Here is a 70,290-nt window from a genome sequence, read left to right as displayed (position 1 = left end):
CTCTAGTTTCCATATATTTCTCAGCTTGCTTCCTTCCTCCCTGTGTATACGGAGGAAGTGACACCATCCCAGCAGTGTCCCCGCTGACAAAAACGGTTCATTTCGGTACCGTCTGTGGAAAATAATAAGACATTAAACCCTAGGAGGGCTGGAGAGCCTTATGTTCCTTGCAGCCTGTCTTCGAAGAGCGGCTTTGCCTCCTTTTCACCAAAGGCGCTTATAGGTTTGGGGGCTCCTGCCTCCTGCCACATTTCTGAGGCAGCTGTGTGATTATGGATGGAGATTACTGAGTGTCGGTGGGCAGAAGACGACCTCAACTGATTATTAGGGAAACAAAGCACTGCCTGCTTTAGGGTGGCCTGCTGGATTTCTGCTTGAACACCATTATCCTACACTTTGAAAAACAGTCTCGTAAAAAAAAAACAAAAGAGTTCAATAAGGCATCCCGTGGTTTCTTTTCACAAATCAAAGACCCTTTCACCACAAGAAGGTTTAATATTAGACTTGTACAGAAAATAGGCCATTTTATGTTTAAGGGTTCTTGTCTACTTCTGAAGAGCACTTTGGCGAGGGATTTTGTGGAAACCCAATTTAAAGCAACCCAGGCTTTAACCATCTCTGTTTCTTTAATGTAACCATTTCCTCATATGAGTGTGAATCGAATTATGTTATAACTGGTCAGTTGGATAAATGTCAGTTAAGGCTAATGATATCATCTTACTTTAAGTGCCCCATATAAGCAGTATAACATTTAATTTAATATAGTTGTAATCAGATAGAAGAACATTTTAAGTGTTTATTAATGTAAAAAAACGCTCTTCAGAAACCATTGGGTGATGTCACGGTGGCCACGTCCATATTTTTTACCATCTGATTCAGATGTGTGATGCATTGTTTATGTTTTTATATCAGGTTAGGTAATAATGAGTAGGACAGAACATGATAAACGTCTACTTAGGCGCTGAGAACAAGTATAATGTCATAATTATCATTTTAATTGTGGTGAAAAAACATCTATATTGAAAACCGGGACACTTTTATGTTTTACAGATATTTGTTGGGACTTAGGACACCCAGCTTGTAACTGGGACAATCCTGGACAAACCGGGATGTCTGGTCACAATAATCAAAACTATTCAAACCGACAGCTGTACGAATTTGCGTCAGATACACAGAAACATAAATTTGTTTATGTTTTGTCACAAACCGGGCCGCACGGTCATGACAAAGAAGGGAGACGCACACAACAAAGCCAATTAATAACCAATTTATTTAAAAAAAAGAAAGTAACCTAAGAGAAAAACCAACCTAACAACGGCATGTGTAGTCAGTGAAGTAGTGTAGGTGAGTGCATGAGTGGAACAGTGTGTGTTTTTAGTATTGTATGGTGCAAAAGGGAGGAGAGCACACCAGCAACTGCACTACAAAGGGGGTTTTTGAAGAGGCACTGGCACCCAGAGCCCCGGGTGTTGCCGGTGTTCCTGATGATGCTGCCACACCCACCTCCAGTACCTGCAGAAACAACAGAGAGCAGCCACACAAACTGAAGCCACAGGCAGACTGGGGCAGAGAGAGAGTCGTAACAGTTTTTATATCAGGTTAGGTAATAATGAGTAGGACAGAAGATGATAAACATCTATGTAAGTGCATCATTTTAATTGTGGTGAAAACTGGGACATTTAGTGTTTTACAGATATTTGTCAGGACTTAGGATGCCCAGCTTGTAACTGGGACATTCCTGGACAAACCGGGATGTCTGGTCACCATAATCACAACTATTCAAACCGACAGCTGTACGAAATTGCGACAGATACACAGAAACATAAATTTGCGACAGCTCATCCTGCTGTCAGTCAGCCTGGTGAAGGCAGTTTGTTTGCTGCTGACAGAGCTGCTGAACACAGGTCAGGCTCAGTGTGGACTGAACGGATAACACTCTCCTCTTCTTTTGTCGAGCGAGGAGGAGGAGGAGGACAAAATAATCATCGCTGGATGATGTCAAAACCGTCTAGCGATGATGATGATGATGATCTCTGACCTGCGTTCAGCGTCTCTGCGCGCAGAAGCAGCCGTCTGTCAGCTGCAGCTCCCGGGGAGCCGAGAGGACGGAGGCCAGACAAACTGCCTTCACCAGGCTGACTGACAGCAGTAATTTACTGAACCAAAATAGTTGTGTATGTCTGCTCCATGGGAAGAAATCGACAGTGTTTGTACTTATAAATATATGATGATGACGCATATAATGGTACATGATACATGAATCAGTACACTGTAGCGAGCGAGCCCACCTGTCTGCCTGCAGTCAAACAGACGAGCTCACAGACGGACCGGCAGCCTTGATCAATCAATGTCGATACGGTTTATAAGTTCAAAACACATACAGTTGGATATCAACAGTCCATGTAGGCCTTCGCAATAAACGGCTGTCTGTGCAGGTTACGCTTCGTGATTGGTTGATGTCTTTATTTGCTGTGTGAAAGCTCAGAAAAAAAGAGCTTGTTCCAAAAAAACATTATGAAAAAAACAAATTATGTTGCTTTTTTTTACCACATGATGTCTGTGTTCTGTGTGAATGTACTCATGACAAAAACAACAGTTCGAAAAAATGCCTTAACTAGTCCGAGGTTGACAAAACTGTAATTTAAGTTCATAAATCTGTCTCAGTTTTAGATTAGATGTCTTTTCTTTGTAACAGTATCTCTGTCTTTGTTTGCTGCCCTTCTCCTACTAACACTAACACAGTTTTGCTGATCCTGTACTATGAAGTAGCCTATTTAACCATTTAACTCCAAACACCCAATTTCTCAAACATCGGAGCCCCATTAGCTTCCACAAAAGGGGGTCGCTATAGTATTCCTGGAGTCCACAAAACAAACAAGGCACATATTTCACAGTGATAAACAACAAAACAACAAAATACGCCTTATATCTTAATGTCTGTCTACAGGAGCCCATCAACAACACAACGGCAATCAGTTTTCACAGCAGGTCAGTTGTCAAAGAAGCTGTGAAAAAATAATTTTGGAGCCAGTGAATTGTCTTTTTTTTGCTTAAAAATGAATCAATTAAATTGCAATGTTGAGTACGGGCAATTTAATATTTCTTCATTTGCTTTTTGTCAGTTAAAGCGTGCTCGTGTCATCGCTGTTGTTTACACTACTACTACTACTAGTGTTCTTTAAGATTACTCTGTAAAACAAATAAAGTATTACAATATTATCATCATGAACATTATTGTTATTGTTCATGGATGTCAGATACAGATACCACTTGTTTAAGTTGTTGTGATAGTGAGACTATTCTTTTTAAAACATGCCAAAACATTATATATATCAGTATCTTCAAGACTGACGGCTAAAATATCCGAGGCGGTTAGCTGAATCCGTTATTATTTTCTGCTTTGCACGCTCTGAAATTGAAACAGAAAGTGTTCTCTGTTGCTGAGACAAGAGTCAAGTCTGTGTTTATCTGCACAGAAACAAATCTCACGCTAGTGCTCCACAGCAAAACATCGGATCATTCTGCCTGAATGATTTCATGCTCCGGGAGTCTGAGGTTAGAGAGAATACATCAGGTAGGAGGGCACACCTAAACACAGACAAACTGATTTACTGTGCCCACGTTTTAGCACAGGTATGTATATCCCTTTTTTTTTTTTTTTATTACACATGATATTCAGAGGACTGTTTGATCGTTAAATTGTTCTATTGCACTTTAGTACACGCTTGAACGGATCCATGAGCTATTTGATTCACCCACTTTCACCCTTACAGTTTGAACAGTCAGAATGACAGTTGGATGAATCTGACATTTCATAGCAGAGAGGCTTTCGCTGAAAACATCTCTCTGTATTTTTTTTTTTCAAGCTTACTTTTATGGCATTTACTGTTCATGACTTAATATTTCAAATAAACTGTGGATTTTTGTGAGATGCCTGCAATATGTGACAGTAATAACTCATGTTTTTTTGACACATACGCTCATTAAATGTTGAAGTTTTTCCCTTTTTGTCCTTTTTGATTTTAATTTCTTAATCTTGTGTGCACCCATGGGTTCAGTTGCCGTGGTGACTAGATCACATTTCCTCCTCTGTGGCAAGAAAACAAGCTCATTTGGTCTGTCATCTGTGATCTCTCTGTGTGTGTCTGCATCTTCTCAATACAGGCTAAACTGCCAACATATATACCAGACCATAAATAAGTAACCTGGGGCAGTAGATCCTTGGGGTTGGCTTTTGGGGCTCATGAAGAAGAGAAGTTTCCATATTGTAATAGTTTGTTGTTAGATTTTGGAAATAATCAGTATTCATTCAGTCATTTACACTACAATCTAAACTCACAGATCAGTCTCTAAACCCTTCACTCATACAGATTGAGGACAATCTCCCAGCTTTTATTAATAAAACCGGGTGGAAAAAACTACAGAGTTAAAAAAAAACCCCTGCATTGCAGAATCAATCCAAAGTCTTTGGGGCGGCCCATCATCTCATCCAACAGCTGACCAGACACTCACCTGCAAGCGGGAATGATTCACAGTGAGCATTCAGTCATTTCTCCCATACTGAGTAGCTCAGCTGTCTGTGGCTCGTCAGCACACTGCTGTAGCCAGAACAGCAGAGAGCAGCAGTAACAGTAACATCTCAAAAAAACCTCAGGCTAGAGGTGTCAAAATGAAAAAAAGCATGAGTGATGAGACGATTCATAGAATTGTTTTCCTTAAAATGTCAGGATTTTTGTTTGTAGGTCCAACAAACATAATAAGTTATTTTCTGCAAACCAGTGTATTGAAATAATGGAGCATGTCCATCATATTAGAACTGACAAAAAGTATGAGATTTCCATTCAAACTGGTCTCCAAACAACGGCACAGCATAATTCAAGTGTTTCATTGGCAAACAATTTATATTCTCTGCAGGGAGGAACCACAAAATGATGGAAAAAATTATAAGTGATATTAGACTGCACAAGGTGAACTCATGAGGATGTTAAATGTGATTTTTTTAGGGTGAAAAATAAGCACATTTTTTGTGCTTAATGTCTAAAATAAAAACTTTTCTTTATTATCTGAGGTTTTTTCTTGTTTTCATTTTGTAAGTAATGGCTTTCAGCAGTATTTCTCTTATTTTTTTCTTATATGTATAATATATGTGTACTAATATTGTGAAAAGTTTAATCTGAAGTTTGCTTAGTTTATGAATTACAGGTAAGAGAGCCTTTTGTTTTCAGTTTTTTATGATCTGGAAGGAGAGTTTGTCTCTTCTTCTTCCATCTTACCGTCAGCAGATGTGCTGTGTTACAAGGCAAACAAGGCAATTTTATTTTTTTAAGCACATTTCATACACAAAGGCAGTTCAACATGCTTTACATAATGCATTAAAGACATTAAAAAAGGGAAATACAGCAGGAAACATGAAAATGCTTCTTACACACCTTACTTTCCTTTAGTTTCCAACTTTCAAAGCAGACCCTTCCCTCTTCGTCTCCGTCGCTGTAAAACCCAGAGAATAGATCAAAGACGGCATTGATCCTCTCCGCCTTCATTCTGCTTTCAGATCTGAGGAGCAGCAGTCTGCTACTATAATCTACTGTACACATGGGAGGAGCTGCAGTATTTACTATATTCAACTTGTGAGTGTTTATTACAATTTTCTTTTAATGTTAAAAGACTACGCTGACTTTGGGAGTTTCACATAGTGGTGACTTTACCCAAAAGGCCACATAAAGGAAAAAGTGAGATATATTTGATGTTTGGTGAGTGGTGGTGAATTCAAAACACTTTGTTGTTGAATTTGTGAACAAAACACGGCACCATAGTTGCAGAATAAATCCAAATTTGACCCCAAATCTGAAATTAAATAGTTCCACGAACATCTGAACATCAGGAAGTTACACAACGATTATTATGTGAGCATTCAAAAAGAGCCCTATGGAAACATAGCAGTGAAGAATTGTGGGTACTTGTCATTTTAACTCGGTTTTGTCCTTAAAATTCACAATCTTATGTCGTTTTTCTTTTTTTCAGCTGTAATGCTGTAATCTCTGCTTTTTAAACCAACCGCAGCTCCTTGACTCATCCGTGGTCTCTGCACCCCTGTCGAGCCGTGACATTTAACCCACCACAGTGTAGGACTTAACGGGAACTGCTGCTCATCAAAGACTGCACAAAAAAAAACAGAGATCCTTGTCGAAACACTAAGTGAACATCACGACATACTGTGAAAAGGGTCCAAAGCTGTTTTTGAGTTAAAACAAATGTCACTTGGATTTTATATGACTTTTTTTTTTACTTCTTCTTACTTACTTAAGTTACTTCACAGAACCTGGGAGTTCCGGTTTCATTTCATCTCCCTGTAGCAGAATTTCAGCTCAATGATTGTATTTTTCTTGCCAAAATGCACCTTGGGAGTCATAGATAACTTCTCCCCTAAAGTTTTTATGTACACAAGCTTCAACATTTTTATCAAGGAACCGGACATCATGTGGATGTTAATCTTCTGTGCTGATGATTCAACCAGGAAAGTTTCATGCCGATTCAAACCATAAAAGTACTCCCACTGTGAGTCACTTATGTAACATCGTCTGTGGGGAAAAATGAAGCCAAAAACCAAACTTAACTTGTTTTTTTTTTTATTCTCTTGTTTGCAGATTCATAACGTTTGAAAGAATGGTTTGACTTTTGGGGAAATATGCTTGTTTGCTCTCTTGCTGAGAGATCGATGAAAAGATAAATGCAACTCTTATGTCTGTATGATGAGTATTAGCTTAGCATAAAGACTGGAAGCAAGGGAAGAAGGAGGAAATAGAAATGCTGACTACCAAGTCAGCATGTAACTGTCTGTAAACTTTTTTACAAGACACAGTGTGTTAATTAGTGAGCTTTAAAAGGTGCTCGTAGGTGTATTTTTTAAATATAGCGCTAAGCTAGCTGTTCCCACATGTTTCTACTCTTATGCTAAGCTAAGCCAATTGCCTCCTCTGCTTAATGTACACACATGAGAGTGGTATCAATCTTTTCATTTAACTCTCAGCAAGACAGCAAGTAAGTGTATTTCCCAAAAGCTTTAAAAGCAAAACCTCATTCCTTCATCAGAGGCGGAGTGCAATCAACCTCAGCTGTCTGCATACTTTGCTCAGTTATCGTGTGAACAAAAGAAGTTACTCTTGAAGTTACACAGAAGGATGGATCTTCTAACTCAAAGTGCTTTTTATCCTGTTTTACTACTCCTGGCAGGAACATCTTGGCCTGGCAGGTTTAGACAAGTCATTCGAATGATCTCATTACTGAACCTACAGTACGAGCTTTGTGTTCTCATTTCCTTCCTGTAAAACTATAACACCACAGCAAACACAGATGATTTGTTGTCAGTCTTCTCATTACACACTGAGTGGGTTGAACAGCCGTCTCAATTTCCATGAAATGTGGGTGCAGCCCTTTAATTCTGTTTTTTTTTTTTTTTTTTTTTGAGGGTTTTGCTTTGTGTTGACGTGTTAAAGCAATTATGAGAATACGGAACAGTAAAATAGCTGATAGCATTTACATGACGTGGGATTGATATGTATGACAGCGGGGGCTGAGAATCGACTCCTCGGGACTCTATCGCTCTTCTGGGCCGTGCTGACAGGAGCTCAATTAAACACCCCATCTCAATGACATCCTGGACGTGTTTGGATGAGATACCGCTCCGTGCACATTTCACCTGGACGCAGAATGATTATGCTGATCCCTCTCCGTACTGGGGGGTAATGCCGTTCTCGTTCATCACCGTGTTGTGTGCTCTGCCTTATTGAAAAACATTGTGATATGGTTCGATAAGTATTTTAAGCCCCATTTGAGGGCCTCATGTAAACACCACGTGTGTATTTCATTGTAAATCATACAAGCTCTTGTGTAATATGCATTGGCAGATCTATTTGTTCACAGATCAACTCTTTATCTGTTGTATTGTAGCTGCGGAGCATCGTTCATCAAATCCTGCTTACACAATTTAAGACTGTTGCTAATGAGCTTAACTATGAGTCAAAATAGAAATATTTCTCTCATTGCCCCACAGCTGATGTGGGGGATCTTTGATTAACACGTCGTGACAATGAAACACATAACACACACACACACACATCGATACGCAGCAACACACTCGCTATACACTGTACTGTACGATCCCTGCCACCGTGACCCCTCAGGAGGAGAAGTTTGGAAGTGCTGATGTTGATTAGCATAGCTTTGAGTGAGCCAACCCTTTGTCATGCATTTGCCACGATGAATCAAGTTCAACATCTGCAGCCACCGGGCTGTCACCACAGGAAGATTTGCCACAGATGAAGTTGATTTGCATATCAAAACCAAGGACCTCATGTGCTACAACCTCCTCATTTGCTGTGAAAAATATGTCCGCACCTGCTACAAAATTATCAATATGACCGTCACTACCCTCCTCATTTATTTATAGCTTATAGGCAGAATCTCTAATGACAGCGGAAAGAAATGATTTAAATGTGTTGGCTTATTAGTTAGTGTTACTATCTAAACGAGCTCTCTCAGCAGTTGCCTTTATTATCACATTAATTCTCCATTAGCATACAGAATGGTTAATTTTATTTTCTTTAAAGCACTTTTGTAGCTGCCTGAGCTCTAAATTATTTAGAGATGGAAACGCACTTATAGGAGAGACAATATTTTGTGTTCTTTCTAACTGTGCCTCGTGAATAATTAACCAGGAAGATAACATTTACTGCACAGTTCAATCTGAGCTGTTTAACCCTCAGAGAGCCACGGGGGCATCTGTGCCCTCAGCTGACTTTACTATCTTTCAGAGGTTGTAGCGGGCTTAGTTTTAAAGTTAGAGTGAAAATACTGGTATCATACGACCAACGGCATCCATTGGTACCAACCATGTCATGCTAACTTGTCGGGAAGGCGGCTAAATAACGCTCCAAAGTTAGGCTAAATTGTAGTGAAGGAAAAACTGACACTGACATTTTCAAAAGGGGTCCGTTGACCTCCCACCTCAAGATATCTGAATAAAAATGGGGTTTATGGGTACCCACAAGTCTCCCCTTCACAGACATGCCCACTTTATGCTAATCCCATGCAGTTTTGGTTTTTTGCATGCATGTATAAATGTGTTATTTTTACCTATTCTAAAAATAGTGTATTTGAATATTTCTGCATACTGGGGTCCCTAAACAGTCTCGGCATTGCATAAATTGGGTCTAACTGGAAAGATGAGACTCTTGTGGATTTAATGAGCCCCGATTGTATTCATATGTGATGATGTAGCCATTTCTTTATACTGAGACCATTTTTTGAAACTTGACCTCACTGTATAAAATGACCTATTGTGACCTCTGGGATAATCACAGCTTCTTTAAGAAAAGACTAAAGACCAAGCTCTTTCGCGAACCCCTCTGCACTTGATGAACTGTAGGGTGAAAAAAAACATAAAAACAAAAAAAACAACAAAAATAAACAACAAAAAAAAACATACTTCTATGCACTCTAATCCTATCGGGCCCAAACTTAAGCTTTATGGCACTTACTAGTGTTGTTGTCTCCTGACTAGATCCTCGCTTGTGTTGTATCAGTCTCATATGTACGTCGCTTTGGATAAAAGCGTCTGCTAAAGGAAATGTAATGTAAAAGCCTCATGAAACTTTACAACCACAAACTACAGGCTGAGGGCATTCAGAGGATGTATGGCTTTCCTAGATATATATTCCTAGATATATTGAAAATAAGGGGATTTCTGAGCAATTTCCAGAACAGAAGTGCTCGCCATGCAATCACCGAAAAATGCAATTCTTACAGAAATCTCCAAATGTCAAAAGTTTTTGATACAAAATCACAGCATCAGTTTTTCTATGGTGTCCTTCAAGGTCTCGGTGTCTTAATGTGGTATTTTGTAGGGATTTTTGACCATTTTTTATCAACTCTCGAGTGTTCAAAAATGGTTACATTTTGCAGCAAATCTGTGTAACAAATGGTATCAAGCCAAAAATTGCTGCAACAACTTATGAGACATAATTGAACATCATAACGTTGTAAGCCCTTATACACTCTAAACCAGGGGTTCTCAACTGGTCTCACTCTGGGACCCACATGTTCCCATGGTCATTAACGTGACCCACTTTTATAGCATTCAGCAGCACAGCGGTATGGTTTTCAGCTTGTCCGCCGCTGATTGTCCGCAGCACCTCTCTTACCATGTCCATGGCGGGAGGTAAAATAAGCTCTCCGGCTATTGTGTGGGGGTTCTTGGCCTTCGCAATACGGTGAGCTACATGGTAAGATGTCCGAAGAGCAAAACGCTGTCAGACACTACATGTCACACACTGGGGTTTCTGTTCCTTTTTATCCTCAATGTACGAAAATCCACATTTTAAATACTTCGAGTCATATTTACGCTCCGCCATCTTGTCTCCGAACATCAACACAAACTTAAAGTGAACGTCAATCAAATGATGGTTACCATGGCTACGGCGCGAGACTGCTGCACGTCTCTGATGCATGTCTGTCAAAATTTTTTTTTTTCAAAATAAAAGACAAGTCCGACATCAGATGCGCATTAAATATTATTTATTTATTGATGACCAGCTGTCGACGACCCACCTAGAACGGGTCTGCGACCCACTTTTGGGTCGCAACCCACCAGCTGAGAATCTGCTCTAAACTATGAAAAATTTGAATAGGCACCTAACCAAAGCACAATGTTTATTACAGATTTACGACTAGAAAAACTTGACACGCTGTGATGAGCTGCATCTCAAATTAATCTTCAGGTTCCCACCTTTCAGCTGATGTGTACCACTTCTATGTGGTATATACTGTTGACCTGCTGTCTCCCCCTTAAGATCCCCTGCCCCCCCCCCTAAAAAAAAAGACAAAAGTGGGTCTATGGTGGGTCTCTAAGGATTAATCAGTGTTTTATTCTGTTTAACATAAATAGTTTGGTCATTTCAACACATTAACTACCCGCTGTGCCTGGATGAAGAAAGTGTTGGTAATTTTTCTTCTTTAATTGGATTCTGCTGTGATTCTTTTTAGCTACTGTTGTCTCTGTTTTCATTTACTTCAATTATGCTTCTGTTGATATGATTCTGCTGACTTCCTCTGTGTGTTTTTATCTAGTTTAATTTACTACATCATTCGCCTTATACTCGCATTGAAAAGTTCACCTCAAACTGTAGCGTGTAGATAGGATTCTTACTAATGTGGAAAAGGAGGAAGGAAGGAGTTACACGTTTTTCTTGGTAATGGCAGGTTATTTCCCAGCTGTCTCCCACAGTGATGGAATATGAGTTAACAAGGAACCATTACATCCAGTAGCAGTATTTCTCTCATGAACCGGACATCCATGGACAATACCTTCTAAATAATGTCATGGGTGAGAGGAAGATCTCTTACATCCCAGGTCTATTTCCTTCTACCATTAGAGCTGCTACGTCGGCAGTATGAGCAACACTGGAGGGAATTATTGAGTCATTTCGGTTTGACGTCTAACAACGAGCTTACGAATGCAGGTAGCGGTGAACCTGCATGCATTAACAAGACCGCGGGGCAAACGAAGGGGGCGAGTCAGTATCAGCTGCAGCAGATGCAGAGAAGTAATTGACTCTTTTGAAAACAAGCAGCCAGAAACAATTTGTTATTTGCCTTTTAATCGGAATTACCCAAGAAGGGCAGATCCAATCTTCAATAACAGGAAGCACACTAGACCCCCAGATCCAACATTTGAGGAGGAGAAGGAAGGACTTAGATAAGCTCTCAATTATCCAAGCTATCTGGGAACAATGACCCACCAACACAGACAGGGTCGTCTTTACGCCCCGGTTTAACTCAATTAAGGAAGGGAGTCAACCAAGATCTGGTTAAACTCAATATCGCTTTGTAATTAGATGGGCATGAAATCATTTTTAATGCCTTATTCGTCAGAGGGTTTATTAAATTACTTTGATTTATGGTTAAGTTAGTAAGAACATAATTAAAGGATAAGGTCAAGAAGGTTCACATAAAGTTCAGTGTAATATTCTGGAAAAGTCAAGTCAATTAGTCTTTTTTTCCTTCATGCCCATCGCCACATGATTTGAAAATAAACATATTTTAATGCCCACTTATTTTAATTATCATACACAAGAAATGAATTTGAATTGAATCCTTAGAGGTTTATGGGAGGGAAAAAAAAATAGCGCAGGAATTATCTACTGGAGACGTATTAGCTTTTATTGAGCTTCATTAGCTGCAGCGTCCCAACAGATATATTAAAGCAATTTCACATCCCAGTTCACACTTATTTACATCTACACCCACAGTTTTGCAGAGTTCGAAATCTGTAAATATATAAATAAACATACGTTTAAATCAGCATTTCTAAGTGACCGTTTATGCACATTGTATGCAGCCACATGTAATGATCTCTCTCACTCTCCCTGTTCACCTGTTTCTCCTTCACACACAACACACACACACAGTTAAACCCTCATCATTACAAGTTGTAAACACTCAGGGATCACAATTGGAGCGATGGGGGATTGTCGGTGGGGAATGGCGAGACCTCGCAGTCACAGGTGGTTCAGCTCGGGGAAATTTATCACAGGAGACATTCTGACCTGAGGGAGCAGTCATGTCAGTCGACCTGAGAAAAACAAGCCCAGTGGTCGTTATGAGGGTATTTTAGTTTGTGAACACTCAGAGAAGGAGCGGTGGTGGCATCACGGTCAGATCAAGAGGGGGGAGCGGTGTAGAAACGGAGCGAAGAAGAAGCAGGGTGAGGAGGGGGGAGGGGGAGGAAGGGGGTCGTTACGCTCTGGCGCTCGTTGGTGTATCGGGTTTTGCCCACGATTGTTGTGTGTCATTGGACTTGCTTCTTTAGCATCGATGTGATGCAATAACTCTGTCCTTACATCACCTGGGGACAAAGTGACTCATTAAATACACGAATGTTGCACACGCACACACACACACACACACACACACATTTGGTATAGCATGGAATGCATACAGCATGTTTGTGCACTTCACAGTCTTGTCCCAGCTTACACACACATCCATGTTTGGGCTAGCTTTCACACAAACAAACTGAAGCACACACACACACACACACACATAAATACACATGCACACACATGCACACACGTGTTTGTGCGTGAACACACTTGAGAGACTCAGGAGGAAAGACGGAGAAGAATCAGCCGAAGACGGAGACAAGTTGCATTTATCTTCTGCATGCTATGCTGCTGCGTGTGTGTGTGGGTGTGTTAGTCCCCTTGGATGAGCACACGCGGCTGAGGATGCAGCTGGGAGCATGAGTTCTGACCGAGAGGAGTATGACATGGTCTGTCAGAAAGCTGTGACCCTCATTGTTGACCTTTGCCTGCACAACAGCACACTGTTGGATCAGGACACCTGTCAGGATTTCCTCTTCCTGTTGTCTGGCCAAAGCTCTAACCGCAAAGATCCGGGTAAGGACTATAATTAACTCCTGATCTATATTGAGTGTAAGGCAGTAGCTTCACTGATGTGCTTTGTGAGTCTCCATGCTCATGTTTGTTTTCAGGAGAGAGCTAATTTTAAAGGATTTTGTATAGCAATGCTTTATTTGTATGCCAAAGGTAGCTACAACCTGCCTTCTTGCCCTTAAGCATGTGGTTTTACTTCTTTTTTCTTTTGCTCATCACTTGTACGGTTACATATGGTTGCTCGGACAGGGCTTCGACTGAGGGTTGTAAGCCATTAATACAGTTTTTGTGACCCCAGGGCAACAGGGAGCAATAGGTGTGTAAAACAAACTCACAATGACTCCCCAGTTTGCTCCAGAGAACACAGCTTCTATACCGTTAATAGATCAGCCTTAAGGCTGACTAATGTCAGCTGATGCTGTCCTGACCACTCAAGCTTACAATGAAAAGAGATGAGAAAGAAACAGACCTTTTCAGAAATGTATGTATGCACAGCGCCAGGGCGAATAAACATATATGAACACGCTAGCGCAAGAGCGCTAGCGTTGTGTGTTTTATCTGCTCTGCAAAGTTTCAGCCTCCTGAATTGGATTTGTTACTTATTCATGAGGGACGATTTACACATCTGTTGCAGCCTTGTGCATCTGTTGCTTTGGCACCTGCAGTGGGTTTCACCCCCTTTTAAAGGAATAATCCTTCTTTTCAAGTTCATTATTAATGTATCAGTCCTACTATAGGCTCTGGCAGACTTTGTGTGTTTTAACTCTTTGCTTGGTGAATTCTAGTTTTGAGAATGTGCTGCTCAGTCTGACTAATACTGGTCAAATTGTCCATAAAAGCAGAAGAAAATCGTGAATTTTATGTTTCAATGCAGATTACGCTATACGATAAATGACCAAAGGGTGTTTAAAGCAATCTAGCATTGAGGATTTAGAGAGGCAGGCTTCAGTGAGCACTCACAGTGTGAAGATATTTAGACAGCACAGCTTAAAATTGTAAAGAACACATTAAAATGTGTTCTTTACAATTTGAAGAATGCTACTTTATTTTTGTGAATGAAAAAGGCTAAAAAAAAAAAAAACAAAACCCCAAAAACTTAACCCATGCAGACTGATCTAAAGCTGGATTTATAATATTTATGCATCAGTAAGTATATCATATGATTTCAGTATGATCATATGATCTGTTGCATATTTAATATCTATAATCAAACTCCATAATTGTTGCGCCAATCCATCTAATTCTGTATTTCCTTTTCCAACCAAAGGATTTGGCTTTGTTCTAAGTCCATGAGCACTGACTTCAGCTTCTATATTTGACAGAAAAATGGGTCTTTAGCTGTGTCAGCAGGTTCACAGGAAGAAGAAAATACCATTCCTGGTTGCTTTTTTAAAGGAAGGGTCCCTGTTGTTCACAGAGTGCATGTCACACCAATCCTGACCAAATCCACTGTCACCTCACATCATCCTCAGTGGAGGAATTGAACGTACATCACAGTGCCACTGGCATCTACTACTGAGCTGTGGGGACATTAAATGCCATTGCATGTTATGTGGTCATTGATGTAAATTATTTCTGCCACATGGAAGCTAAAGACAAGCTGCTTCTCATAATGTTGGAGGATGTGTAGGTTGGGGGTTGTATGAAATGTCTCCTTGTATATATTTTCTATGCTACAGTGCATAGATCCTGCAGAGAGTGGCTGTGCACGGTCGGTGGAGAAACTAGAATTCAAACAAAAGATTTTCTACAGACCGAGACAATGTAGGCTGAGGCAGCAGTTTATTATGCTTTTCTTTCTTTTAATATAAGTTTGAGGTCAAAAATCACAGTATCCGCAAGTCATAATTTATCATACAACTGCAATGCCAGAATGCTATTTGTGATCATACATACTTATTTGTTGGTTAAAGCAGCTATAATCTATATTTTTATAATAACAATGTCACTACTTTTGCTGTTGAGTAAGTAGTAAAGTAACTTTACTTTTTTAAAGGGGTAATCAGTACCGTAACACAAACCTGTGAGTCCCCCCCATAACTCTGCTTTTTGTGCAGATTGTGAGAAACTAGGAGAAATAAACAACAGAAACTTTTTGTTCATTACAGAACTTCTTGGCCGATATGACCCTGTATTTGAATTGTACACTGACTTTGCCACTTAAAGATTTTTTTTTTATATATTTTATTTTTATGCCAATACTGCCTCTGAAAATACAGTCAATATTGTGATTTTTTTCCAGTAATTTTTTAAAACTAAAAACAACAACAAAAAATCGTATAATAGTTGTTGACATGTTGACAGGTGGGGGTTCTTTGGACTTAAGAGACAGGAGCTAAGACTGCCTGTTAAGAGACAGAGGCTGAACTGAGGGGCTGCAGTATAAGATAAATAAGGCATTTTTGAACTGTGAGTCATGCAAAGCTACTCTAGTGGAGTCCAAAATAAAAATATAAGAGCTGGAAATGAGAATAATAAGTTCCCTTTAATCTGTAGCTCCTGTACCGTTAACAATGTAGCCCTTTGCATTATTTTAAAACATGCAGCCTTGTAGCGAGTTTCAGCTCATTGTTTAGCTGTCCGGCTGCAATTTTACAGTTATGTTTCACTCTCACCACTGTCATGGCGTTGTTTTCGCCCGTAGCAAGCAGGACTCTGCAGGAAATAAGCAACTGTCTCCTAACAAGATATGTCAACGTTATGCTCACAACTTGTTTCCACTGCATCTCTGAAGTTGACAGCACATCTCCTTACACCCCCGGCTCAACCGCTGCCATAGGAACTTCCCACCTATAGAAGCTTGATGCTCGGATGGCACTTGAACAAATTTTCCTCTCTTTTGAAAAATGGAAAAATATGCACAATATCTGCTGCGTCATTACAATTTTCATTATGCGACATTGCCGGGTTGACACAACGAACTTTGATGTATTTGAATGGGTAAAATATTATTTCTGGTGTGCAGTACGTGGTGCTGGATATGATTTATTAGAAAATGTGTACCACCTGCCTACGTAGCTTCCTGAAGCCAATCAGAACAGAGTGGGCTCATCAGGAGGGGGCCCTTAAAGAGACAGTACCTAAAACGGGCTGTTTCAGACAGAGGCTGAACTGAGGGGCTGCATAAAGAGCCAGAATAAGATAAGTAAGGGTTTTTTTTCAACTGTAAATCATGCAAAGACATACCAGTAGAGCCCCAGATTAAAAATATAGACCTGAAAATGTGAATATATCCCCTTTAAATGTCAGCAAATAGAGCGCTCTCTGCTGAAATGATCCATTAGTCTCTGTTGCCCCCAAAATATACCATATGTGCGTTCTTAAATTTATATATGTAATGTTCATTTTCCTTTCTTCTTCATCCCAGCTTTTAGGGATATTCAAGAATATAAAAATGGATCACTTTCATTCGCCCCATTTTCTCCTCTGTGACAGTGCGCATTAAGCCTATGAACATACAGCTGTTTGAATATATCTGCAGCTATCAGGCTCACAGCAGCAGAGTCATTTCACCAGAGCAAATTTCCCTCCGAACTCACCGCCGTTGGCTTATTATCCCCTCACTAGTTTCGAATCGATTATGATAAAATAAGAATGACCAATTAGAAAGCCTGGGACTTCCAATTCCCCTGTCCTGATGTGGCTGAGAGATAATAACCCATTGTCTTTAGTGACCAATTGGTTGAATCTAGAGCTGGTTGATTGTATTCCAATCAAGGATGAGAATGTCACAGCGCCGGACCCACCTGCTGTGCGTGTGAAAGGCAGCACAAGACTTTTCCGGTGAGATAAACGAGAGCCCGGATCAGCGGCTCACACTCTGCTGAGAGAACGTTTCCCACTGATCAACCTTACCTTAGAAATTGCTATTTGCTTTAAAGCATTGATACAGGTTACTAAACATATCCCTTAAGCCTGTGCAGGTCCCGAATGGCGGGCTGCACTTATAACCCATCTTCCACCCCCACTTCTGCTCATGCTCATTACAAATTCCACTTTCATTATCAGCTGCAGCTTCAGGTGTGTGGGCTTGAATTGACAAGGCTTATTTTTGATCACATTATTTCTCACACGCCCATCTCATCTTGAGGTTTATTAAGCAAGACCTTGGATGGCAAAGGACATTAGCATCAGTGGATCATTCATCTAGTTCCCATTGGTCTGCTCCTCTATCTGTGGTATTTACAGGCACGGATGGTGCATTGCAGGTTGATTCCAAAACAGAAAAACAAGAACATCAAATTAACTGCACTGTGGAGATTAGAACCCCAGCTGAACCACTGTGCCTTTCAATAATTCATGGCAACTGTCTACTGTCTTGGTATTTTATTGATACAACATTTCACTGTAGACCACAAAAGAACACTGGAGACACGGTCTGTTCCTGTTGGGGGAGATAACACGCCGAAAAATGTCTGTCTCAGCTGTCATGAAAAGACCAAACGCCAGTCCTCAAAGGCCTGTGCCATTATTGCTGTAATCAGAATATTAAAACACTCTTTTTTTGTAGTTTTTTTTTTTATAGCAGTCACTCAAAGTTGGGCAGAGAAATAGATCTGAGATACAGCATTAGGAAGGTTTATATAGTCCTATCTATTCGTCAGCCTTTAATCCTTTCTTTGCACCTTAACACAAGTGAGGAGGTATAAGATTATGTAATGTAAGCGTGGTTTGATTGCACTAGGGGTTAAAATCAAACAGACACACCAGAGTAGGGTCAGCGATCCGGTTCAGTGGGAGGAGGAAATAATGACCGGCCAAGTGGAACACATTTTTCATTAAAATTAATGCACTAAACACAAAAGTCAAACAGCGGCTTGAATACCAATCAGCTCTTCTGTAAGCAGTCTGTGAACAGCATTATAATCCATCTTTCTCTGAAGGCTTCTCTGGTGTTTCCTCCACACACATTTTAATTTTGAAGCTCAATGGCAACTGGGACGTCCCCGTAGGTGCTAATTTCTAGTGATGTTATCGGCTCCTCAGCTGAGCAGCTGGGGTTCTATCTTGAATGTGAATCCATTTCCATGAATAAGTAATAAAAATCCTTCTTCTTGGACTAAATAGGGCAGACGACACCACAGTACTTTGTACCTTTCGTAAGTGACTCACAGAACAGTGCTCCTTGCATGGTTGTCTCCTACAAAATGCATCTGTGTCATTAATGACAAAAGTGTTATTAAGGTTGATTAATGTAGAAACTTGCTGTGTGTTACCCAGGTCAGTGCACTGAAGGTCTCTGCTGGGCTATTGAGCAGTAACATTGGTTTATTGATTAAAGAATCAGGCCCCAAGCAAGCACAGCAGTGAGAGCCTCACAGGACGCGGAGAGGCACAACAGAGCATGAGATTTCTTTTCCAATTGCCAACTACCTCACTGGAGCATAACATTACAACATAGAACAATTGAGTGTTAATTGACCATTTGCTTTGCCTCTTCCACCCTTAGTTACTGTTGCTATGTCTGCCAAATTTTCCGTTAGTACCGCAGCACATAATGCAGTTTACAATGAAAACTGGCAGATTTACAACTCAAAATTCTCACAAGGTGTCTGTACAGAAAGCGTTTTAGCCACATTTCTCAGTCGTCCGTCTCACACACATCCAGTAAAACAGAAGCGCTCCTATTTTAATCAATACAGCTGTCAACACTGGCTGCGTATCAGCTCACGTGTCGTTTGCACTTAATACATGTAATCACGACCTGAAGTCTACACGCTTCCCCGTTTACGTGTTTAACTACAGTGATTGTGTATTTATTGAGCTTATTGAGCGCTGCCAAAACAGACTGAGCTGCTGTTGTTGCTCTGATGTGTAGACACAGTGTTAATAATATTGCACCAATGGTGAGAAAAAACAAACAAAAGCAAGCTTCTTATTTCTAGCTGGCGGCTGTCAATTTTGTCAGCTGAAATGACAACTGATGCAGATGCATCAGATGCAGCTAACTAGCTAGCTAATTAAGGTAACGCAACTTCTTCATGAACTGGCTGAAAATGCTGTGTCTGGCAAGAATCCTGTAAAATGGGGTCTTAAATATATACTTGATATATATACTCGATGATCTATTATTGTGGATAACGAGTTCGGCTGGGGTTGCTGGAGTGTAAACTTCCCCAAATCCAATAATGAGCAGGACAGAGCCGCTAAAGTTAGCCTAAACTCTAATAGCATCCAGGACCAACTGCCACACAGTGAATCTGCTATCATGAGCTGAGCTTTTAACCATAACCTGTATACTCACCCACTAAGAATAGTGAGTAATTAAGTGCTCTTTGATTTTGCAAGTATGGTTGGGTTTCTATTGAGCTAGCAGCTTGTTAGCTGGACATGCTAATGTTTGCAGTTCACGTTTGAGCACACAAACACACATTTGAATCCATTCTTTACACCTTTTCTCTTGTGTTTTTGATCTAGAGAGGCTAAAAAAAAAAAAAGAGAGACACCATTCTCCAAACTCTTTCTACGAGTATCGTTTTTACTATAGCCCCCACGCACACGTCTTCAACATGTGGGGAAATCCAAAGCTTGACAGGCCTGCCGTGCCTTGTTAACGTAGCTATGCTATGATTGGAAGATCATGGTGCGGGGGCAGGGGATTTGCGTGCAGCAATTGCAGATTGCTATATTGTATTTTAGGATGGGTTAATTGTGGGGGTAGAAGCTGAGAACGAGAAAAGAATGTGTTTTTTAAGTCTTGTTTTACCTCATTTGACTTCCTCGCCATCACTGTCAAGCCCTTTTCATACCTCTCATTTCTAACGAGGTCCCCTGTATCTCTTCTGTCTCAGGGTTTCACTGGCTGGTTCGGTTCATGTAACTGTTTTTATGGCTGTTGAGCTGTCTGTCACGGTAAAAAGCTTTAGGCCTCGTGGGACCGACACTTCTGTCACGCTTGCAGGGTTGATGGTGTAGAATCAGACATGGGGCCTGTACACTTCATCACACAAATTAATGTGCAGTCTTAGAGGGTAATGTAGAAATATTGTATTGTTCCTGCAAAGAACAAAACCAGGACACAGATCTGTGAAGACATAATTAACTCTGGCTTGGACCTGACATTGTTGAGAGACACTTTTTGTGTAATTTAGTATATTAATGTCTTGTTACATCAAGAGGATCTCAGTGATTCGAAGACAGAAAATTATACTGTTATCCGAGGCAGTTTTCTCACAATGTAATATTTTTTAACTATTGTGCAGTGTTCTGCTTGGAGCTCTTAAGAAGTTGGTATAACCTCAATATTACCACTTCAGTAGAAAGTTCTGCTTCTTAACTCAACTTAGTTTTCTCTTTGCAACTTTAAATATAATTTGTGCCAAAAACAGAAGGAAAAGACAAGTTTTATTGATGTTATTACAATTTCTACTGATCACCAATGTAATAACAGAATTCTCAGGATTTATAACTGGAGCCATTATAATCATAAGGGATAATGATAATAATTTCAGTAATTTAATCAAAAATTGTTTCTCCATGTTTGCTGTCTACTGTTTATTAACATGTTTGCCATGACATCTTAATGTGTCAGTGGTGTGTTCACAGCTTGTGTTGCTGCCAAGTGCAAAGAAATAAATTAATGCTCATTTAAATAACAAATAAACTGTATTTACAAGATAGTTAAACAATAAATATTCAACTAGTATTTTTACCCCATCATACAAAGATCTTTTTTTACATTATGGTGCTTAAAGTGTACACAGAAAAACAAAAACAAGGAAAATCTCTCCTGCACAATCTAATACAACCCAGCACACATACTGTCCTACAATGAATTAATCTTATTGTATTCAGTTTTTGTTCAGACTGGAGTTGGTCTTTTTACTCACTCGAGTAAAAAGTCACACTCGTCTTCTGATTACAGCCTACAACTCAGGCCCTGACTAGTACAAGTAAATAAATCTCATGAAAAATTTACTTTTGGATCCCATGGGTGGAAATCATTTATGGTTAGTCTGCGGTCTCTGGGGAAGCCTGAATTAATTCACAGTCATGTGCGTGTGTATGTACTCAATGCCATGCTGTGAGTCTATTAATCAGTAATTACAGACCGTTGAGTTTCGTGATTGATCAATCAGAATCGAGCAGTAGGAAACTACTAAGAGAGGACAAATTAAAATTCATAAACCAACATAATGTCCTTTTACTGGATGTAGTGGGCAGATTAAATTTCACATCATTTCCAATGCTAAAGTTTTCATTTTCATCAAACCATATGTTCTATTATAACTAAATATAGACATAGACACTTGAGTAAAATGACTCATTGAAATAGCGTTGTTATTCTCACAAGTGTCCTTTGACCAAAAGAGGTCCACTCAACAGTAGTGTGTGATGTGTTTCATCTGTTGCCTGTGGGTGAAGGAGGTGAGTGTTTTTCCCACTAATACTTGTAACCTAACCTGACACACCAGATGGTTTGTTACACAGAACCATCTGAGAGGTCGTCCTTGGAAACTGTTTGGAAAAGGGCAGGCACTTTCAGAAACTACTTGGCAGGTGATTGGATGAACCATTTGTTTATCACCATCTATCAATCACGGTCTGTCGTCACACCTGAACCACGCCCATAGCTGCCACTGGTTCCTCATAGGACGCTGATTGGTCCAAACCACTGTGGTCCAAGACACAAGTGCACAACTTGAAGCCAGACGAGACGGACTCTTGCGTGATCTCGTGATTCCAGCTGTCTCGCAAGGTAAATTGTAACCACCCACAGGCTATGACAAGATAATGAGGAGGAGGAGGTCCACTATATTAAAACTTTACTCACTAATTAGATAGAGATGTTGCATGCATGAAAGGCTAAATTAAATACAAATACCAATGCCTATGGGACAAACCAAGGGTGTAATATGTATGCAGCACTGCAGTTTCCCAACAGTGACTGAATACTGCTGCCATCTATTATGACACTGATTGAAGATGACTGCATGTTTTTTCCTCATTTATTTTAAGGTTCAGCCAAAGGGGAAGAGCACCGATGTATGTATTAGTTGATAAGATAGTTCATTATACAATGTGTAGTGTGTCTTTTTTAGGTTGCAGACAATACTTTTTTTGTGTATGCCTATTAACCCAGTGTTCCTGAGCTGCCAGAAAATGTGTTGGTCACAGTGCACCTAGAACATATGGTGCCTTAGGCCCCGCATCAGTTCAGACTGTATCATTCCCATTTCCTGGAATCTCTGCTGCTTCCTATATTTTGTGTTTTCACTTATACTGCCATTAACAATCCCCTGAGGAAACATGACCCACAAGAAGTACAATCAGGGAGATGGGGGGGAAGGACAAATTGAATAACAATCTCATGACAAAAGACTTGGAGGCATAGAAAGGTGTATGTTTGTGTGTGTGTTCGTGCACTCATGTAGACTTGTGTGCATGTGAATATGTGTGGTTTTTTTTGTGTGTGTTTGTAAGTAGGGTTATGTAGTTTGCAGAACAGAAGGCTTTTGAACAACGCAGTGATCATGTTTCATTAAAACTAAAGACAGAATTAGATTTTGTGATCCTTCTTTGCACAGAATGGGGAAAATAGAGGTGCAATTTGAGGTTTTGCTGTGACATTTCATCCTCTGATTATATTAGCGCCCCTCTGCAAAGCAGGCGCTGCTTGGTCTGAAATGATGTTACCTAAGCTGACAAGAATTGATGGAATGACCTTACAGCTTGTCCACCAGCAGGAAATTGCTCCCTAGTTTCACTGTGAAACACTGGAGATTTGAAAACAGTCATGTATTCCTGTTACATTTTTATCACTCATGTTACATCAGTGGAAAAATGCTAGACACACTCACACACAGGAGATGAGAGCAGTAAAGAGCTCTTGGAAAAAAAACCTCTAAAACTTACAGGAAAATGCAATATAGAGTGGAATATACTGTTGATTGAATTTTTGACACACAGCCAGACAACAAGTAGTTGTAATCACCGTGCACATACACACACACACACACACACTGGGGGCCATGTTCCATTATTCATCCCCACATGCATGCATTCATTTTGCATATTTCATTTATCTGTTACAGGCAGTAATAAATATCCAGATATAGATTGTGTTCTAAGACTAAATTACTTAAAATTCATTAATTCTCAGGCAGAGGTTTAAGTTTTTGCCCAGAAACAATTTTTGGGAAAAATGCAAATAGTAGAGGTGGAACTTTTCAGAAACATCTAAATAAATCTGAACAGATTTGCTTTGCTTTCATGCTCCACATCTACCGTGAAAGGTATTAAATATATTGTCAGATGAAAACTACAATAAATCCTTAAAAAGAAATCAACTTAGCAGCATTAATCAGCAGTTATCGCTTTATTTTACAGGTCTCTTAATTCCAAATAATGTCCTGGAAAATTTCCTGGAGAGTACTCTGACATATGGTAGTAATTATAGAGAAAAACAGAGACAGTGTTTAATAGGCACACATTAATTCCAATTAATTACAAGCATTAAAAACGAGCGTAACCCACTGTTTGCTATTCAGGGCACAGACGAACAGTTGAAGATGAAAAAAATTACACTATGCCTAGAGGCAAGCATACAATTCAACATATATGAAGAATAAAATGTCTAATCATTAATGAATAAAGTTAGTTGATGGAGAAGTTATTCCAGGGATATACCTAGAGAATCAACAACTGTTAAACTCAATTAAACTCACTGTCCCAGAACTTCCACTATTCTCCCTATAGTCAGTAGCAATTAATGCATTTATTTCCAGCAAACTTTTGGAAATGATCAAGACTTTATTAGGAAATAATGAACCTGTAAAATAGAGTGTGAAAATCAGCATTTTACTGTTGACTTTTAATTGTTTTGGCATCTAGAAAGTAGCTGTTTTGCATATGGATAGCTGGAGATTATGATAATAATTTGAATCATTTTCACTTACATGGCTATTAGGCGTAACTGTTAGCATATCAGTGTTATAATGTCGGCTGTGAATTGTTACCCGCGTGTCATTAACATTACAACAGGTGAAACATGTTGGGAGAGGGACAGAAATGAGTCACCCTAATTTACATGCGATCAGTAATGACTTGGGGGTCACTTATGGAAATCTCACTATGTAAATAAGTTTTACAGATGGTGATTCATCCCCTGGCTGGTAGATCATAGCCTCCTCTTTGACGAGCTAATCCCCAGTCAGGCGTGTAATTAAGAACAGAGAGTTGGGTATGCTGGGAATGCAGTGCACGCGTATGACACGACAGTATAGCAGCGGTCCGCGCCATCAGTGTGGTAACTAATCACCTGTCACCGTTACTGATCCAACGAAGTCTCTAATGCATTCGATCAGCCAGGTTTTGAGGAAGAGGAGAGGCATTGCTAAGTGATAAATAGAGATGTTGAATTTTAACTCTGACAGAAACATTCTTGTCGTATACACAGGATGTTTTATCTGCATGAGACTGCGGGAAATGTGCTTCAAAATGTTAGACTACTGCCGGAGGGACTCGCCAAGGTTTTGAGCCTCAGGCATAAGCTGCCTGTTACAATGTTGGATCCATATCATATTGCTGCATTAGCATACAAGAATCACTTCATTACAGCAGACATGGTGCACATACCTGAGGGTTTGTTGCTGAGTATCTGGTCAGAAGTGCTTACTGTGTGCTTTTTAATATGATGAGCTTCTCCTCTAACTTGTCTGTCAAGGTTGATGAAACCGCAGCCATGTTGAAGGATATAATGTTTAAATAAAACTTGTGAGCACAAGAATAACAAGTTTGTGGTGTGTTTTGGCTAATATATTACATATATTCTCTTTATATTTGAAGAGATCATTTGCAAAAACAGATAAAAGCCATTCGTAAAAATCAATAAACTTAATTTAATTAAATTAAATTTTTGTGTGTGAACTCCAGGGAGTATCAATCAAACAAGTGTTTGTTTATTCATTTTAAAAATGGCTTTTATCTGTTTTTTGCAAATGCATGTTCAAAATATGTTTGTGTAGTTTTCCATTTTTTGTGTATTTTGCGTTTATTATTGGTCAAAAGACGTCACAAGAGACTGTATAAGTATAAAGTTGAAAGTGACATTACATTTTCATAATACAAGAAAAACATTTTCATATATCTATATTTAATGTGTTACACTAATGTTTTATGGGAAATGTTTATTTATTAAATATTTAAGTAGATTTGCTTTTTGCCTCAGTGTATTTCAATATTAATGCATGCATATGGTCGACATAGTTGATATGAAACTATCAATGTGGGTAAGTTACATATAATTGGTACCTGTGACAAATATTTTTACTTTATATGTCCTTATATATGTTCTAATTGGTAAAAATATGTTCAACATGAGCAGTTTACTGACTTATTTAGCTACAGTTAGTTACACGTTTTAAAACCAGAATAGATTTTTGTTTTAGTGAACATGTTACACACATCCAGCAACCACAGAGTAACATCAACATTCACTTGCAGTCATGTTTCTGTCATCGTGATGAATGTATGTCAAATGTTCACTCTCCTTTTAGTTCTTTTTTTTTTTGCTTTCTACCAAGTCCTGAGGGAAATGTGCGGCTTTTAAGCTGCTAAGTGCTTGACTATGTTCTCTGGGTAGTAGTTATTGTGTCACTCAGTGCTGGGCAGATATCGTACAGTGAGGTTTTACCAGAGTTTTTTATGCTGAAAACAGCTGCCTGCTGCTGTTGCTGGAAATGGGGTTTGGTTAAAGAAGTGAGAGTCAATCAAAACATTAAAGTTGCAGACTTCTAAAAACAAAACTACAAGGAAAAAAGACACTAAAATACCTCAGTCTGGAACTGTCTGTAATTCTCTGTGGGTTTTAAGTGACCACTTTGATATTATATGTATTCATTTGACCCATTGTTGAACAATTTTGATTAATACAGCTTTAAAAACGTAACTTTTACTGCTTTGGAGCCACCAACATGTGTCACATTTACTGTCCACAGTGCAATTTTAAACTTTAAACTGTTTTTTTTAAATTCTTCATGTTTTTTTATTTCCAAACTTCATGATAAAGGTGACAATGACTGAGTCCCCCCTTCAAGGATACTCTTCACGTATATTCACTGTAGGCCCACTGCATTCTAAATATACCTGTCTTGGTGAATGGGCTCTGCATACCAACAGGTCCTACATGGAAATGAGTCTGTCTCCAACATCCTATACAGTATTGGGTAATACACTCGATAGGAAGGTAGGTGTTCCTATAGACACAGCTGCTATGACATTTGACCAAGACTGAAGAAAGAACGTGTCAGTGTTTGAGAGCCGCCTTGCATTTAGAGTAGAGCAGGTCAGTCTGAGAGAGGAAATGGAAACACTCTCCCTGGACTGCTCAAACCACTAGACAGAGAAGTCCTGTAATATCCGGCCTCTGGCAGACTTGATCAGGAGCTGATATATCCCTCTGTGGCTCAGCAAAGAGCTTCTGTGCTTTACTTTTATCAGGATTTAGCACTGAAAAAATACTAATCACCCTCTATCCATGGGTTTTAAACTTTGCTGACCTCTTGTTAAGCCCCCTCCACCTTAGTTACAGTTGCCTGGGAAGTTTTCTGTTCTCAATTTTTTTTGAAACAATGGGTCCTTTATTTCAGACAGAATCAGACACAAACAGCTTCTCATTTCTAACCGGTGATTGTCAATTGTGCTGGCTGAAATTGCTAGCTGATTTTATCAACTGCAGCTAGCTGGCTAATTAAGTGTTCTATTAAGTGTATCTAATGTTAGCTCTATCTGTTGGCTGTTGTAGCTGACTCATTTTTAAATGAGAACCCTGCAACAGAGTCTTAAATTTGCACATGATGGGTATATATATAATAAAATGGTATAAGACTGAGGCTAATGCTACATGTTCCAGGCAAAAGCAGCCATCTAACCACAATGCCTTTTCTTTAGAGGACATAAAGAAGAAGCATTGTTCTTTTATTGCAGTGTAGATATAGTTATTCACTTTAATATTATACTACATTAAATATGATATATAGAATATCAAGTATCATAGCAAAAAAGTAAAATCAGACTCCTTAATTCTAACATAAGCCTGACTGGTTGTTTCGCTTACATACTTGGACAAAAAAGACAGAGGTTGGATTTATGCTTTATTTTCTGTTTATTTATAGAGTAAGTTTTAGAGAAAATGGCTTTTTATGGAGGAGGAGTCCGTCATTGACGCAGCAGAAGACATCCTCAGTTTCCTGAGAAAACTCTTATGTCTTTCCCCCATGATCTCTACTCTGCCCTTCACCTCTTGAGTCCAGCCTTACTTAAGTTTCTCCTTTAACCTTCTTCCCATCTTTTCCAAGTCAACACGCAGTTCTAGGTCAGCCATGCTCATGCATAGAAGAATTTCTGGGGGCTATATTAAATCTCCTCTGGTGAATACCTGAGTGGATTTTGATTTAGATTTTTATTCTCGAAGCATAACTCCTTGGAGAGCGCTGTCCTCCATCCTGAGCTCAGTTTCCTTTGAACTCCACTTACATTTTCTCGCTGGGCCACTGGCCATAAGCAGATCCAATATGTTGTTTAGGCCTAAGAGGACAGGAGGCTCTTGATGTATGCTTCATTAGAAAGATGAATTGTGCTGAGTGTATCCCCGGTGAGGACTGACCCTGTTGGATGTGCTAGAGCATTTTTTTAAAAAAGGTATTCAGGCCATTGCTTTCTCCACATCCACCGGCAGCAAGGAACCATGTCAACTGTTGTTAAATAATTAAATGCACACTCAAGATATTTCATGTACAAATACAGTTGGGATTTAAATTTGAGAGAGTTAAAGAAATGTAAATACACTCGACCTAACAATAAAAACGTTGTGTTGTCAAAATCTGGCTAGTTTTGCAACGGATATCATATTTGTGTCAAATCTAGGTTTGTTTGAATGCTTTCTACTATTCAAATAAGGATCTGCCTACCAGGACTGTGTCTGGCTTGCAAACAAGGATTAAGGGCTGAGGCAGTTCTGGGAATTTTTAACTGGGTGGCCCAGGGGTGGCAAAGGGATGTCTAGAGGGGGCCACAATTTTTCATATGCATTAATATTCTACTAATAATATGCTAAAACATAAATTAATAGGCTACATGCATACACATAACTGTTGATGGTCAGTCTCCTATTTTGCAGAACCTTTATAGTCAAGCAGGATAACATTAACAATGACAAATAAATAGGACCTTTCTCTGAGCTCATTTACAAAAGTTAAGGCTATTAAGTAGTCAAATGCTCTCAGCAAACCACTAAACAAAAATGCATTATGCAAACTCTGGGTTGTATCTTTCTCTAAATTAACTCCAAATGACTAATCTGAATTATATATTATACCTTATATTATAGCATATACTGATATAATAAGACAATTAGCCTGGATGTTTTTGGATAAAGAATAAACAAACAGTTTCTGACCATATTTAAGGCCGTTAGAGTCATGGACTTTGTTCTGCAGAACAAACTGCAAGGTGTTTTGAGGCCCAGAAGTCAAACCAGAATCGAAAGGCACACCAATTCACGGTAATCAATTATGCAGATTGTCTCAAATGTCATGATCATTATACTGTCATTAGAGATATTTCCCCTATATGGCACACTGACAAATGATTTAATCTGACAGGCAGCAATGACATTACTCATCAAAAATATGTTGGCCTATTTATATGAATCAGTACAAGAGCTTGCAAGACAAGTGTGCTGCACATTATTGTTCAGAATAAGAGCTGCAAAAATGATTTTTATGATAATGCCAGTGCATGTTATGGTTTGGGGATGATATCAAGGCCTATGACGCAGTAAGAGAACAATGCCTTGTTGATGTGCAATAAGAGATATCAGAAACATAGATGAGAGAACAGTGCAATGTCAACAACAGCACAAGCAGCACTTCTATGTGGAAGTGATAGGCATCAGACGAACAAGTGCAGACATTGTACAGTATTTGTCTCTTATCTGGATTAAACAAGTGGCATGTTCCTATCACCAGCACCTGTAATCATCATAATCCAGAATTTACAGACTGTGAGACGAGACAGACGTCAAAATAAATGGGGAGGGACGGGGATAGAGAGAGAGAGAGTGTGTGTATACAGCCTCCCCGGTGAAAAACATTATAATTTACTCAATAAGTAAGCTGAAAGTGTACTGTGAAAGGAAGCCTTGTTTGTTTACATGGTATTACCAGGCTCTTACCATATAATTTGTAATAGAATATTCCATTGTCAGTGCAGTTAACAGGAACTTGAACCATATATGTTCCACAACACTATTAAGGCCGTATTCAGACCAAATCAGGCGTTGAGGTGCACTGCTGCAGGGTTGAGTGTAGGTGTGTGTGGGTGTGTGGGTGTATGTGTGCTCTAGTACGTAACTGCCGTGAAACAATCAGAAAACGTTTTATTGACGACCGCTCCCTCTCTTTATTCACTCTCTGTAGCTCGCTTGACCACAGCTGCTCTCAGCTCTCTCTCTCTTTTTCTGTCCTCGTTTTTTTTTTAAAAATGAATCGGGAAGCCGAGAGCAAAGTCTGACTTTACTTTTAACGTTATCAAACGAAGAGAAATGTCCTCCCCTCCTCCTAGTAACGTCTTTGTACTCCCTCATGGCAGGGTTGTACAGCTCTGATCAGTCTGATCGCTGGCTGTGATTGGCCACCGCCGGTGCGGCGCCACTGCAGCCAAAACCCCTGCAGCCTAAACACACTACCCCCATTCAAATGAATGGGAGGACTGGGGTTTTTGCCGCACCACCTGATTTGAATACGACCAAAGTAAAACATGATCATTTACTCAGTAAGTAAGCTGAATGTGTACTGTAAAAGGAAGCCTTGTTTGTTTCCATGGTATTACCAGGCTGTTACCATATAATTTGTAATAGATCATTCCCTTATCCATGCAATCAATACAGACTTGTACCATGTATGTTCCGCAATGTTACTATGTAAGACATTACAATTTATAGAGTAAGTAAACTGAAACCGTACTGTAAAAGAAACCAGTTTTTAATCCCATGGTATTACAGTCCTTACCACATCCTTTCATTGAAATGGAAGGTTTCCTTTCCCATGCAACATAGACAAACATGTACCATATAATCCATAGTGTTACTAACTAAAACATGACATTTTATTGAATAAGTACACTGAAACAGGAGAACTGTCGAAGAAAGAAACACTTAATGACATGGTATTTACATTGTGCTAAAAAGAGTGTTTGTGATGTAAGGGTCATGAAATAAACAACATAATATGTTCCAATGTAACCAGTACATTTACAACTACAGAGACTATATAACTGTAACAACTCAGGAGAATTTATTTAGGGTCTGTTAGCAGTTTACTCCCGATATCCAGTTATTTGTATGAATTGTTGGACTGGAACATAGCTATCCTTATTATACTTCGGATAATCACAGAGTACCTTTATCCTACTTCCTTACATAATTTATAGACATGAAATTAAAGAAAACTTACACTTCCATTAAAATTAAATGGATAAGTACATATGCAAAATAAATTGAACCTTGGTTTGGTAACAAATCAGTACCTTCAAATAATTGATTTAAAACATTAACAATTACAGGTTCAACATGGAATGAATTGTGCTGCCCTTAAACTTGAGGAGTCATTTCTGAATCCATGGACTAGTGGAATCCAAAAGGTCTTCAACTGAAGAAAAAAAGACACGTGTCTCTTTTAGTAGGAATCCAAAGGTGTCCTTTATTTGTCCCTAATTGGGAAACTAAATAATGAAAGTTGTCCGGGAGTTCCAGGAGGCAGCAGCCGTCAGTTCCTCCTCAGTAGCCACAGGGAACAATCAGTCCCTCTCCATCCGAAGTGCCCCTGAAGACTAACAGGAGAATATCACATAAGCAGGTGATTTGAGGTTACTGAGTGAGCAACTAGCTCTCACAGGCTGACTCTGCCACAGCTACAACCATCTGAGCCCCTTTTTCTTTAGCTCAATAATAAACAGTACTGTGCTCTAGGTTTAATAAACAACACAAACTATAACTCACTGTATATTAAAAGGACTAATGTGTAAGATTTACTGGCATCTAGTGGAACAAACTTAACAGAAATATAATATAATATTCATAAATAAGTTGTAATTAGTGTATAATCACCTGAAAATAAGAATCGTTGTGTTTTCGTTACCTTAGAATGAGCTCTTTATATCTACATTGGGAGCGGGTCCTCCTCCACGGAGGCTGCCATGTTGCACTGCCATGTTTCTACAGTAGCCCAGAACAGATTAACCAACCACTGGCTCTCGAGAGGACCTTTCAAGTTTTTTGCGAGTTGTGCCGCCACTGTAGGTTCTCCTTGATGCTTGGAAGGTGAGGCTGGGCGGCTTAAAACAGCATAAACCATGTGAGTTTACATTCTGGACACAGAGGTAACTTGTACAAACTTCTTGCCAAAGTATACCTAGCATGGTGGCTAATTAGCTATTAGCTTAACTTGCGATTAGCATGCTAATAAACATGAATTTGGTTGTTAAAAGTTTACTATAAGGCAGGCAACACATCACCATAAGACAGACAGTGTCACACATCTTAAGTATGAATGCTCACTAGGCTAGTGAGTTCTACAACCAGCTAGTGACAGCTACAACAATCTGAGCCCGCTTTTCCTCCTACCGGTTTGTTCATATACAAACCAATTGTATACAAACAAACTGTAAAGCGATTGTAAAGTAGTACTTTCGTAACACTTAAAGAGCGTTACGTATTGGATGAAAATGACAAAATAATGACATAATCTGACTAAAATTACAGCTGGGTTACACCAACACAAAGCTTAAATTGTAGTTACCATGTAAATATATAACTATTGTACACAGGAACAGGAACTGGGTTCAAAGAGACAACTGTGGAGGGCAGCAATATGCCTTTGCTGCGTCTAGTCTGCTGCAAATTTCATCAGAAGAAGAAATGTATTTCATTTATATGAGCAATGCCTTGCTTTACTGGTACCAGATAAAGTTAATTTTTGGTGGAATACTATAAAATTATAAGAAAAATCACCACTGATTCATTGGCCACTCAATCTTTTCATGTTTACTTCTCAGAGCCCAGGTAAACAAAGTAGCATCATAGCCTAAGTTGAATATACATGCAAGGGAGTAGGGAGATGTCTCTTTGAACCTAGTTTCTATTACGTGTATAATAGTTATAAATTTAAATTGTAAAAACATCTGCGAGACAGTACCCAGTATTTGAGATGTACCATGACACTACAGGAAAACTGTTCCTGCTGAGGTTGTTACCAGTTAAGTATATGGTAAATCTAATAAAACCTTTATAAATGGGTGTAGTCATGAACAATAACTATATACTAGTTATAGTTACCAACTATATTGGAAAGTACAATTTTAATTTCTAGATAGAACATAATTAAACTTAAGCTGTTGCCAACATAAACTTGAGATAATTACAATTGTAATGATGGGTATTAGAGGAGGTTTTTCTAAGTATTTCATTTGTAGTTTCTTTGTATTTACCTACTTATTACCAATGGTAATTACCCAATAATGTACTTTAATTTACCATGTATTTACCGGGTAAAAACTTAGTAATTAGGGGACTGTAAAAGAAAGGGTTACAGAGGGATTAGGAATACATTTTAAGTAGGTGAGGTAGGACCTATCAAATCATTTCTTTTTCCCTTCCCTTTGAAAGCAGAGCACACTGTGCTATGGCACTCTGACATTTTCATGATGAAGAGAACAACAATAAGCAGTGGATGAGCCAGAAGAGCTTCCCCCGAGAGAATATTTAGGCTACTGTATGTCCTTGTGCAAGAGGTAAGGAATTGCTATGAGTAAAAATCTGAAATTGAACCATCTTGAGAGCAGAAAACAGTTGTCTAATGGTTTCTCTATTCCAGGAAAAAGCATTGCACTTGTATTGCCTGCACCAGAAATTCAAATTTACTTGAAGGCTTAAAGTAAAAAATAAAATAACAATCAAAGATCCTTTGTGGGCAATCTGAAATTGTCCACATACACTAGAGGGTAGCAGGTAGACACACAATCCCCTGCTACTTTTTAAATGAAAATGTCAATAAATAGCGAGATTGCTGACCAATTTTTGAGGATGGTATCAGTAGAATAAAGGATTTGAAACCAGGTGGTTCTAAAATGTTTGGTGTTTAAGTTTGGTGTGATGGGTTTGTGGCTCCATTTGAAACTGAACTGAAAAATAAGACAGACTGTAGAAATATAAAAAAGTTTGTATCCTAGAACTTCAGTGAACGGGTGAAGCATGCAGGTTGTGGGTTTAGAGGCGAATACTGACCCAGAAAGAGTGACAAGGGAAAAACTGGAAACATCCTGAGAAATCAAAGATGGGTCAGTAAGCTGCAGTTTTGGTGTTTTTCCCCATTCTACTTTACCATTTAAATTTTTTTTAAATGTCATCCTCAACATTACTTAACATAGAAACACAGGACTCTCCCAGATAATGTAACAACCCTGAAGGTTTATGCTATGACCACGATTTCAACTTTGTTTCTGAGAAATTATGTTTTGTGCCTCATTTTGATACGGTGGATGGCTAATAAATCCTACAGTACCCATGAGCCTCGTTCATTGTTGCATTAGAGCTGCAGAGTGGGAGTTTCAAGAGTGCTTTTCCCCTTTGTGTATTCCCATTTAAGATGTTTCTTTAAACAATATCTTAAATATTACTTAACACTGAAACACAGAACTCTCTCAGATTATGTAATGATCATTTAGGTTTATATTATGACAATTAGTTTTAATTATTTCAACTTTGTTTCTGAGAAATCACATTTTGTCTGTGATTTTGGTATGGCAGACGATTAAGAATATTACAATACCCATGAGCCTCAGCTGCAGTTGCTATGGAGAATCAAAACACTAGTTGAATCAAAACACTTTGCCATAGTTGCTGTATTTACTCAAAAGTGACCCAGGAATTAAAACTGAACCGACTGACGCGGATTGTAAAATCAGTTTTCTCAACACCTTAATCTTGAGCTTCAGCCGGCCGTCATGGAATTTTAAGCTCACTGATTGGCTGTTTCTTGCCAAAATACACTTTGGGAGCCATAGTTAACTTCAAACCTGAAATCTTTATGTACACAGTCTTATACCTTCAACATTTTATCAAAGAACCAGATATTTTCTAATGCAGTTGTTCGTCTTTTGTACTGATGATTTAACCGGGAGAGTTTCATGCCAATCAAAGCTGTAGAAGTGCTCAAACTGTGAGTCACGTAACATTGTCTACAGAAAAATATGAATGGGATTTTTATTTCTGGGACCAGTGATTCCCAAAATAGCTCCTCCAACATCACAGCTCTATTAGAGCAATAGTGAAAAAAAACACCCAAGTCATTGATAGTCAAATGCTGCATTTTCTTCTTTCTTCCTGATCGCTTGAGGCAGTGTTCAATACTGGATAAGATCGAGCTACACATTCACAGGTCAATAGATTCAAGCTGCAAAGTCTTTGATTTTCCACTTAATGCCTCCACATATACTCTGTCATCAGGAAATCTCTTCATCTTTTCTTTTTTTTCATCTGTAATCTTCTTGCAGATAGTCCCTCATTATCTTTAACACTCTGGATTATTGTGGTATTGTGGTGACAGCACACCTCAGCAAAATGTTTCCTCTTTGCTGTATTTTAGACTATTATGGTGTACGTTATGCTGTGTGGCATTGCTATTTCTCTGTTTTGCCCCCTTGGGTAGATATCTATCCTGAGTGCCCCCTAATCAGTGTTAATCCACTTAAGCCAGTCAGGTACAGATGCTCAGGTTACTCTTGCAGAAGGGACAGCTTTGGTTATTTATCCATCCATCAGAGGTAAATTAGTTGTTAGGCGACTGCATGCTCTCCCAGTCCTACGTTAGCTTACATCTGATATCTGAGCGTTTTCGTTGGTTTCCCAGTTTCCCTAGGCTTGCAAACCACCTGGGTGGCCTGGTAGACTCTCCATTGTGTTTGTGGTTGCTGCTGTCTTTCAGCTTTTTTTGCCCTGTTGTGACTTTGCTTTTAGTTATGTATCATGCTGGGCTCTCTTTTGTAGCACAAGCATGGTAACATGTAAAATGGCACCATGGTGACCATTTTCTCTGCAAAACAAGCCGAGACAAAGGAGAATTTTTTTTCTGCTCACCATGGTGGTGCTTCTGCCGCTCCTGAGACTGCCCTTGGGGCCGTCTTTGGCATCATTATCATCGGGAGGACAATTTACTGCCTGCGGCTTGCTTTGTCTCTCAACACGAGTGACACGAGGGCTGTTGCAGCTATACAAGACACTAGCAGCTCTTATGACCGTATGGTGATCTCACCAACAGTGTAAAAAGTCCTGAATCCTTATATGCTGTGATTCAGGCCCTAGAGTCGTGTCATGACCCTCATTACTTTGGGCCGCATGAGGATCTCCATCACCTCATGTCAGTCTCGTAGTCTGCCGGGGCAGACCCTGCCCTTTGCATTTATAATAAGGAAGTTTTATAGACTGATGTTGATTCTCATGTTTTTCACATGTCGAGTAGTCATGTAATATACTTGATGACGGATAGAGTAATTGCATGGAGAAGAAATCTACCATATTGGGTCAAATATCAGATGACCCTGACTGTAAGATGTAAAATACAATTAAATTCAAATTTACCATCTCATAAGAAAGAAGAAAACAGCAGACATCCATGCATACATACATATAAAACATGTATACATACACTCATACAAACAGACATACTGTACAAATACAGTGTGTTCATTTAAGAAAAGCTCAGCAGGCAAACTGTTTCATTCTTTAGGTGCATAAATACTGAATGACATCTCACCAGACGTTGAAAGTGCTCTAGGCACATGGAGGAGATTTCTACCTTGTGACTGGAGAGATCTGCTGGGGTTATAAACTGACAGCATGTCTGAGACGTACTGTGGAGCCAGACCAGACAGCGCTTTGTAAACAAAAAGGAGGATTTTGAATTGTATTGTGAAAACAACAGGAAGCAAGGTTTCAGAGGAATGGGGTTATATGGTCTGATCTTTTTGTTCTGGTTAGAATTTGTGTGGCTGAGTTCTGAATAAGAAATCTATGGATTGTTTTGTTTGGAAGACCCATAAACAGAAAATTGCAATAATCCAGCCTGCTCATGACAAATGCATGCATGAGTTTCTCTGAGTCAGATTGAGAAATACAGCCTCTGCTTCTGGAAATGTTTCTGAGTTGGAAAAAGGCAACCTTGGTGATGCTGTTGATATGCTCCTTGGAATTGAGTTTTACCATCCAAGGCAGACCAGCTGTCTCTGGGCTTTAGCACTTTAAAAGTAAAACATTAAATACCTCCAACAAGGCAGAATGTAAATCCCACATTTGTGTAGATATTAGTCACATCCTCACACTGTCTCCTTTCTTTCTTTTGAGCTCGCCATCAACTGTAACTTCAGCAATTCATGACTGCTGAATGACAGCTGATGCCCCGCTGTGTCTGCAGTCGACGTTGAGAGAGACGCTTTCAACTCGCTTTCACTCACCAGGGATTTAATACTAAAGACTCTTGGGGCTGTCTAACTCTAAAAGACTATAAACGGACTTGAAGAAACTCGCTAGCCTTGCAACAGTTAGGCTACAAACAACCAATAATGCAGCACTCTCTGTAAGAGACACTCTTTTGATTCAAGAAGAAAGAATATCTGATGCATTTTTCTATTCCTTGAATATAATACAACCCCTGCTTTCTTAAATGTAGTTTCCAGAAAAAAATATCATCTCAAATTCCACGTTTGCTCACAGTCCATCGATACTAAAGGAAAAAAGATATAACATGTACATGTCTGATTAGTGATCGATTCATATATTATTTATAACTATCCCTAGTTGATACTGACATTGTCCTTCTACCAGTTATATTCACTTCTTAGAGCCATAGGAAAGTAGTACACTGCATACTCATAATATTTGGAGTCAAGCCAAACAAGGACCTTGTGCCCCACCTAGACACAAGTCTAGTCCCTATGGCCCCACTCATTAGTGTCTGTCGCCTGTGGACCAGCTGGCACAGCCCACGGGGTTTTACTTAATGTCTGTGCAGTAGTTATATATCTACAGCAAGAAAAAGCAAATCAAGTGTAGTTGGTCACCATTATTTTCTTGTTTTCTGCATATCTGTCAAAATACATTTGTGTCACTGGTAAACCTTATCAGTGGTAAAAAGTCTCCAGTAGTCTTCTATTATATAGAGAGCATTTTAGCGTCTTTCAGCTCATTGTTTTGGTTTTACCGCCCGCAACATTACTGTTTTGGTTCACTCTCACTGCTTCCTGCTTCTGCTGGAAACAGAAGCATGAAGCTTTTTTCAGCAAACAAGCTTTGATAAACCCACTGTACATTACCTGGCCACCACCAAACACCACAGACAAAGGTAGCTACTAGCTGGTGAACACAGTGAAGCATTTAGCAGCTAAAGAGGCAGATATTTCCCATAAAGACTTGGTGAAGACCAAAGCAGAGCTCAAAGGAGAATGAATATTGGAATTATGTCTACAGGACCAGTAATTAGGTTGACACATTTGCAACTTTTTACAGTGGTTAACAGTGTTGTCTTCAATTACTTGGAAATTGTAATCATTTATACATTACATATTACTCATTCAAAAATCACATTACTTTAATAATTATCCAACAGCAAAAGTAATTAGTTACTCGTTACTTTACATTTGTCACTCAGCCATCAGCTGCCTTAAACAATTTTGAATCAGAGCTGAAACTGAAAATTATTTTCATTATCGATTAATCTGCTCTTTATTCTCTGGATTCATTGTATCAGAAAATAGTGGAAAAATGCCCTTTAAAATCTTAAAATGTCTTTTTTGTCTGATCAAAAGTCCAAAATCCAAAGATATTTTGTTTTTCTATCATGTATGACACAGAAAAGCTTCAAATCCTCACATGTGTGAAGCTGCAACCAGGAAATTTGGGGCATTTTTGCTTAAAAAATGACTAAAATGATTATTCGATGATAAAAATGTTTACAGATTAATTTTCTATCAATTGACTAATCAGTTAATCTCATCTGTGTTTAACACGTGTAGAAAAAGAAAACGAGATATTGTGCTTTAACAAGCAGCCAGCCTACAGTTTGGAGGCGTTTACTGACCACCAGCAGCTAGCTTAATGTTCGCCGTGGTGATTGAATGAAGTCCCGTCCTCTCAGTGAAGCTGCATCGTTCTCACAGCCTCCGACTCTGAAGTTCCTCAGTTTATTCCTGAATGTAGCCTTACCAGTGGCTAACATTAGCCAGCTAAGACACAACATGTAAATAAAACAACTTTGGAGTTACTTGGACTCACATTTCTCCTCTTTTGGCAGCAGCTAACTGCATTCGCTCACCTCTAGCCCCCGCACCACTCAAGCGAATACCGGACCAAATTGACATCAAACATCCATCAAATTACCATCGAGACAGCAAACAAGTAACGGAGCATTAGTGGGATTAGTAACCGTAATGTAATTACTAAATTTCAATTTTTAATCCCTTACACTACTCGTATCTGGAAAAAAAAGCAGTACAAATATGCAACTGACAATATGTCAATGTTGTGTTTAGAAGCTGTTCCACTACCCCCCTAGTGACCAAAAAAATGGATTATACTGCTTTAAGAAGGAGACCTTTAATTACAGCTCTGTAATTAGATTAATATGATTTGCAAAGATATGTGTAGATATGTGTAGCAAGTTCTCTGTATCAAAGGGGCTTAACAGATTTGGATGGTCAAAGTCAAATTTGGCCTTTACTTTAATTACTGTGCTCCCAAGAAGCCATAAAATATATTATTATATCAAGACACACAGTCAAAATTCAGCATCTGTCCAAGTTTCATCAAAATTAGGCCACTAATCTGACATCCCATCTGAGATGTCATGTCCAATGTCATGATCCCTCAACAGACGATAAATCATGTGGGACAGCAATTCTTTCCTTCCGACAGTCTGAGCTCATACATATTGTACCCAGCTACATACTGGCATTTGTTTGGCTAACGCTCATCAGCAGTCTACCTTTAGCTGAGGCATCATTATTCCTCTGCTTACACCCATCAATGCCCCATCAAATGCCTGTCCTGCCACTGTCAGCCGATTGTCATGCAGCTCCCTTCTTATAGACCAGTCTGTCATGCATAGTCAATGTTTAAAGGATATTGTTGTGTATGCTGTTTGCACTGACTACATCACAAGAAACTGCATGATGTGATTTGACTACAGAATCACTGGATTATGGGTGCATCTGTTTCTTTGATATTAGATTTTTTTGGGGGGCGTTGTTCGGCTTACAGATGCTACAGATGCTTGATTTGATTTTAATTGTTAAAGAAATTAAAGGACAGAGATGGAAGTCAAAATCTCAGTAAGCTTCTTAGCAGGCTGTGCTTGTGTGTCGAAGCGGTTGGTGATTAAAGAGGAACAGATTTTATACATCAAAGTCTGTTTACAAGTCTCAGAGTACCATGAAGAAAAAAAAGTTGTATAAGCCATTTATGGCTACAGAAGGAGCTCTGTGAAATCTGAGAAATTCCCTCAAGTGATGTCACTTGAGTCAGTGTTGGTTGGGGATGAAGACTACAAGCTTGAAAAAATATCTGGGGTTAGAAAATGAGGATACTAGACACCCTGTAGCCCGCTCCTCATCGCTGGTTGAAGCTCGCAGCTCACGGTTACAGTAGCTGCTTGCTAGCATAACATACCTGAACTGTTGATGGCTGTTGCATTGTGGGAAATGTGGGCATTTTTTTGACAAAGAAGAAGAATTTGTGGAGCTTCTGCTGCATCAATTCTTTGTCTTTGTGTGCTAAATACTAAATTGGGGAACATTTGAATTCCTATCTCAATGTTGGTATCAGACAGACATAGCCAGACAAAACTGTTTACTAATGCAAATACTACTGGAGTTGATCCGAGACACCGATGAGTAATTTCATTAACACCAGTTATTCACTCGTTCCACAGCACATGGATCATAAATATCAGTGTGGACACTGCAGATTCGCCTGAAATGATGCATGAGACCTTGGAGGTGTTCTGATAACTTACACGATAAAATATGAATCGAGGACAAGTCAACATAGTTATAAAAACATTCCACTGGAGTATTTCGTAGTAATGCATAATGCATTAGCCACTGTAACAGTTAGCAAAGAAATGCTCTCCCCTGATAGATCTGTGCTGTTCGTCTTATCCAGAACACACACTCTAGGACTCTAATGAAGGTCCTGCTCACTGGTGGTATTTTGTAGCACAAATTGTATATTGTACTGGTAAAAGAATAAGGCACAAACTTGAAGGGCTGAATGTTTTTGTATTGAAATTGTTGCGTGTATTAATGATATCTGTTCTGTAGATACTGTAGCTGCCTCTCAGCTGGAATTGATTGAGGGCCCACCCTGTGAAGATAAACATATAAATATATAGTTTGGTTACCTCCACATATAAATTTTGCTAAAATGAGAAAAGATTGACTGTTGTGTTAACTGTTGTTTGATTGTGTAATAATGTGTAATGTTTGTGTTCAGGTCACTCACCTCTGTTGTGTCTCGTCTCCAGGATGTTCAGGCTAAAAGAGTCCCCAGGGTATGTGAGCACCAATTTAAAGGTTCCAGGAGAAACCATGTGATAATTAGTGTAGGGGTGTTAAATTAATCTGCTGTTCAGGTTAAGATCATGCAGACTGTTTGACATTAGTGTATTAAAGGGTGTTTTTATGTATTTGTTGTGTTATGAGTAGTTATAATGTGAGTGGCAGATTTCCCTATACTGTGGTAGGGGGTGAGGTCATTTCCAGTTGCAGGCTACATAAGGCAGCCAGTTTCCATCAAGGGCTGCTACTCTCAGGACCACATGCAGCCTGTGGTCCACAGTATTTTATATGGAGGATTATGACTGTTATTGTTGCTAAGTCTTCATTATGGGTGAAATAAACACCTTGTTGGTGTGCACCTAATCGCCGCCTCAAGCGTCTTCCTTTTAAAGTCCAGCCGCTACACAGCCATCCGAACAATTTTATATGCTTGCCAACTGCAGCATTTTACACATGCGTGCAGCGCTTCAAATGCAATTCATTTCTATTTATTTTGTCAGTGTTGCACATCCAATTGATTTCAAGGTGCTCCTGCAGCTTCTGGTCAGAGTAGCATCCTCTGCGGACCACAGGCTGTTGAGGAACTGATGCTAATCTAGATAGAGGGAAGACTGGGGGGGGGGGGTGCACTTTCTTCCCCCACCCCTCCTTCTTCTCTCCCTCTCTCTCTCTCTCTCTCTCTCTCTCTCTCTCTCTCTGTTGAAGATTGTACTGATTGTGCTGCAATATGTCGCATGACCATGGTCAGAACTGCAGACTGAGGTGTAATTTCTCCCATTCTCATTAAATCAATGGTGTATGCCTCTTGTAGCAGTGTGTGGATATACATGTGTTCATCACAGCAGCTTACCGCAAGCTCTCTTGACACAGAACAAAGCAAAGGCTTGCATGTGTTGCTCATCAAAAAAAAGACTCCCTTTTGATCCTTCATGACGCATTTGCCTAATCTCATTCTATGTAGAAATAAAACAACTCTTTGAATGTGTTATCTGGACATCTATTCAAAGAAAAAGCTTTGATATTTATGAGGATACCCTCATCAATATTCATGCTACTAAACTTATGCATGTTTCCTTTGTTTTGCTGCATTGCCTGTTTTTTTTTTTAAAGAAGCAAATAAATACTTCCTTAGTGGGTTTCTCTTTTTCTTTTTCCCCCCAATCACTGCATGTTTAGTCTCAACAATGCTTTCTGCAACAGAAGTTGAAGTGGCTTGCGGGTGTTTTAGCACAAGATTGAAGTGAGAGGCTATTGAGCTTGTTTGACTGTTCGCTGGGCTGAGTGAGGGATCTGCCCCTAGACATTTGCACTATAGTATCCTGCTGACTTGCTTGCTTGCTCACACTGCCATAGAAACAGGGTTCCTGAGTGCAGTGGAGGCTCAGTCTGTTCAGGAGCAAGCAAGGGAGAGGATCAGGAGGAGAGAGTGAGAGGGGGGGAAAGAAAGAGACACAGAGAGAAAGAGAGAAACAGAGGGAGGGAGAAGTGAGAGAGAGGGAGAGAGTGAGGGATCAAGAGAGGAAAAGTGAGAGACACTGTCACTGGTGAGTACATAGCTGTCATAGCACATTGAATCAGTGGTTCAAATCTGATGCTTTGAGCGTCTTTTTTTTTTTTTTTTTCTTCTTCTTTGTTCGCTTTTAACGATTGATTTCTCTGGCTTGGTTTCACTGATGCTGAGGTGCTGTGAAACAGGTTGCAGGTTGTCACTTTGTTGGGGGATGTGAGAGCAGTGTTTTTGGCTCTCAGAGACAGATGAAGAACAGTAGCAGCTCTTTTATTTTTTAATCAGTCATTAATACTGTTGTAACCTTTCAATTGGTAATAATTGTCTAACAGTGCGTGTTTACTTTTGAATAATACATGCCGATACGAAACTACTCCTCTTTTTTTGGCAGCCTTCCTGACTATATCATACTCTTTTCAATCTTTTATGAAGCACCATGTTAATATTTGATCAGAGTGGATGTCTGCAGCTGTACTTTCCGTCTCTATCTTACACACCTCTGCCCATTATATTACTGTCTGAACCCTGCTGAAATTGGCGAGATATTGATTTGTCCTTTCCACAGCTGGTATCAGTTATTGAGCAACTGAACTAATGCTTTTTGTTCAATACTCCACCTGTACGGCAGAGGTGATGAGACTTACTCAGCTGCATAGCGTAAAATGTTAAGTCAGGTCACAGCTTTGTGTGTGTGTGTGTGTGTGTGTATGTGTGCGTGTTTTCTATTTGTGTCTCTGTCTGCTTCTGTTTGCACATGCTTATGTCACTTTTTTTTTTTTTCCTCTCCTCTTCGCTCTTGCTGGGTTTGATCAACGTGCATCATGACACTTTGATGAAGCGTTAGAGCTGCGGGGCTAATAGGGGAGAGAAACAGCAGGTTACCCTGTGCCTCACATCAGCATCAGTGTGAGGAAACTGTGTTATTATGATTATTGTCTGCCACGGTGACACTTAGGATTTAAAGTACTTCCGATTTGTGATAAAAAGCAAAGATTCCTGCCTTGAATGTATCTCGACTGGTTGCATGTATTGTTGAAAATATCTGCTTACAACCTGTTATGTCAATCTGAGCATTAATCCCGTCAGTGCTTATGTTTATCTCTGCGGTTCACTTGGATCCCCTGCCTCCCTTCACCTGTTCCTACAGTGCAGTTATATTTTTTCTCTCCCTCCAGCAGCAGCAGCTTTGGGAAAAGGCTGAATTAAACAAATCCAGCCAGCCTTATCAGTTTTCTGCTGGCTCCTGCCATGACTGGACCCTGGTGGCCCTTCCTGGCAGGCTGTGTTATTGTGTTTGCGTGTGTGTGTGTGTTTATGGTGGCTCTGCTGTGGGTGTGTGCAAATGTGCATGGTTGCAAATGGCTTGTTACCGAGTGCATGCATGCATGTGCGTGTGTGTGTGTGTGTGTGTGTGTATGTAGTCAGTGGCGTTGACATGATTGTGTGTGATCAGGGTAGCCGCAGGGGTCGCTTGCTTTTCTTTGTGAGCGGATTCAGGGATGCTGGCATTTGTCTTCTTTCTGCTCTCCTGTGACATGTTTTATGACTTCTTGTTAAAATGTCACTCACTAAGGCTGGACTGTAAAATGTCCCTGTGCGGGAGCTTAGCGTGTGAACAATAGAACGCAGCGGTGTGATAAAACCTGGTAAAGCACACAGCTGTGAAGGCAAGGCTGCAGGATGGGTGAGATAATGCTGAGCTCTCTTCTGACAGCCCCCTTCCAGGTACAATTTGTTTCAGTACCATATAAAATTGGACTGAATTTTGACAGCCCAGTGGCCCGGATCAATACCTTGGCCGTCCGTGAGGGGAAACAATATTGCTCTTGTAAACAAGAGGATATGCTACACTGACAATGAGTGCACTTGTTTAGCGGAAGAACAAGCAGCTAATGGTAAACAAAGCACCTGAGAAAAGAGGAGAATCCTGTGTTTGAGGCGTTCAAACGTTGCATCTCTGAATCGTTTCAGACAGAAATAGCTGAAATGCAAATGGTTTAGCACCTAATATTCTCTGCAGCTTCTCAACTAATTACTGCTCCATAATTACACTTTCTATCTAAACACATAATTATGAAATCAAAGGCAGTCATGAGTGGTGGCGACCTTAAAGGGGCCATGTTATACTTCTTTTTCACAAGTTAACACGGTTCCCTGGAGCCTTAATAAAATGTATCTGACATGCTTTGGCCAAAATACCACAAGGATCAAGCACCAGAGCAGCCCTCTCATCCTGTCTAAACAGCCCTCTTCAGAACGGTTGGTTTGAGCGCCTGTCCCGCCCACCTCACCCCCCCCCCTCTTCTGCAGGGGTGTACTGGCTACCATGGCAACTGTTGAGTGTTACTCGAGCATTACTTGCACGAGTTTGACCGTGGGATCATTTGTGTTTATTGGTCCCAAACAGCCAGAGAGCAACGGCAGGCACCGACTAGTCCCCAAACCAGATCAGTGATGTTACTGAATCTCAGCCTGAATGAACCCACAATGAACCTAGATTTTGCCTAAACGGATCAAATTGATGCTGAAATAAATACATCATTATGTCGATTTGTAAAAAGTCTGAATTCATGCTTTCTCGGGTCTGTCCGCAAGGTGGCAAGCAAACAACTTTTAAAATGCTTGTCTTCTGAATGGAGTTCAGGGATATGCCAACATTTTAGCTGCTCCATCCACGCTCAAATAATATCATCTAAAGGCCTAAATACAACCGCGACATTATTATTTATACACATAGATATCTACATACTGTGTAATTTTAAAATTAACTGAGCTCCAGCTAGGTTGAGAGGTGATTTTGAAGATAAATCCACTTAATCTCAAAAGTCCAAAACTCCTCCCGCTGGTAAACTGCTCAGGATCAGAGCAGAATCAGGTCTTTATTCCTTCAGAAGATGAGACAGCAGCTGCAGCAGCACTGCAGGACTCTCCGTCTCTCTCCTCCAGAGTTGGCCGGCGCTCAGCAGTCGTCTGTCAGCAAGTGGCGTCCCTGTCCGCCAGTCCAGCCCCGCGATACACACAAATTTTTCGCCCTTAGCTTAGCTTATTTAGCCGGGTCCCAGCCGGTGCTTGCGAGAAAAACACAGCCAACCTCAGGAAATTTAGTGGGTGGAGACTCAGATAGAGGCACAGATGGGAGGTGGTATAATTTCAATGAAGCCCCAAGTGATGTAAGAAGGGGCATCAAATCTGAATGGCTTGTTGAATCACAAGAATACAGAGCAAGCCAGCTCACACCAAACTGACTGGTTTGTCTTATTTCACAGTTTGTGTGTTAGTAGCCACATCAGAGACCCAAATATATACGCACAAGCAAGTGAGTTTTTCATAATATGGCCCCTTTAAAAGCCTTGATTAAATTAAAGCTCAGGCATTGCCTCTTACTATAACCTGCATGTTTTAGCTTTCAAGACTTCATCACAACCTGATGTTGTTGTTTTGTTGAACACTGTGATCTCTACCCAAACACCACCAGCAGAAGATAATACCAAAAACACCCCGAGGGTGCTCTTTCACTCTGTTTTTGTCCGGTAAACAGAAGGATATAAATTTAGGTGACTTCCAACGGGCAACCCAAAAAGTCAATAAGGACAGTTTCTGTGTTGGAGGTTGCATCCCAGAATATTTTTACAGGGGAGGAAAGTGCTTTCAGAAGGTTTTGTGGTGGAGGTGGTGAACTGAATATAGAAAGTGGCCTCACAGAAAATATAAGAAACTTTATCAATCATTTATTAATTCATTGCTTCTCTGTATCTGTAGAGCAGTAGTTGGAGTTGTTTTAAACAATAATATACTTTACACCATTCAGAGCTTCGGAGTTGCATGTGCGTTGCACAATGAAATAATCATTCATCTGATGGATTAAGTGAACGTAGCTGTAGAGAAGAGAAATGAGTCTGCTGAACCCTCGCAGCTGAATTGTCTTGCTTGAGCAGTGCTGAGGTTCAGTTTATGGCGATAATGCTGCCTTTGCGATAAAACGCTGGGTGCTCTTCATTTTTCTTATTATCAGTTGAGCTATAATGCATCATGAGGCCACTGGCGTCTGACCATGCGGGTCCCAAATGTCAGGACTCGGTTGATTCAACAGAGTCAAAGTGATGGATGCATCATTTCTTCATGCTGACTTGTTGTTTGCTGCCATCATTCAGGGCCCAAGGCCAAAGGTCAGGTCAAACCAAGGTCCTGACCCCCCCAAAGAAATCTGATGTGGTGGCATTTTTTACAGTATGAGGGGCTTACAGGGCAAGATTTGATGTTTAATTGAAGAAGAAACTTGGAATTGATGTGAGAAATTCATTATTCACGTTCCTGCCTAGAGTTAGATGAAAAGATCAATATCACTCTCATGTCTGTATGACATGAAGCTGGAGAGAGTAGCTGCATAGCTTAGCTAATTTAGTTTAATGTAAGCACTGCAGACAGCTTGCCTGGTTAATCTAAACATACAGTATAACATGTTAATTAGTAAGCTTTAGAGGCACTGGTAAGCAGATTTTTTGCATAATTTGGACAGAGCCAGGTTAGCAGTTTCCAGTCTTTAAACTAAGCTAAGCTAACCAGCTGCGGTCTTCAGCTTCATATTACAGACATGAGAGCTCATGCTGTCAATCTTCTCTTCAAACTCTCGGCAGGAAAGTGGAGAAGCGTATTCCCCATAATGTTCCTGTAACAGGTTACCTCTGTGATATTGGTCTGAATAAATTTCTTAAATCTATCCCAAGTTTCATGGAAAACATCTGCATTTTAGAAAATTTGTTTACTCTCTTTCTTGCTGAGAGTTAGATGAGAAGATAGATACAGTATCACTGTCATATCTGTACGGTAAATATGAAGCCACCAGTAGCAGCTAACTTAGCTTAGCACAAAGACTGGAAGCAGGGGAAACAGCTAGCCTATTAGCTTGCTAGACTGTTTCTGGGCTGGGACCAGTAACTTCCAAGAGTCTCTGCTTGTACAAATTATCTGCAAATTGTCATTTTTTACACGTTGGCGTTGGTACAAACTAAGCAAACAAGATATTGCATGTTAATTTCTGAGCTTTAGAGGTGTTGTTTACAGTATTTACGCGAAGTTAAGCTAACCAGCTGCTGGCTGTAGCTTCATATTGACTGTATACACATGAAAGTAATATCAATGGTTTAACTCTCAGCAAGAAAGCAAATAAGCATGTTTCCCAAAACATCCAAATAAAAATACTACTTCTACTACCAAAAACAACATTAATAATGCATATAAATATTATGCAATGTATACATATTTATTGCCTGACTCTGTTATTTAAACAAACTGTATTAAATATCAATTGCCCCCACAGCCTCTGGTAAGCAATCTAACATTTTAATAGGCTCTTTAGATTGTGACAAAACATATTACCATTTCAATTATGTTTCTCCCACATATTATTCCTGATCCTAAACAGAGACATTAAGAAGCTATAATGTCTTCCCACTCCATCCACATCACTCACCTCCTCTCTGTGCACATGACAGGCTTGCCAGTAGTCATATTTATTCGTCATGATTTACAATGCAATATTTCAGGGCAATGGAGCATTTTAAGTGGAGCAAAAGCTTTCATCAAGCAATACCGGGCGCTTATAACTTGTGTGTGTAATGGATGTCGCACATCCATTTAAAATCCCTGGTGATGAAAATACTGGGACTGAAAATGAGCTTAAGCTATTTTCACAGGGCCAGTTTGCAGCACTGCTAGTTTTATTGTGATACCTCTTGAAATTAAAACATCCATATAGTGGCACGCAGGAAACATGGGCCAAATCGATAAAGGTTCTCCACCCGTGTAATGTCGTAAATTATCCGCCTTTATTATTTGATAACAACATGCAGTCCACCTGCTCTGCCAGTCTCATGAGTTCAGCTGCTATATGGATTTTCTTTTCCTCCAGATCTCATATAAAACAAATCATAAGACTTCATACTGGATATAATATTTATAGCTCTCTATGTGGTAAAAATTCATTAGCTACAGAATGATAGGGTGACTCTCTGAGACAAGGCTGTGCCGGATGATGGATCAGGCAGGATGCAGATGTACTGCAGGTCAGACAGGTGGCTGGGGGAATGGCATGTTATCACACTGACTTGGGCTCCTGAGGTGATCGAGGGCAAGGATGAGGTGACTCAAGTTCAGCTGTTGATGACACCAGAACTAAGGAACAAGATCTGTGCCTGTCACTGCTGTGATGTCCAAACTGAACCGAATGCCTGAAGCAAAGATGAGGCTGAACAGGTTGGGTGTAACCTGAATTATGCCCCATGTGTTTATCTTGGAGTAAGTCCATATTGGACGATTCTGCACCTCATGATATACATCCAGTGTCAACATTACTGCCAATGCAGGAAGTAATGTGCCTTATATCAGTTTAGATCTTTGTTGTCCTATAAGCAGCCAGATAGGACTGACAAAAAGTAACCTGGAACCAGCCCAATCATTATAAAAGTAGCACAATTTTTACATATATTAATCTTATTTCCCCTGGTCTTCTGTTTTATCAGTGCAATTAGGCGGTATAATTAATCATATGATTGCAGAGTTGGTCGTGTAAAGATTAAAACACTGTGCATTGACAATATAACTCTGTATCAATTAAATGTGGGTTTAATTACACTGAACGTCAGTCTTTGGCTAATGTGAGGCGTCCATATTTGTTTGCTTTTCAGGAACTTCCATATTATTAAGTGCCAAGTCAGATTTATCAGAGGTTTCAAGGAAAAAAATCATAATTGCAACCTGAATGTTGACGTGAACACTATTTACACATCAGAAACTTGTAATTAAGATAGGTCTGATACGACAGGAACACAGCATCAGCCAACTGAACTCACAATGCAGTGTCAGTCTCATTCTACTCAGATTATTGGAGGGACCAGTTTGTTGGAATATTGCCAGTAGAAACCAAACCAAAATGGTACAAAAAGTAGCAGCCTGCCCAAAACAATATTTACTCAACAGATTAAATAAGAAGCAGCCAAATTGGGTGGGAAACCTCCCAATCTGGTATAAAAACATAAACACAGTAAAAACGCAATCAGACAATTGAATACATTAAAAGTGCTGGTGCTATGCATGCAATTCATAATAAAATAAATTATGTTAAAAGCAAGGAAATCAGCAATAAAGTGAGGAACCAAGAGGCAATTATAATGTGTTAGAATAAAGAGTACTTATGTCACATGGGTTAAATGAAAAATTGAACCTGTTGCACTTAATATTTGAGGGGAGGGTGTCAAATCCCTCAAAGAGAGGACAGTCTGGATTTAGCTTTCTGTGTGATTTGTCTGACAGAGAAGGCTGTTGGTTCCTGATGTAGGTTTGTATTTAACAGAGGCGGATTATAACACCCTGTTCACACATAAGGACTCAAAGAAGCAGCTTTGTCTTGCCTCTCAGTAGCTGAAGCTTGTGGGTGTGTCAGTGTGAAACATGTTATTTACATACTCAGCTGTGGTTGGACAGTTATTTTCTGCTGTTGCCATTATCCTGGCACACAATGAAGTAGTTAAAAAGGACCAGTGTGTAAGATTTATTGGTATCTAGCGGTGAGGTTGCAGATTGCTACCAACTGAATAGCCCTTCCCCTCACCCTCCTCTTCAAAACGTGTAGAAGAACCTACAGTGGCTGCAAAACATGCAAAACTCTCTAGAGCCAGTGTTTGGTTCTTCTGTTCTGGGCTACTGTAGAAACATGGCGGTGCAACTTGGCGGAGATATAAAGGGTTCATTCTAAGGTAACGAAAACACAACGTTTCTTATTTTCGTGGGATTATGCACTAATTAAAAACATACTTTTGAGTTTTATATTCCATTTCTGCCAAGTCCGTTCCGCTAGATGCCACTAATTTCTACACACTGCACCTTTAATTTCCAATTTAAAGTTATATAACATTGAATTGGGAGTCCATTAACTGTGACTATCAGCTTTTCCCACATTTATTTGAAATGCTTTCACACAGTTGAGCTGGGAGATAAGACTCGGTTTATACTCAATCAGAACTAATTTGTACAGCGTCTCTCCTGGAAGATGTTTATAATGTTGCACATGAAATAGTTAATAATAGAGCAAGAGAGACAAGTTCAAACCCAGGGGGCTCCTTTCTCACCTCTGCACAGCTGGCCAGTCACAGTGTGAAGTCAAGTCAGTTTAATACAGCCCAGTATCACAAATCACAAATGTGCCTCAGGGGGGCTTTACAGTCTCTACAGCAATACAACACCCTCCATCTTTAGACCCTTGATTCGGATAAGGAATCTGAACCTTTTAACTGGGGAAAAGATGAAAGAAACCTCAGGAAGAGCATCAGGGATCCCTCTTCCTGGACGGATAATAGATGTGTGTACAGAAATTGGTGTGAATGTCAGACAGTTGGTTTCGGAAAGTTACAGAAACGCAGTCGCCCCTAATCTGATGTCTGAATAGAGTTGGTTTCCGAAGCTATTCGACCGTTCGACGAGCAGTTCTGACGGAGTGTACTCGCCCCTTCACAGCTCAGCTGCTCACAGCTGTGCTCTGTTTCCCGAGGGAATCAAAACAACCCATGATTGGTCTTCGGGTTGTCACTCCCGCATGTCAGAAGAAATTTGTTTAAAATCGAATCTTTCTCAACTTCTTCAGGTTGTGTCGCCTGGAGAGTTTTGAGTCTTCAATCGTGCTTAGGCGCCAGGAAGTTATTTGGAGGTCACGCTCACATTTTTTATTGTGAGTGGCAGCCTGCGGCGCCTCTAGCGTTTGAGTCTGTATGCGTTCAGGTGTGAAGGCTGGCGTGAATGATGGGCGTGTAGCATGTCTGATTTTCATGCAGGTAACTGGACCTCCAGTTGCATTTCTATTAACGGTTATTCTTAACCACACTCTACTTGCAGATGTTATCAAAAGCAGCAACATTGACAGTACAGACATTCTTATCTGGTGTTGGTTTGTCTTGAGACAAAGAGTACATGTTGTTTAAAATGTCCTTTATATTATCTATCTTTATCTTTATATTGATGTGTAGATTGTTATAAAAGCAGATTTCAGTCTGTACTTACAACATGATTTATGGAAGATGACAAAACATCTCTGTACACTTCACTAACTGCTGTTTAGAAGACAGTTTATGAATATGCAATATGATTTTTTTTTTTTTTTTTTTACTCCCTGAGGATGGAGATGAAGATTTCCCACCAGTCACATAGCTGATGCTTTTTTTATTTTGGGTAAACAGGACAAATCTAATCTACAAATAAAGTCTGTGGCGTCTCAGTTGGATTGATTTTGACATGATGAGGGTGTTCATCACATAAAAGTCTTTCTTGGCACAGCTTGAAATACTCAGTCAGTACTTTATACTTCATGTGAATTTCAAGCATATTTCTAAGTAGAAGTGAAGATAACTTGATTAACCACACTTGTTTTACTCTTGTATTTACACATGTACAAGAATATTTGACAAAATTTGTATATCAGTAATAACTAACTTAGTTTAAAGTTTTAAAATGTCTGCTCTTTCTAAAGCAGAGTTTGATATATTAGTTTAGATGAAAAAGCATTTTTGTGTCCAGTGATGAAAATGATTCCCTCTAAAAAAGGATGGGTGTGCTCATTTGAAAATATAAAATACATCAAAATGTTTTAAATTCTTTGTTTTACATATTTTAAATCTCATTTTTTATTCAGAAGGTGTTGCAAAAATATTGGTTTTACAGTGTAAAAACCCTGTTAAATTACATTTATTAGTAGAAATAAGACAAAGACTTTGAGATACATTATTTAATTTGATGCTATAATGTATGTATATTTGTGGTTTGCCTCAGGAAAGTCCCACTGTAGTTTAAGTGTTAATGAGTACTAGATTGATTTGGCAGTATATCTCTCACTGGTTCACACAGACTGCAACAAAAATGCAAATGCGTTAACATCTCCCACTCAGAATCTTCTTTCTATTTTTGAATGTTTATTTTCTCTTAAAACCAGGAGAGATGCAGGCCTGTGAAGCTTTGCAATCTATTTAAATATTTGCTCTCTGCACACGGCCCCCATGAGTAAAGGCAACCTGGTGTGCTGAAAGCTGTGCGACAGAGATAGGGGCTCCTGGTCAACAAGCAGGTTAATTGTCTGATAGGACCAGATGGTAATACTGGACTGAACTTCACAGTCACAGCCCGGTGGGACACTCCCCCCATGGCTTCTGATTGGCTGCAGAACACAGCAATCAAATGACATTTGACACCGAGGAGGTCAAAATGTATTGGCTTTTGGAATGAGTTTAATATTTTAAACTTTCCTGGATAGATGACAGCAGTTTTTTGAAACGTTTTGGAGGATTAGAAGATGAGACGAGAGGCCGCACTTTGATTAACTTCACACTTGTGGAGGAGATAACAGCTTTCTGAGAGTCTCTCCTGTGTGGATTATTGAGTGAGAGTGCTGGCACATTGTATGAACCCTGTGATGCCCATTAGCAAACTCAAATCATTACGCAGTGAGACAGCGATAATATCAGCTTGAGAGGCTTTTTCGCATGATAAAAAAAAATTAATTTGAGTTGATTGATTTGAGTTGAGTTGATTTCAAGTTGATATCTTTAAACTGTCAGTGGGAATCAGTCAAAACAATAAGTCATCCAAATCAAAAGACAAAATACATCATTGGGTCCAGCTCTCCAGAATGACACATAGAAGCGTTTTTTGATGCCCATATTGGAAGTAATCAGCCGGACGACATAATTTGTGCTTTCTAAAAACAAATCACTGTCAAAAAATAAATATGTTTTATGATGTGAAAACACTGTGTTTAAGGTCTGATGAAGTTTAGGCACAAAAAACACTTGATGGGGTTTAGAAAAAGATCGTTTGGGTTCAAATAAGTACTTCAATGAAGTTAGTGGACCTTCGTTGTCATGTTTTTTTTTTTAAAAAACAGTGTTGACTTGCGGTTGGAAACACAGAAACAAATAATCTCCCATCTGATATTTTCTACCCATCCAACCTTCTTCCTACCCAGACTTTGTCGCTCTATAATAACATCTGATAGGGACAGTCTTGTCAGAAAGATGATCATTAAATACAATTATGATGATTAAAGATCCCCTTCAGACATGTTTTTATAATAATACAGTATATAAAATCACTGGGCTTTGAATAATAATCTGTATTAGATACAATTATCCCGCGAAAAAATTAAATTACCTAGTCAAAAATTATTTAAATGGCATCCCCTTCTCTCTCTCTCTCCAGAATCTATAAATATGTAAATATTCTTCATTTCAGTTTTACTGCTGGACACAAGATGTCTCCTAGTTCACTGAGTCCACTCTCAGTGTTTGTGCACTGGAGGCTTCAAGTATCCACATCACACTTGTGTAAAGTTGCATATTTGACCACGACTGGCTCCAAACTAGTTGTGATGTCATAAATCATGCTTGTTGCTACACGCGTTAAACTGAGATTTAAAGCGAGCTCAGAGAAACTTTCCCTCCTCAGCAGATGAATTTGAAAACAGCCTTCTAGTTTCAAACTCTGTATGTACGTCATGTACAGCTACACATGAAGTGACAATAAGCAAAACACATTTTTGAGTGGAGTGAAGTTTTAATGCTTAAGTTATGGATGTCCTTAGTTAGGAATCATGAACTTTTAGTAAAGAAATACAGATTTAAGGCTCAATATTGCACCAGAATGGCAGAGAGATCCATATGATAAGCTGTTTTTGTGCCATAAACCACAGAAAAGGAAACCTCCTTTTCAGTCCAGAGTGCAAAATTATCTATATGTGTCCAACGATCTTGTCAGCGTTCTGGATTTTAACAAGGACGTGGATGGTTTTACACAGAAAAGTGTGAGGGGGGGCTTCAATGATCTTAACCAGCGCTGCCCATTGATGGTGTCGGAAACAGACACAGATCATTTATCACTAATTTTGTGTAGTCTTACTGTAGTTAGTGTCATTACTGCTAGTAGCTGCTGAATCTCTGGAATTTATGTTAGCTAGCTGGAGACAACAGATGTACATCGGATTGATTTGTCATGTGGGAGTAGCAGGAATGGACTCAAATGCAGAGAACGACACGTAGAGATCGAAGGGTTGACGAAAAATCCTCTTTGGAACAGTCAGGACAGAACAGGGCAAACAGAAAAAATGATCCAACAAGGACTGAACAGAAAACCAGGACTTCAAAAGTAACTGAACTGACGAGGAGATGACGTGCAGGTGGGGAGATGGGTAGAGAACAGACAGGAAGCCGATTGGCTGGGAAAACACAGGGAGCTGAGCAGGGCTGATGAAGCTAACACAGGGCAGGTGAGGGGAAGACACAGAGCAGGGCAGGGCTAACGAGGGTAATGCAGGGCAGGTGAGAGGAGGAGAACATGAACACAGGAGGAGAACACCGGAGGGTTGTACTACGAAGCAAGTTCAACATACCCCGGCTTTCTTTGTGTGAGCTGGCTCGATAAACCCTAAACTTGCGATCAGAGATAAGTGTTATCACGATGGTGGATATGAACTTTCTGCCTCAGACTGCTGTGCACGTCCCCATAAAAGGGGGTGTTTGGCGCATCATTTGACTCTTTTTCTGCACAAAATGGACCAATCATGTGCCACTTACTTCAGTCAGGAGGAACAGATCATTATAACGGAGAGATGTGAATAATATAAATATATTATCACAGCAAAATAAGGCAAATAAGGCGAGAGAGGAATGCTGGCAGAAAATTGCTGATGTAAATTGGTTCATTAAAAAAACAAATTCATTAATTTATTAATTTCGTAAATTGTTTATATACTTATTTGACCACTCAATGCACTCTCCGTGCCTCCCACATCCAAAGCTCTTAAACTTTAAACCTTAATGCAGCAGATTTAAACATTATACTCAAGAAGTGCATTCAGATCTGACTCTGTCCCATAATGAAGGATAAGTGGAAATCACTTTAGATTCTGGCCGAATCAAAGTGAAATTAATATTGTAGATTGAATATTATCTGAGATAAATACCAATAATTAATCTTTTCTTGTTCTGTTATTTCTTCATTAGTTTTTTTGTTTGTTTTTTTGTTTTTTATTTGAAATACAATTTGATATATTGTAACAAAATCCCATCCCGCAAGTAACCCTAAACTCTTGCACCATTACAAAATTACAATATGACATATCAAATCAATGGTAAGTATGATAAAAGACGAATCAATTTTCTACTTGGTGTCTAATAGCTGCAGTACCAGCAGTGTTAAACGGACTTTGCAGCAAATCAGGTAGTTAGTGAAAAGATGGTGCTTTTTATTGCCGATTTAAGCCGAAACTCGGAACATAACCTGCTGCGGACCAGGTTAAGTTTGCGGTGTAAGTTACCATGGTGATGTAGCCTGGCATTACGCTCAACATACCTCGCTAACCCACTAATCTCGCTTCATAGTAGCTACACCCCTAGGGAAACCAGAAAATGAAAAACACAATACACCAAACCACAACCCAGCACGAACCAAACCATCCCAGAACCACAACACTGTAAACTAACTAATAACACAGTTCTCTAAACCACCACGCAAATCATAACAAGCAAAACCATATGACCGGAAGGACTGACAACAGAAGTGAAACATAGAAAACCCAAAAGAACACAAAAAAGTCCAGAGAAACAAACAAAGTCCAGGCACGATGTGACAGATATATGAAATTCAAAATGTATAATGTCTGGGACCATTTTAAACTCGAGTTGAAGCAGCTTTTGAGTGATTTGGTAGAGTTTGTATCATTGTTTGTGTATTTTCTTGTTGTGTTTTGTGTATTTGTATAAAGGCTGATCTAGCGACGTGCAATGCAAACTGCCTTAGGTTATAAATGTTGTGGATATGTGGCATCGGCCTAAACATTAAATAAATAAATAAGTACTTTTTGGAAAGTCTTAGAATGTTGCAGATGCTTTTATCCAAAGCGACGTACACATGTGAGTAAATACAACACAAGCTAGGATCTAGTCAGGAGAGAACAACAAGAGTAAGTAAGAGGTGTTTGTGAAAGAGCCAGGTCTTAATCTTTTCCTCAATGAGAAACAAAGTTTTTAAAAGAAAAACACTTTACAGGCTTTTAGTGAACAATCCTTTTGGATTTTCACAACAAAGCAACAAATAGAGGGCGTGACCTGCGTCGACTGACCCACTTATCGAAAATCAGAGAGTGAAACCAGGAAGTGCTCTGCCCCAACAAAGCCTAATCACAGCCTAAATCCAAATCACATTCAGAAACAAAGATTCAAAAACACTTACCGACTGACTGCTATCCTCTATGTTCTAGATCAGAGCTCGTTCTATGCAACATATAAATTTACCATTTTTACCAAACTTGGTTTCCAGCAGTTGTGGCAGTGAGTTTTCTGCCCTCGTCCTTCTCGATTGTTTGGACATCCATTTATTGGACAGTCCTTTAAAAGCACAAACACTGACATATTCAGCATGTACAACATAAAATACAATGCAGCACATAATACATTTCTAATTAACAAAGGCGTTCATCCATAACACTCCTTGAAGCTGTTGCTACGTGCTGAAAATTGTACAAGCACTCTGAAGTATTTTACAGGTTTATTTCATATTTATAGTGATTATAAGGATGAGTAAAGCTGTTTGTTATTTTGCATTTCAGACACAACATGTATCCTTAGTTTACCTGCATCCCTCAGCTGTCTCTGAGATTTCGCCCATGACAGTCTGCTGGACGAAACAGCTCTGTCGCACATTCTGGCAAAACAGAGATAGTAAAGAAAACAACCAGCTCTCACAGAAAGCTCTAAAATATTTGAACATATTTCCACTTGACAGTATATCTCGGCCTTGTAAGTTGGAACTGTCAACTCTACATGATTCAGCTGAGAAACAAGGGCAAATGGTTTAAGGTGGATATTGCATGTCCCGAAACTTTTCTGTGCCGTTGTATTTGATGTAGTACCCAATATACATTTTTTTCTCTAAAGGCTATTGAGTTCACATAATGGAAAAACGTTATCTATTGTCTCTTTACAGGTTCTGTACCCTTTTATCTATTTGGCCAACAAAGCAGGGTGCACTGAGTTCACTCTGTAATGAAATACATTTAGTAAGCTGGAGGAAACATTATCCATTCCTGCAACTTTGAGTGTTTACTGACCATTTTAATCATTAAAACCTGTTATGCTGCCTAATGCTAGACACAAATGAATCCAAATTAAAGCACTGGATAATGAGTAAAAGGTTTCTAAATATTTTAAGTAAGGATAATTACCAAGACATCCTTTTGTTGCGCCCCAATTTAAAGAATTTCTCCATTAATACATCTTTCTTGGTGTGGAGTGAAAAGTGTGATGTTTTTCTCCACAGCCTCAAAATCTTCACACCTCCCGGCTGATCTTCTGGGGTCTAAACTCCTCTTCGCATGTGGTGGAGGGGATATGGGGGATTATGGGATTTTCTGATTGCACTGAAAAAGACACCATGGGATACAGAAATCCAAAAATGGCTGAGGTACCCACATCAAGATTAGAGCGTATTATTTACCCCCCCCACCCTTAGGGAAAGAAGACAGGGAGGCCTCTACACTGACAACCCCCTCTCGCTTGTGAGACAAGTGTGTTCGGAAAAACATTTTACAATTTAAGGAGATTGTAGAAAACTACAAAGCCTAAACAGTCATGGAAAGTCTCTGTACGTTTCCAATTTCATGGTATGTAATTGATTGTTGTCTAAAAATGTACTTTACCTTTTCCTGAACCAGTTTAATTTTCTCTGGAAATTGTAACCATTAACATCACATCAACTGCACATAAACCTCTTACACTTAATATTTAGGCTGAAATTACTTTTGAATCTTCTGCAATTTATTCAGTACAACCGATGCACAACCCGAGTGCAAAAAAAAAGAAATATGTGGGTGAACTTGATACACTTGACAATTTTTGAGAAGAAAGATATTAATTTGCCGGGTAAATTAAACAAAATCTGTCATAGGGAACTAAAATCAAATCTCAAGAGACAGGACATTCTCGTTTGCTAACCTACATTCACATATTTTTTTGCAGCTCTTCTCTTTTTTCCTGCGGAAATATCAGATGTCACGGCCATTTGTGACAGGCAGACAGTATGAGTAATTGTTGACTACGTGGCACAGACAGACAGAACCAGCACTCACCACCATCCTCAGACATTCGCCTTTAGGTAAATGAGGCCGGCAGCACGACACACAGCAGTCATTCGCACTTGCTATATCACTAAGGGTAGTTAGGGACTGTATGAAACTGGGATGGGGAGGGGTGGTGGATCTTATGTTTCCCTTAGTTATTAATATTTATTTTGCACCTTGTCTCAGAAAAAAACTGCAAAACCATCCTCCAACAATTGGTTCAACTCATATCACCATTAATAACTAAAAGAGGTGAAGCACAAAGAATTTAAAGGATATAGTTGGTGATTTTCTATATTTTTCTTACTGTCAACAAATTTCATGAGCCAAGTATTGTGTGTGTATCTAAATCCTGATATATCTTATTCCTCTGTGCTGTTGACCTCCGTTGTTGTCCAAAAACTATTAAAAACACATCAGTGAGCCTCATGGATGACATGTCCCTTCATCATGAAGACTTTGGGAATGTTAGTCCGTTAAAAACAGCTCCAGAGACTAATAACAGTGGTGACATTTTCAGTCTCAAGAGAGTAGTTCTGTGTAAGGCAGATGCCATTGAGCATGTGCGGGAATGCTTTGTTAGCTTGTTGTGCTACATATTGACTTTGTACTACATTGTAAATTTCTCAAAGAACTTGAGGAACTTACCTTAATAGAACAATAATTTTCACATAGCTACCGTTTGAACATAAATATTATTAGCAATTGCCAAATTTATGGAAAACATAGCAAAATGGTGAATATTCTAGTCACTCTATTTTTTAAATTAAGAGCTGCTAAATAAACAGTTATTGCTGCCACCGAATGACTAAACTGTATGATAATATGGACTAATGTTATATGACACATTTAACATCTTTTTTTCATCACTGTGAAGCTGGGAATGACTGTCAGTAAAAATGAATCAATTATACTCATGAAGATCCAGTGTATTCTTTTTTGCTCATAATTGACATATTAAACTATAAACTATCAATTGATTGTGATGGGCAAACAGAGACGGGACTGTTGTATACTAATGGCCTAGTCACACACTAAAGGCCTCATTTATAACTATTTTGGTTCTTCTTCTTCTTCTTTTGGCTGTTCCCATTAGGGGTTGCCACAGTGGAACATCCATTTCCATCTCTTCCTGTCCTCTTCATCTTCCTCTGCTGTTGCCCCACCTACCTGCATGTCTTCCCTCACCATCTCCAGCATCCCTCTCCCAATATAACCAGCATCTCTCCTCCGCATGTCCAAACCTTCAGAAAAAAAAAAAAAGGATTCTTCTTATTTCGATCGTTGCTGTTTTGCAGGATGTTGTAAATCTCACTGATGTTTTTTTGGCCAGCGTTCCTGGGGGGTTGAAGAAAGAGCTGGTCCGGTTATTTGAGGGTTGTACTGTACTGCTCTCGAAACATGCAGGAACTTTCAGATACAGCAAGCATCATAGTCCACGGAGACCTCTGCCTGATCTCATCTGTCAACCTGTCCATCACCATTGCAACACAAAGAAAGGGCTCAGAGCAGATCCCGGATGTAATCCCACCTCCACCTTTTAACTTTCTCTCGATCCACAAAAACACAATGCAACTCCTTCTGACCTTCTCTAGACTTCTCCGTCGACATTCACAAAGCAAACATCACATCTGCACTGCTCTTTCCTGGCATGAAACCATACTGATACTCACTAATCATCACCTCTCCTCTCACCCTAGCTTCCACTGCTCTTTCCGGAAACTTCATGCTGTGGCTGATCGACTTTATACTTTTGTTGTAGCTTTTATTCTTGAAAATCAGCACCAGTACACTTCTTCTCAACTCCTCAGGCATCCTCTCATTTTCCAAGATTGTGTCAAACAATCTGGTTAAGAACTCTACTGCCATCTCTCCGAAACACTTCTCATCTTCTTCATAGCTGCCCTCACTTCCTCCATGCTAATCCTAATCTGCTGCACTTCCTGATTCACTATCACCACACCATCAAACTCTCTCTCTCTCTCTCATTTTCTTCATTCATCAGCCCCTCAAAGTAATCCTTCCATCACCAAGTCTCCTTGTCTTCCTTCCTCTGTCCGGATGACACACTAAGTACCTTCCCAGCTGTCTCCTTCACCACTTCTGCAGTAGTTATCCAACCATCCGGCAACTCTTCACTACTGCCAGGCGCCTGTCTTAACTCCTCCCTGAACGCCTCACAACAGTCCTCCTTGATCCTTGGTTCTGCCTTCATTCTCTTCCTCTTCTTGGTCTCCAAAGTCATCCTACAGACCACCAACCGATGCTGCCTGGCTACTCCCCTGCCACCACCCTGCAGTCTCCAATCTCTTTCAGAATTCACCTCCTTCACTCATATGCTTCCTCCCTCTTCTTGAAATACTATTTTATTATATTATATATTATATATATTATAGTTATAACAATTTATAACAGTTTTAGTTTTAGTTTTTTTTAAGTAAATCTCGCAAGAAAACATTTAAATGGTAGGGTGAGAAAGCAAATTAAAAGAGATTCCCTAAAGCAAAAAGAACAATTACATAACGCTGCCCTTTTCTGCCCTCCACCTCTCCACTATTTTAACTTTTGTACAGCCCCTTAAATGACTATAAAATCGCGGCTTTCACCTCGGTGAAATTAAGCCTGTAGTTTGTCCTTCAGACTGCAGCATGTGTAAAGTAACTACAAACAGTATTTTGATGTCTCTATGACCTTTTGAGTATTAATTTCACTGAGGTGAAGATGAGTCAATTCATAACAGCAAACAGAGCGAGTACCTGTTCTCTCTAATGACCGAGTTACTATGGAAACCAGGTAAGATTTGAAAGCATTTGACGAAAAAAAAGAAAAAAAAGCCTCAGGCTTCACTTTGCTCTATGACTTCACTTCAGAACAAACCTTAGTTGAATTAGATAATATCTAGCCAGGCCCTGTTTTGGTAAGCATGAGTAAGAAACTCATCAAAGATCGGACTGAAACATGCAAAGTGGCAACGTGGAGAGTCGCCACCAGTTGCTCGATGTGATCCAGCTTGTGTGAAAAGGGTAAGCATGCCACAATGTTTTTAGAGCAACGGAGCTGTCAGTGCATTCACGCAAGTCACCCAGCTCAGAGGTCAACACCGTTTCATTTTTTAAAAATTAAATACCCGCCCTCCCACTTACTGTCTTGCCCTTTGCCCCCTGGCCTAACACCCAGCCTGAAGGAGCTTTACAGTGAGATTGATTCGGCCTCTGAAGTACTGATTGTGAGAGGTGATTTCAGCATGAAAGGACCCGAAAAGACCCTCTTGATTGACGGCAGGATAGTGATAGTCCACTGCTCCCATGGTGTGGGTGCGATCATTAATAGTGTGCTAAACCCTGAGGTCAGGCTGGTCTCATGCTGTCAGGAGAGGTTGTGTCTGGAGAGAATATGTTCACACAGCTCTGCTCCATTACCCATCCATCTTGAGAGGAAGAACAATGGCTTTCCTATCACTCTCTATTTCTCTTCTATTCACGCCCAGGCTCTCTGTCTCTGTGTCTCACTGTGCTGCTGCATCATTAGCTCTCTGCATACAGCATGTCTCATCCTCTCAACACTAGAAGGTAATAGAGAGATTGAGAAATTAGTAGCATTTCAGATTCAATACTTCTATCTTTGCAGTCATCATGGTAAAAGTTACTTACATCATCTGACAAGAGCGTACAGGCATTGCAGCGCTGTGGTTCTCTCATTAACCTTTTCACACTGAACTTCACCGGTGACAGGTGCATTATTCAGACCCAGCAGCCGCTGTTCTTATCATGGAAACCATCAAAATGTAGTTCACCAGTCGAGAAAAAAAAAATGGTTTCTATTTCTTTTTATATCTTTATCAGTTAAAGTATCTGTCATGTCAAGTGCAAAAGTTTAAAAAATGACAGTCAGCGGTACGGCAGTGTAATTTCCCAGATGTGATGTGAACAAAAGGTCATTAAGAAACAGTCCAACTCCTCTTGGCTGCCAGTCTGCTCACATACGCTCATTACTGTTGTTGAGCAGCATCTTTTAGCCTTTTTGGGGCAGCTGTGGCTCAGAGGTAGAGCGGGGTTGTTCACTAATCAGAAAACTCCAGGACTCCTGCGGTCCACATGTGGAAGTGACCTTGGGCGAGATACTGAACCCCAAATTGCTCCTGAAGGCTATTCCATTAGTGTGAGAGAGTGTGTGTGTGAATGAATCATTAGAAACTCAGGCATCCTCTCACTTTCCAAGATTGTGTTAAACAATCTAGTTAAGAACTCCGCTGCCATCTCTCATAAACATCTCCATGCCTCCACAGGTGCGTCATCCGGACCAACCCTGCCTTTCCGCTCTTCATCCTCCTCATAGCTGCCTTCACTTCCTCCCTGCTAATCCTAATCTGCTGCACTTCCTGATTCATTATCCCCTACACCATCCGACCTTCTCTCTCTCTCATTTTCTTCATCCATCAGCCCTTCAGAGCACTCCTTCCACCTTCTCAACACACTCTCCTCGCTAGTCAGCACATATCCATCTCCATCCTTCATCACTTTAACCTCAGTCCGTCTGTCTCGCCAATATTTTTATACCTTTAAAATTATTAGAAGCATTAAAAACTCCTTCTAATGGCAGCCTCTGCCATCAGTGTATGAATGTGTGTGTGAATGGGTGAATGTTGGTGAATGTATTGTAAAGCTCTTTGAGTGGTCGGAAGATTAGAGAGGCTCTATATAAATGCAGTCCATTTACATTTGCAGTCCATTTAATGGTATAAGTGGATGATTCACTCTGAAGGGTGGTGTCGCAGTGGAAAAAAAGTAAAACAAGCTACATACACTTACATACTCGAAACCGAATTTCTGACCTGTCAATGCGTTTTGTAGAGAAAGATTGTCATCACGGGCATTCGCTGGAGTATTTCAGTGCTCGATGCAGCGTCTGCTCCAATTTGCCGTGACGGCGGATGAAGACTCTGCGAGCGACAGTCCAGTCAAGACGATGACTTGTGGAGAGCTGTGTGAAATTTCAGATGACATAGAGAGGCCAGGGCCGTGGACAGCTGAGAAATCCTTCTCAGGCGTAAATCCTTCCAGACTTGAAATCCTGTCCACAGCTTCACTAAGCTATAAATTTGCCTCAGTGGACACTCAATTCAGTCTGATTTTTTGAACATGAAAGCTCATAATTTGTGCAAAATAAGATGGAAAATGTTTTGTCTTTTAATAACCTTCTGGTCAACTAAAGATAATTTAGACATAGAAGCAGTAGTTTGCTGTATAATACCTATTATTATTATTATTATTATTATTATTATATGTTATATAATAACTATTCATGTATGTGAGTTATTTCAGTCTAACAGTGGAAACTCAGACAATTCAAACAAATATCCAAATATGAGCAAAAAAAGTTGTTATGCTTGACTGAGGTGGAAAAGTTGGTTTACTGGTAAAAGCAAAATGTGTCAAAGTATAATAGAAACAGATTTAGTGATTAAATCATGATGTACATGAAGCATGTGACTTAATTCTCCACTGAAAATATGAAAAATAGTAGCAGATGAAAACCTGAGATCTATGTGGCCCAAAGGGGAGACTTTAACACTCCTCAAATTAAGACATACATGACCAATTAAGGGTTAAAATTGGGTTTAATCTGTACAGCGTCTGTCTCAATGTTGTGGAGCGAGCAACGAGAAGAAGAGATTATACATCAGTGAGCACGTCACTCATATCATCAGCCTGACTGACGAGTTGGCAGAACTGCTCTGATAATGTACAGGTGTGAACTACGTTTATTGATTTTATGTTACTGGAAGTTTATTGTATCTTCACACTCTTCTGTCCCAGTAACTGATAGATTCGTCTGAAAGGAAAACATTTTCTGCTGGAGTGAAAGGAGCTGGACGGTTTGACGAAGCTGCTTGATCAGCCATGTTTTTAAGTTTGAAAAATTCTTAATTTATAAACTAAAAAAAAAAGAAGTAATTTACATCCAAAAAAAAAGTCCCTGTCCACTGAAAAATTTGTTTTGCTTATTAGAACGGCATTTTGTGCCTAAACAACGGCGTTAAATGACACACGAAAAGGTCAGAAATGAGGCGTTTAATTGGCGGATCACCTGCACGCAATTTGAGAGTGTAAAGTCGTGTTATTTGTACGCAGATTGTGAGACCGGGTTGGATAAAGTGCTTCACACAAGGCAACAATTACAAAATCATTTGATTTTATGATAAAACAGATAAAAAAACAATTCAAGTAAGATGTAAGATAGAAGAAAAGAGAATTAATAAAAACTAACTTTAAAGAGTAAAATCAGGAAAAGGCTTTGATAAAAAGTATGTTTTAAGAAAATATGTGGAAACTTGAAGCCTTCAGTGCACTTACACTGAAAATGGACTTTTCAGAGAAGTAGGAGACGTCTTACATTTAAAAATTCATCTTTTGAAATGAAAAATATTTATATATTTATAGATTCTGGATTTTTCAATGAAGGAAAAAGGAGAAGATGTAAAATGTAAAATGATTTTGACAAAGTAATTGATTTTTTTTTTTGTGTGGAAAAACCATATCAGACACAAATTATTATTCAAAGCAGTGGTTTTATAGTATGTCTTGAAAAACGCTTGGAGGGTATCTTTAGTTCATAGTTAGGAATTACACCACGGATTAATTTAAACAATCTGTCTGAAGTTTGATTATCAGTTCAGATCTAAGCCGTAGTCAATCCCACAAGAAATCTGACTTTCCATTTAAATAATGAATCACATGTTTCTGTCAAAACAAAAAACCCCTGTATAAACATAACCTTCCCTGCAGGTTTCAGGGCTCATTAATGCTCACATTCGGTTTTCAGTGCTTCGGTGAGAAAAAGGTCGGAGCCAGGTTGATGTTAGAAAAAAAAAGCTAATTCAATGTGCCTTGAAGCGGCTTCCTGCTATCTCTGAAATGTTTTGTGGAGACTGGAGTGAGAGATCCTCTGAGAGGCCACCACACCGCTCCTCAGCGTGAGTTATTGTAGATAAATCCGAGTAATCAGAGCTTGTGGAAAAGAACACTCCAGCAAAATTTAGAGAATTGAACTGAATCCCAGCTGGAAAGTGCGGAAAACATTCCAAGTATCAGGTGGTGAAATATAATTACTTTAAATCAAGAAAAGGACTGCCTCTTGCAGGAGTCCCAAAGGCAAAGTCACAGATATAGTATGTTTTCTCTGTTTGCTTTTTTTTTTTCCGCCTCAGTCCTTATGAATCCTTGCAGAGTGCTTGTCAGCATTCTGGGTGCATCTCCAGGTCTTTGTATGCTGCTTGTTCCCCAGGAAGCACATTCAAAATACTGGAAAAATTAATGAGTTTGACTGTGCCCGGCTCCTTTTATCTGTTTGATAGTAAAAAAATCCCAGAGGACGGCTTGTGACACCTTCTTTCTATTCTCATGAGCCTTTGTTTTCATCTATTCAAACAGATTATATTGTTTTCTTTTTAATCATTTGTCAGGCTATAATTACTTTTACCTCTAAAGTGAGTCTAATGTCACAGAAAAATGATCCGTGTATGTGTACGTGTGCATGAGTGTGTACCGTACCCACATTTGAATTCTGTTTACATTAATATGCTTTCCTTATCCCTTGGCTGAAGTGAAGACTAATGGAGGTTACTTTAATATTTATGAAGCACATCTCCCAGTATACTTGGCTCGCCATCCTCAGTCTTATATAAAAACCACTGATAGAGCACCAGACTGTTCTTGCCAGAATCTCAACCTAATAGACTGTCTCTCTCTCTCTCTCTCTCTCTCTCTCTTTCTCTGTCCTCTTGTCCTCTCTCACCCTTGTAATCACCATCTGTTTATCCATATTGTGTGATCCTCTGTTTCTGGTCCCTGCGGCTCGCCACCAGACGCTACTTTTGGCCTCCTGCTCGGTGTGTTTGTGGTCTGTGGCCTGGCTCTGCTGGGCCTTCTTACGTTCATCTCCTGGAAGCTGTGCTGGGTGCCTTGGCGGAACAAGGCCCATTTCCCGAGTCCATCCCTCAACCCAGCCCGTGGCCCCGAGCACCGCCCGCTCCAGCCGCCTCTCCTGCTGCCCAGCCCCCAGCAGCTACCGGTCACCATGGCGACAGAGAAGGTGAAGGACCCCATGGATTCGATGGGCTTCCTGGAGGCGGCGGTGAAGATAAGCCATACATCCCCCGACATCCCCACCGATGTGCAGCTCTCCATGAGGGAGCACTTCCTGCGCCGCACGCAACGCATGCAGAGGCAAACCACTGAGCCGGCTTCCTCCACTCGGTTAGTCAGACTCAAGCACATATGTGCAAAGCTGCTAATACATGAGACTGTGTGATGTGGTTATTCATATGTAAATATGCTTAGGGATACATACAAGTATGCATGCATGCACACATGCAGAATTTAAGACACGACTTGTGGTGCAGAAGCTTCAATAATCCAACATGAAATACAGAAAATATCAGAAAGAGCCTCATTGCTACACATGATGTGTTTTCAGCGAGTAGGCAGCAAATAGGACCTTTTAATATATCACTAATGATGGTAGGAATTTTCTATCTCTGCAATTTGGTATCTACAAAGTTAATTATAAGAAATACTGTAGATCGTGTTACTCTGCCTCAGAGGCATCTCTGTGCAGGTCATTATGGTAAAACTAATTATATGTGATGGGTTCTTCATGAGAAATAATGAAACATAGTGGAGAAAAAAACATTCGCTGAGGCAGAACTTCATGTTTTGACCGTGTCATTAAGGGAACATCAGTAGTCCATTCTGCTTATTATGCAGGTATCCTTTAAAAGCAAATCTATTTGTCCTTGACCAAAGCAGCAGAAATTCCCATTTAAGACCCCGACACAGCAAGTCATCAGGCACCGCTTCTGACCATTCAGCAAAGCTGGTGTTTAATGTTCGGCCAACTGGACACGTTGAATCGACATCAGAGGCAGTCGGTGACAGACTTTTTTTTGGTCTTTTCATGAATTTAGTGCAGTTTTTTCCTTATATTTCACCTGCTTTTAATGTTTCCACATACAAAAAAGATAAGACAGTTTTAGTGAAGAGCAAAAATAAAGCAAAACTTGGTAATTGGTCATTTGTATTCCAAGCATACAGTAGGATTATTCAAAGAGATTCACAGTGCTGTGAGAATAGTAAGCTTTCTAGAGAAATTGTTTTTAAAATTTCTTTTTATTATGAATAAAGGCCTCTAACTAGTTATTTCTATTCACAAAGGAAATAAATTAAGTAGCCGTTGGCTGCTGTCTTTGTCAATTGCACCATTAACAGAGGACATGAGGTGACACAGTCAGTTTCCTGTTGTCAGTTTTAGTTCTTTGAGGTCAACTCGGTGTGTCACTTGAATTCAAAACCTCACTACAGGTTTTTCCACAAACCACAGCTATTCCTTGTCACTCTCTTTCTTTCTTTCCTTCTGTCCTTCCCGTCCCTGCAGGCACAATTCATTCAAGAGACACCTGCCCCGGCAGATGCAGGTAGGCAGTCTAGACCTGGGAAATGACTATATGGTGGACAAAGAGGAAAAGCCCACCAGCATTGGCCGCATCCAGCCGGAGCTTTATCAACAGAAGACCCTGGAATCAGAGGATTCATCCAAGAACGGCAGCAGCAAAAACTGTGGCAGGATTAACTTCTCCCTCAAGTACGACTACGAAAACGAGGCCCTGCTGGTCAACATCCTCAAGGCAGTGGACCTTCCTGCCAAGGACTTATGCGGCACATCCGACCCTTACGTGAAGATCTACCTGCTGCCCGACCGCAAGAAGTTCCAGACACGTGTCCACCGGAAGACGCTCAACCCCACATTCAGCGAGAGCTTCCAGTTTCCTGTGCCTTACGACGAGCTGGCGGTCAGGAAGCTCCACATGAGCGTCTTTGACTTTGACCGGTTTTCACGACATGATATGATCGGGGAGGTGGTGCTGGACAACTTGTTTGAGACATCGGACCTCTCCAGGGAGACAAACATATGGAGGGACATCGAATATGCCACCAGTGTAAGAATCTATTGGCTTCTTATACTAGATTCAGTATCGAATGACTGATTGTAGAGAGGATTACAGTTTATCCTATAAGATCCATGTCTCACATTGAGCAGGAAGCTCAAGGTTACATTACAATCCATATATATTCATTACATTTTCAACCATTGAGGAAACTGAGGTCATGTCCTCAGTTATTTTTCTGGGAATTTGGGGTGGAGGGTTAGCTTGGGGTAAGTTTACATTCTCAAATTAAAACATACACATGGTACATGTTATAAAGGGCTGATTCCAGTACTTTCAGACTCAGTGGTTGATATTTTTGTGGCGGTGCAATGACCAGCACAAGCAGGACAAGCAGTTTTTTTCAGTAGAAATTTTGTCTTGGACTGAGAATAGACTTTTCAGAACCACATCTTTCTGGCACAAAGTCACTTTTACACTTCGATTATTGTATCAACAAGAACAAACTAAACACTTTTTATGCTTTATTTATTTAATTCTTTATTTGGATCCCCATTAGCTTTTACAGAGCGGTCGCTACTCTTCATGGAGTCGACAAAACAACAGCAGCAATGAAACAAACAGCGATTTAAAACCACATCGATCAATAAAAGAAGAAAAAGCAGAATGAGCCAAAAACAAAGAACCAGAAAATAAGTGTGAAATAACTCAGAAAAAGTAGATGTTCAAGACAGAAACAAAAAGGAAATAAAAAAATAATCAAAAAGATTCCAAAATTGCAATAACTAAAAGTAACATCTATATAGTATTCAACAGATTCTTTTTGTGATTTTTTGAAAGGAAATCTACGTTTGATGTGTCTTTTGCCTGTAGGGAGCATATTCCAGGCTGCAGAAGCTCTATAGAGAACAGCTCTTATTATACAGTAACGGAATAATGCTTAAAATGCAAATAAACACTCTTCATCAGCATCAAAAAATGTTTAATGTTTCAGCAGTCTGCATTTATCTAAAGTTAGAATGAATAATTCTCACAGTGTCTGTTGTCCACAGCTGATTTATATTCCATGAAAAGCTTCTCCTTCAGTTCATGAAGCCTCTGCAGCATCTGTAGGCAGCAGGACAGATATGTTGATAAATCTGCAGCCTTGGATTTGAGAGGTGCCGCGCTCGGTTGCAGCACCATTAAACACACTTTTCCACTGTGTTTACTTTGATTAAATCACTTGCAATCTGACACCAGACTACAAAATAAGAACACACACCTCCACACACATCAGACCGATCGGTTATAGTCTGTTTATACAGAACACTGTGCATCATTGCCTCCTCGCCTTTGTTTTTTTAACAAAAGTGGCGTCTCATGTTTTATTCTTTTCCAGGTCTATATCTTTATTCTGGGACTCTCCTGGAATATCTTTGCATGACTGAAAGTTCAAAAAACTCTTCATTTATCTTATACTGGCTCTTTATGCAGCCTGTCAGTTCAGCCTCTGTCTGAAACAGGCTGTTTTAGCTCCTGTCGCTTTAAGGCCCCCCTCCCGATGAGCCCGCTCTGTTCTGACCTCAGCAGACCTCTGGATGCTCGGGAGCTTACGTCAACAAACAATAATAGTAGGATTTTACTTCTTTTTCTTTGT

At 39.7% G+C, this 70,290-nt stretch overlaps 1 protein-coding gene and 1 long non-coding RNA gene across 2 annotated transcripts in view; both read left to right on the top strand.

The window, feature by feature from the left end:
- Positions 1-31,531: 31,531 nt before the first annotated feature.
- LOC137184985 (uncharacterized) lies at positions 31,532-41,665 on the top strand. Its single transcript, XR_010928732.1, has 3 exons — positions 31,532-31,804; positions 33,118-33,239; positions 40,990-41,665. It is a non-coding gene; the product is annotated as an uncharacterized lncRNA (long non-coding RNA).
- Positions 41,666-66,647: 24,982 nt separating this feature from the next.
- The window catches only part of syt6a (synaptotagmin VIa), a 17,098-nt gene continuing 13,455 nt past the window's right edge, over positions 66,648-70,290 (top strand). Inside the window, exons 1-2 of the mRNA XM_067593155.1 lie at positions 66,648-66,963; positions 68,141-68,702. Of these exons, the coding sequence (XP_067449256.1) occupies positions 66,785-66,963; positions 68,141-68,702 (741 nt within the window). The 5' untranslated portion in view covers positions 66,648-66,784. The remainder of the gene's footprint in view (positions 66,964-68,140; positions 68,703-70,290) is intronic.

Source organism: Thunnus thynnus, chromosome 6, assembly GCF_963924715.1.
Source record: "Thunnus thynnus chromosome 6, fThuThy2.1, whole genome shotgun sequence".
Classification (NCBI taxonomy): domain Eukaryota; kingdom Metazoa; phylum Chordata; class Actinopteri; order Scombriformes; family Scombridae; genus Thunnus; species Thunnus thynnus.
The sequence above is the reverse complement of the archived record's forward strand: the minus strand, read 5'-3'. Positions and strand labels throughout refer to the sequence as shown.